At 36.7% G+C, this 72,089-nt stretch overlaps 1 protein-coding gene across 3 annotated transcripts; it reads left to right on the plus strand.

Moving 5' to 3' along the window:
• The first annotated feature begins 4,106 nt into the window (after positions 1-4,106).
• On the plus strand, positions 4,107-26,204 carry LOC127107814 (mediator of RNA polymerase II transcription subunit 10b). 3 transcript variants are annotated; one of them, XM_051045141.1, is made up of 6 exons: positions 4,107-4,289; positions 4,955-5,186; positions 5,282-5,362; positions 5,439-5,541; positions 5,660-5,749; positions 25,927-26,204. In XM_051045141.1, exons 2-6 carry the CDS (start codon positions 4,972-4,974, stop codon positions 25,996-25,998), a joined length of 561 nt encoding a protein of 186 aa, XP_050901098.1. In that variant the 5' UTR covers positions 4,107-4,289; positions 4,955-4,971; the 3' UTR covers positions 25,999-26,204. The 3 variants fall into 3 exon arrangements, with proteins under 3 accessions (XP_050901098.1, XP_050901097.1, XP_050901099.1); XM_051045140.1 differs by lacking the exon at positions 25,927-26,204 and adding an exon at positions 6,351-6,630; XM_051045142.1 differs by lacking the exon at positions 25,927-26,204 and adding an exon at positions 6,351-6,630 and having other exon boundaries at positions 4,139-4,289; positions 4,962-5,186.
• The last annotated feature ends 45,885 nt before the right edge of the window (positions 26,205-72,089 follow it).

Raw genomic sequence — 72,089 nt, forward strand, 5'->3', positions numbered from 1 at the left:
AAAATGCTTGGCCTAAGTCAGAGTACATAGACAAGGTGCTAAGACGCTTTAATATGAATGATTCCAATGGTTATGTGTTTTGCTGAAATGGTGGCGATGTGAGCTTGAAAAGTTCAAAGCAAGATACAGTTGCTGATTCTACAACCGAGGCCGAGTGTATTGCTGCCTCAAGTGCAGCAAAGGAAGCTGTTTGGATCAAAAATTTCATTAGTGAACTTGGCATAGTCCCTAGCATTGTGGATCCCATTGGTCTCTATTATGATAACAATGGTGCTATCGCACAAGCTAAGGAGCCTAGATCTCACCGACGATCCAAACACATACTCAGGCGTTATCATCTCATTCGAGAGATAATAGATAGAGGAGATGTGAAAATATGTAAAGTACCTACACTTGATAATATAGTTGACCCACTGACAAAGCCTCTTGCGCAGCAGAAGCATGATGGCCATACTAGATCAATGGGCATACGGGGTATGCCTGATTGGCTCTAGTGCTAGTGGGAGATTGTTGGTGTAAGCCCTAGAGGCCAATACTTTTGGTACTTGTATCGAATAATAAAAGGCTTTTCTTTACTATGGTTGTTTAATAAAGTCCCTAGAATAGATAGTCCGTTTAATGTATTAAGTGTGACTTGATCATGAGAACACATTAAACATAAGGACACTATTCTTAAAGTATCCGTAGTCGAGCTTTAGTGTGAAGTGGGATAACATTAAAGCATTAAGACTATTATGTTTGTAGACTGATGATCACATCTCATGGATCATGGATAAAGAGTTATCAAGTCTTAAACATATGTATGAATATTAGGAGTAATATTTATACCGGATTGACCCGCTATGAGAATACTATATAGAAAGTTATGCAAAGTGTCATAAGTTATTCTCATGGTGATAATGGTGTATACCACTCTTCGACCTGAAACCACTATGGACCCTAGATGTGGAGTCGAGTGCTTTATTGCTGATCCAACGTTGTCCGTAATTGGATAACCATAAAGACAGTTGATGGGTACTCCACGAAGCATGCTGAGGGACATGAGTGACCTAGATGGAATTTGCCCATCCTGCATAACAGGATAAATGTCTATGGGCCCAATATTGAACTGGACAAGGATGACACGGTCTATGCCTTGTGTTCAATATAGACATAAGGGCAAAAGGGTAATTATACACATAATTATTATCACATAAGGTTTTGTCAGATCACATGACATTTTCGTGTCTTGGGTAGCAGTGATGTGTTGCTAGATACCGCTCACTGTTTATAATGTTAAATGCGTGATTTAATATAATTGTCAACGTCACAAAAACCTACAGGGTCACACACAAAGGACGGATTGATGAGAGATAGAGTAACTAAGGAATACCGTAAGGTACGGTGCCCTTAAGTGAATTATAGAACATCGTAAGGTACGGTGTACTTGAGTAAAATACGAAATATGGTAAGGTACCATGAGCTTAAGTGATTTTGGGCATATTATAAGATATGGGCCAAAATACGCTTAAGTGGGCTTTTAGCTTGAAGCCCACACAAGTGGTTCTATAAATAGAACCCTTGTGCAGAAGCATAAATGGCGGTTGCATTATTTTCGTTTTCTCGCTCTCTCTCTCTCACTCAAAGCCTTCATTCGTACCAGCTAGCACTGAGATTGAAGGAACCCGTTCGTGTGGACTGAGTAGAGACGTTGTCATCGTTCAACGTTCGTGATCGCTTCGTGGATCTACATCAAAGGTTTTGATCGTCACAAGAGATCTGCACCAAAGGTTTCAATCGTCACAAGAGGTAAATATTCTATCACTGATCATGACCATTCGTAAGGATCTCTAAGGAGAAAATTTTAATTTCCGCTGCGTTTTGGACCGCAATTCTCCTTCAGTGCAAGCATACAAGCTACACTTAACTGCTAGAATGCGATCCAAGCGCATCCGTTCTATCGCAAACAAACAAATGCTTAAGTCTCTCATGCGCGAGCATACAAACAACGTTTAACTGCCAGAGCGCGAACATTAACATCGTTCAATAAACACAACAAACAAATATGTATTTTCTACCACAAACTACAGAGCTCTAATTTTCTCATTGCACTATGAGGATACGTAGGCACAAGGGTCCGAATCCTTGGCGAACACACTAATTTAAAACTCGTTTTTCCCCTTTCGCAAGTAACCCTTAGATAGTAGCACTCATTTGCGTTAAGAACAATCAAAACGGTTCTCGTTGAGTACAACATATGTGAGGGGTGCTAATACCTTCAATTTGCATAACCAACTTCCTTACCTTTTTTTCTCCCCCCCTTGGGTTTTATCGATATATATTTTTTTTAAATAAATAAAGTTCAATAACGACTTTATAGTATCTTCGATCGTCAACGCGCTCATATATTTTTCGTTGTGCGATACCATTCTACACCATTTTAAAACGATATTGAACTTATCTTAAACTAGCGTCCAGAAGGGCACTCGCGTGCCCGTCTGTCCGCTTTTTTAATGCACATCATTGAAAATATAAACAATATTTTTTATTTAAATATAATTTAATTTTTAAAAAATATAGCATGTGAAAGCTATTAATAGGAAGTTACGTGGAAGTTAATAATAGTTGTTTTATTGGAAGTTATTAGGTAAATTATACGATAAAATAAGGATAAAAATGGTAGAAAAATAGGTTACACCAAAAGGAAGTATTCCCTTTATATATTGTTATTGATGAAAATATAAATGATATTTTTTATTTAAATTAAATATAATTTAATTTTTAAAAAGTTATTAATAGGAAGTTACATGGAAGTTAATAATAGTGATTTTATTGGAAGTTATTAGGTAAATTATACAACAAAATAAGGATAAAAATGGTAAAAAAAATAGACTACACAAAAAGAAAGTATTCTCTTTGTATATTACTAGCGTCCAGACGGGCACGCCCGTCTGTCCGCTTTTTTAATGCACATCATTGAAAATATAAGTGATATTTTTTATTTAAATATAATTTTTTAAAAATACAGCATGTGGAGGTTATTAGTAGAAAGTTACGTGGAAGTTAATAATAGTGGTTTTATTGGAAGTTATTAGGTAAATTACACAATAAAATAAGGGTAAAAATGGTAGAAAAATAGGCTACACCAAAAAAAAGTATTCCCTTTATATATTGTTATAGATTATAGATAAATTATATAATAAATAAGGGTAAAAATGATAGAAAAATAGAATAAATAAAAAAAAAGTATTTCTTTTATATATTATTATAAATATTATAGATAAATTATACAATAAAATAAAGGTAAAAATGATAAAAAAAATAGACTACATTAAAAAAAAAAATTCTGTATAGATTAACAAACAACCATGTATTTTAGTAGTACTTTACGCTAAACTTTCAATTTCCTAGTACACGTCACCTCTATCATAAGACATTAGTATTGATCATGTAATAACAATTATTTTGTGTTTAATTTCATCTTTCCAAATCTAGTTACTACAACTTCAGTGTAGAAGAGAATACATAAATGGTTAAATGGTGTATATACATTATTCGTTTCTATCGCATAAGAAGATCTCTTCTTCATATTTATAAAACATAATTAAAAGAAATTCAAATAAAATCGGTTTTTTTTTTATATATATATATATATATATATATATATATATATATATATATATATATATATATATATATATATATATATATATATATATATTGTAGTACATGACTCTAAATATTAGAGGATTTTAAATTTTAAAATATTTAATTTTATTTTATAAATATTAATAAAAATAAATAAAATATTATTAAAAAATTTAATAATAAAAAAATATTATAATAAAAACTCAATACATAGAAAAAAAATCAAAATGAGTCAAAACTCAAAATAATTAAAACTAAATTTGATATATTATTTTTAATTATTATAATTGTATTTTAAATAAAATAATCTGGTGAGCAATCCAATTTTTTTTAATCACAAATATTTTGTTACGAAACACTTGTGTGAGACTGAATTTTCAATAAATTTAAAAAATGTTTAATGTGAGGCTAAAAAATTAGTTAAATTATAAAAATAAAAGGTAAAATAATTTATTCTTTTTAAGTTTTGGAAAGTGAAGGTAAAGACTATAAGGGCTGGGGGTAAATTATTCCTATGTTAACATTAAATTAAACAAAACACAATCAAATCTAAACAGCTTCAAGAAACAAATCGCTTACTTCATTACACCGAATTCATCTAGCCGGGAAACGCTACCGGTGCTCGTCGTCGGCCGTTATAAACACTGAGAAACTCCGTCCAGGTTTTCCTCTTTTATTTTTTATTTTCAATTTTTTCTTCCGTTCTCCCGTTGCGCATGTGATGACGCGATATGCGGCCGCGATAGCCGTTCCTCTAAGGAAACCCACCCGTGATTACACCACCGCGTGCTAAAGCGGCCCGATTGGGAATATGTGAGAGGTGACCCAACCCATTGCCCTAAGGTTTTGGGATATGTTGTGTCAGGTGTCTTGAATTCTGAACGTTTAGTCCATTGACACTTTGGGTTTTTTGGAATCAACATGTTGTATTAAAATGTGAAGTTCATATCCTTTTATTTAGATAAATTAGCTATATTATTGGTAGAAAGATCAAAGATCCCCATTCCCCATTTTCTTCCAAAAGAGATATGAATGAAATGGACTGAACTTGAGAGGAAGGAAAACCATCAAGAAAGGAAGCTTTGACACACATACACATATATTTTAAAAATTAGCTATTGAAACAAATACTTAAATTACATTTGGGGGTTTTGTTAGTTTCTACAAAGAGTCTGCTTAATTGTTTTTAATTAAATTTTTTTGATGCGTTTACTAATTGAATAAGATTGCTCGGTAATCTCCGGGCTATTTACATATCATTATATTTAGTCTCTTGCTTTTGTTAGTTTTTTGCATTCTATATTGAATGTCTTTAAAAATGCTCCAGTTTACAGAGAAACACAAATGGATTCATCACAAAGTCCATCTACCGGGGGAAATGGGACGCCGGTTTCTCAAACTAACGATACTGCAGCTTCTGCAGCAGGAGCTGATGATTCTATGCAAAACCTGAACCAGATCAGCAACTCCATTCAGAAAACCTTGGGCCTTATCCATCAGCTTTATCTTACCGTCTCTACCTTCAATGCTGCCTTTCAAATGCCACTCCTTCAACGCATGTATTTCTCTCCATTCTTTCCCTATATTTCATTTGTTTTACTTTATGTCAATGTCTCAAGTTAATGATATTGTGACTATTTTTTTCTTTCTCCAGAAATGGTCTTGTTGCAGAGCTTGACAACATGGTCAAATTGGCAGAAAAGTGCAACATTCAGGTTCCTATGGAGGTTGTAAAGTAAGTCTTTTAACTTTTTATGTACTTCTGTGTTTCTTTTGACTTGATTTAACTGTTCACTTACTTCTGGTCTTAGTTTAATTGATGATGGGAAGAATCCGGATGAATTTACCAGAGATATTATTAACAACTGTATTGCAAAGAATCAGATCACCAAAGGAAAAACGGACGCTTTAAAGGTTGATTATGATTCTTGATTTTTATTTGATAAACATGCTCTTTTTCTTCACATTTTGTTGTCTTCCCGTATAATTAGTGAGCTGCTTTAGTTCAACTTAGTATTTCTGTTTGTGGCAGAATTTGCGCAAGCATTTATTGGAGGAATTGGAGGTAAACTTCCCTGATGAGGTTGAAACATTTAGAGAAAGTCGTGCTGCTTCTGCTGCGGTACGTGATACTTATTTGATCTTCTATTGAAACTTCCTTTGAATTACACGGCTTTACATGTTTCTCCTACTTTTGCAATCTTGGTCCCTGCGTAGACAAGTTTTGTTGCAATCAGCGGCGAATTTCAATATCTTTCTTTGATTATGCCTTATTTGTGTGTATAGTGAGCGTGTTTATGCCGAGTGTGAGAAGGGCTCAGTTTGACCATTAAATCTCATACTTGAACGGACCATATATGGGCTGTATTGCCAGCATTAGCTCTTTGCACGTGTCATGCTCTCACTTGTTAGATTAGACCCGTCATATATAATTCTTAATAAACTGTGTTATGTGGGATCTGATAATTTTTTATGCCAATCAGACATATCTATGGTTTTGACATCTTTTTCTTTCTGCATTCTGTTTCCAATGGAAAAGTGATTAATGGCTTATCTGGTAGCCTTTTTAGCATACGACCATAGCTTATTGTACTGGTTAGTTTCTGCTGCAAATAGAAACCATATACCTCTGGCTAAATTAAGTCCTCGAGTCAATTATAAGATTTTACAATGTTTGCTTAATTTTTATTATCGCCAATCTTTGCCTCATTGGATCTATGTAGGAAATGAAACGTCTGGCACAGGCACAAAGTGTATTACCCAATGGAGATGTGAGGGTTAAAGCAGAACATTGAGTTATATATTTCTGATGCACTTGCTTTTCTATAACTGGTAGTATAGTAGTAAAGAACTATTTATATTTCTTTTTCCCCTTTTTTTGTTGACTTTATTTTTAATTTATTTGTATAGTAAATTTCAACACTGCATCCTTGTTCTTGTTGTAGCTCTTGTATCTTTTATTACTTTTCTATTTTTTAATGTACTGTTTTTTTTCTTGTTCTACCCTCCTCTATTTTCGGTTGCTTTTTATTTATCAATGGAATATTTTACTGAGCTTTAGAGTATTGAAAGGAGTAGAGTTTTTTCAAGTTGGTATATACAATGCTTTAAAAATTGTAGAAGCTATTTTAGTTCGTTTTTATTATAAATTAAAACAATAATTTTAAATGTCAAGCTTTGAGGCATACTTTAATAAGCTTAAACTTGTGAGAGGCTTTTGCCGAATGTGAAGTATCAAACAAATGCTCTTTTCGAGACATGTTAAAAAGTAAAATTACCTCTCTAATCTATGGTATAAACATGAAAATTAAGGAAGAACTATGATATGCTAACAAATCTATGATTGAGATTCGTGATCCTAAAGTTCTTTGTTTTTACTTTTTGAAATAAGGTCACAACAACAAACTTATCCAATGTTGAAAACATAAAAATACAAAAAACCATATAAAAATAACAAGAGAGGACCCAACAAAATTTGAGTACCTAATTTTTTTTAATATATTGTACATATCTTTAAAACCAAATTAAAATCCTTGTCTTAGTATCTAAACAATGGATGCTCATAATATTACAAAAGCAATAGGTATGTTCTAACACTTCAAGATGAAGGAAGGATGTATCATCGGGTTTAGAAAAAAACTAGAAGGGTGAGATCATAGGACTCGACACAATAGATAATGTATTTCTTTCCTTTATCAGTAATGTGTTTTTAGTTGATTATTCTAATGCATAGTATAATAGTCATAAGTATATTAAGAAATTATAATGCATAGTATAATAGTCATAAGTATATTAAGAAATTATGGTTACGATGTTTTCTTCAAATCAAAAGTCTTGTAAGACTATAATTCAAGAAGATAAATATGTCCTATTTAGGGGAATAAAGAGAAAAAACATTTATAAAATCAAGTTGTATGACCATGTAAAACAAGAGGTGACATATGTTATGTTATTAAATGAAGAGCAATGAATGTGGCATAAAAGATTAGGACATGCTGGTTTAAGATTAATCTTAAAGCTTAAGCTTGTAAGAGACTTCTCTAGTCTTAAGCATCAATCATATGTTCTTTGTGAGGAGTATAAAAAGGAAAACTTTTGAAAACTATTTTCATTCTATCTCCTTTAGACCACTAGATTTTTACACATTGATCCGTTTAGATCAGTGAAAATGACACATGTCAATGCTAAGAAACATGTACTACTCATAGTTGATGATCATAGAAGATAGAAGATGAACATGGGTAAAATTCTTAAACACAAGCATGAGTCTTATTATGTGTTCCGCAAACAACTACATGTTAAAAAAAACTTGAAAATTGCAACAATTAAAATCATAGTTTAAAATTAAAAAAACTTTTAGAATTAGAATTAAAAAATTTATTTGTTTACAATTAGAATTAGAATCATAAAAACTTGGATTTTAAAAGCTTTTAGAATTAAAATCAGAGTTTAAAAACATTTCTAAAAAATTGATTTTATGCAGCGGAAAATAAAATGCGGGAATAAAAAGTTAAGGGAAGAGAGAAGACATCGAAAATTATAGAGATTCGATCAAAAGAGAAAAAGACCTAATCCTCTCCCCAAGAATTTTTCTTGAGAGTATTTAATAAACTTGAGAGTTTTTAGTTAGTATAACTCATGAACCCTCTTATACAAGGAAAATGAAGTTTATGACTAACTTCTAACCAAACAATGAACTAAGGAGTGAAGCGGAGAGTCTTCCTTCTAAACGATGGATCGAAGCGGTTAGTCTTCTTTCTTCAATAATCTTGGAATAATTATTCTTCAAGCTTCTAAACAAACTTTGGGAGTTTTTAACACCAGGACGAGCTCTTAAAGCTAAACCTTGGTTATATACCGGGCTAACCAATAACCTGTGAGATTTTACCATCAGGCCGATCTCGAACCCAAATAAGCTTTTAACATCGAGCTAAACTTTAATCTAAACTTGGTTTTATTACGGGATAGCCAAGAACCTATGAGATTTTACCACAAACTGATCTCAAACCTAAATAACAGACTTGATCACACAAATCTCAAACCTAAGCTTTTTACTGGTTTAGGTTCGAACTCAAACAAACAATCATTATGTTGATAAATGTGCAACCAAAGTATAAAAAAAAATTTCTTGGCGACCTTACAAAACTACCCTTCCAGAATTACACTTTCCTCACTCACAAAAGAACTTTCTCGAAAAGCACTTCGGCTAAATTTTAGTCTGAGAACGTAAACAAAATAATTTATAGAGAGAGTAGTGAGAAGTGAAAACCATGTTTCTGGATGTGAAAAAGAGTAGAAAGATACATTTATTTATAGGCTAGAGGTTGACAAAAAAAACATAAATGATTTTAAGGTTTTATAAGACTTTCTAATCGATTGGTACATATTTCCAATCAATTGGCTACCCTAAGTTAATCGATTATCAAGCCAAAAATAGAAAGGAAAGATATTTAGTCGTTGCACATCATTAAGAAACTGTCCTAATCGCTTAGGACACGTTTTTTAATTGTTCCAATCAATTGGAAGAGTTCCAATTGATTTGTAGATATAAAAAAATTCTCCCATAGCTTTTTTGACAGCTCCTAACTCATCCGACATGGATTCAAGACATTATGAAAAAAGTTTGCTTAGTAAAAAAAAGTTTGAAAATAATTTTATGTGTGTGTGTGTGTGAGAGAGAAAGAGATTTAACCATGTACTTTTATGAGAAGGCACTTATGCTTTACAATATGTTCACTCAGATGAGTCGAGGAAGTTTTTCACATACTTCCATATACTTCATGACTTGTCAGATGTTCCTTTCTTGTAGGCATTTGCTTGACAAATGTTGGACACAATATCTTAGACAATGTGCATCACAGAAAACAATTTATCATAGACTAAGGAATTTAAAGTAGAAAGTAATAAAGAACATAAGATAATTGTTAACCTAGTTCAGTGCAACGTCACCTACGTTTTGGGTGCTTCCAACCGAAGAAAGAAAATCCATTTTCAATAGTATTAGTACAATTAGTCTTAGATGAATAAAACTTGTTCAATGCCTACTTCCTAATATTACTTGCATCTTTCTATTTATGGATCCTCCTATATATGAGACCCCTCTCACTTTCTCTTAATCATTATCCTAGTGATCTATGCTTTCAACAGATTAAAGATGTTGAGTTACAACTCAACTAACAATCAACCTCTATGCTTTGAATATCCAGTTTAAGCTTCTTTAAAGGTTCAAAATAAACAATAAGAATATAAAGACTTAAAGAACAAAACCATAGCACATTAGATCTTCAATACTCGCATGTTCTTTTCTGTTGGAATGAGTCTTCTTATAAACCAAATCATCTGTTAGGCTGGGGCATTTGATTTGATGCAGATTTAAAATGGATGCAAAATTGGTTTGTTTATTCATTAAAGTCCACCAAGGGGTTTGATCTCATTCAATTTGATTTGGTCTTAGACAATATATTTAGTCAATCTTATTTGATAACAAATTGCAAAAAGATACAAAATATAGATGAAAAATCTTCTTCGAATCAATAAAAAATGCTCTCGGATTTACTCAATAAATTTGTCTTCCAGATTGAGGATAAATGGTGCACAAATCCTGGAACATCATGTGCCACATGTTTCCTCTTCACAAAATTCATCTTGTTTTGCCCATGTTATTTTAACTAAAGCAGTCAACCAAAGGAACAACAATTTCCCCCTTTAACAAAATTTGGATAAAATACCTTACAACCTTTCTACAAGATATGTAGGACTAAATCAAAAACAATTTTCATTCAGGAGAATACACACATACACACATACACACATATTAGAGTATATTGCAGCAACGACAAATTTTGGCTTCAAAAGACTTGCACACATGCTCACATAGTTGAGGCCATGTGAGGGATAAATGCCAGACCATATGTTCCAACATGTGAGTACACAACTATTAAAATGTGCACATAGTAACACTCTACACACCTCTTCATGACATACACAACATCATAAGTATCACATATAACATGTAAGGTGGTTGTTACACCATAAGAGGTCAAATCAAACATGATCTCACATCATAAGCTAAGCATGCATACTCCCCATTTTTGCCACATTTTGGAAAAGATTTGAAAATGAAAACTAGAACAAAAATACCAAAAGCCAATAAGATCCGAGAAACAATATGGGAAAACTAGGATAGTTGTCGAGGTGCGGAGCTATTGTCAAAGTTAAAAGGCCATTACAAAACCAGTAACACAAAATTTAAAACATGCCTAGATACATGGGCCAAAACACAACAAAACTGAAATAACTGAAAACAAACAAAATATCCCACTTCACTGTCCAGACCAACTTCTTGATGATAGCCTACTAACCCAGTCTTCATCTGCATTTGGATCAGAATCACTTGATTGAACATGCTTTCTCTTCAATGACTTCATCTTTGTCACATACTTTTTCCCAGTCACAGATGTTCCAACATATGGTTCAACATGAGGTTCAACCTTTGTTTCATTCTTCTCCACTTCAACCTTCTTTGACCCAGGAACCCTAGATTTCTTTGTTGTTGCCTTCTTGACTTCAAGCACTCCGACCCCATTAGCATTTGTCCAAGATACAATAGTCTTAGTTTCTTCATATTTTTGACTCATATTTTTAAGAAATTGAAGAACTTTAGAGAAAATTGTGACCAATTTTATGAGCACAATAGAAAGAGATAAGAAAATCGTTCTTGCTTGTAACAATGGACCTATTAAAAAAAGGATTTGACATAGGAATAATCAATCTCGTTTCACGTGCAACAATGATCATAAGAGAGAGAAAATATCTTTCCATCCTTGCATGTTTCCCTTGCATTGACTTCTATAAATTCTCACATGTGCAAATACCAAGAGCATCCCTCAACTTTTCAAACTGAGCTATATCTAAAGCTTTAGTTAAAATGTCATCTAACTGGTTTTCAGTTTCTATATGATCAAGGTTTACAATTTTACCTTCCATAAGTTCCCTGATGAAACGATGACGAATGTCAACGTGCTTGATTCTAATATGTTGGACAAGATTCTTTGAAATATCAATAAGACTTAAATTGTCGCAGTATAATGTCATGACATCTTGTTTGACATTGTACTCCCTTCAACATCTGTTTCATCCAAAGTAGTTGGGTGAAACTTCTCTCTGTAGCAATATACTTAGCTTCTGCAGTAAATAATGAGACATAATTGTGCTTCTTGCTGAACCATGAGATTAAATTGTTTTCAAGAAATAAGCATTCACCAAATGTTCTCTTTCTATCATCAGCTCTCCCAATCCAATCTACATCACAATACCCTAAAAATTTTATATTAGTATCATGAGAATAGAGAATACCATAGTAACAAGTTAATTTATGTACTTCATGATTCTCTTTACTTGATTCAGATGATTGGCCTTAAGTTTGGCTTGGTATGTTGCACACACTCCTACAACAAAAGTGATGTCAGGTCTGCTTTTTGTGAGGTATAACAGACTTCCTATCATACTTTTGTAGAGACTTTGATCTACATCCATTCCATTTTAATATTTTGATAACTTCACATGAGTTACAACTGGAGTTCTCTTATGGCTAGCCTTGTCAAGACCAAATTTATTCACTGTCCTCTTTGCATAATTTCTTTGTGATACAAAAATGTTGTCTTCCATTTTCTTTACTTGAAAACTAAGAAAGTAAGTGAGTTCTCCTACAAAACTAATCTCAAACTCAAACTGCATTTGCTAAACAAAATGTTCCACAATCTTGCGTGACATCCCACTAAACACTATGTCATCAACATAAATTTGGGATATCATGAGCTTTCTTCCATCATTCTTCACAAATATAGTTTTATCTATTCCTCCTATATTTTATTTATTCCTCCTCATACCAAGCTCTTGGAGCCTGCTTTAATCCATATACAACTTTCTTCAGTTTGTACATATTTTTTGGAAACTTAGGATCAATGAATCCCTTTGGTTGCTTAACATAGACTTCTTCATTAAGATACCCATTCAAAAAAGCACTTTTTAACATCCACTTGATAGAATCTGAATTTTATCATGTAGAAAGTTCCAAGTAATAATCTAATGGGCTTAAGCCTAGCAACTAGAGAAAATATCTTATCAAAATATACTCCTTTTATTTGAGTGTACCCTTGAGCAACTAAACATGACTTGTTCATTATCACATTACCACTTTCATCAAATTTGTTCTTGAAAATCTATTTGGTACCAATAACATTCATATCTCAGGTCTAGGAACTAATTCCAATACTTTGTTCCTTTTTAACTGGAACAATTCTTCTTAAATAACATTGATCCAAAATTTATCAGCTAAAGCTTCCTTAATGTTCTTAGGTTCAATCTTTGAAATAAAACATGAGTTGGTAATCATCTCTTTGAACATGGTGATAACTCTTTCATTCAGATTTCCTATGACATTCTCAATAGGATGATCCTTCTGAATTTTGATTGATTGCCCCTTGTTGAGTTAAGGATTTTCTTAATTTGTGCTTTCAGACTCAATGTTAGACACCTTGGATAGGAAATGACATCAATCTATTGAGGAGAAACATCATCATCATATTCTTCTTCTTTTTTATCTTCAGGAGTATCATCAATGAAAACATTTATTGATTCCATCACTGTCTTGGTACATTTGTTATATACTTTGCATGCTCTGATATTTATGAAATATCCTAGGAAGATTCCTTCATCACTTTTGGGATCCATCTTTCTTCTTTGCTCACGATCTTCCAAGATATAACACTTACTAGCATATACATGAAAATATTTGACAGTTGGTTTTCTCCCTTTCCACATCTCATACCGAGTTGCTTTGGTTTCAGATCTTACAGTCACATGATTGTGAATGTGATAAGTCGTGTTCATTACTTTATCCCAAAAGTAGTAAGGTAGGTTCTTGGAATGAAATATAACTCTAGATGACTCCTGCAAGGTCATATTCTTTCTCTCAACCACTCCATTATGCTAAGGTGTGATAGGTGGAGAGAATTTATGACCAATCACTTCAGAGGAACAAAACTCAGAGAATATGGTCACTTCTTATTCTCACTATCCACTCCTTTTTTCTCTTTGGATCTATTGACATATCTATTTTAAGACATCAAAAGTGTTAGATTTTTCTTTAATAAATTTGACCCACGTGTACCTCGAAAATCATCCACACACACAAAGACATATCTTTTCCCACCCATACTTTCTACTTGCATAGGCCCCATCAGATCCATATGAAGTAACTCTAGAATTTTTGAGGTGTTAAGATGCTAAAGTTTCTTGTGGGAGATCTTGGTCTGCTTGCCTATTTGGTACTCTCCACAAACTTTGCCTTCTTCAATCTTGAGCTTTGGCAATCCCTTGATAACATCTTCATATATGATCTTTTTCAAACTCTTGAGGTTGATATGACCAAATTTTTGGTGCCATAGCTTTGTCTTATCTACCTTGGATATCAAACATGTTAAGGGCCAATTTTTGTTTTGAGATACCCAAAAATAATAGTTGTCTTTGGATCTTGATCCTTTCATTAACACTTCATCATATTTGTTGGAAATAATGCATTCTGATTTGTTAAAGCTCACATTCATACCTTGATCATATAGTTGACTTATACCGATCAAGTTTGCAGTTAATCCTTCTATCATAAACACATCATTAAGGCTAGGGAGACCTGGATAGGCCAGTTTGCATATACCCTTGATTTTTCCTGTTGCTCCATCATCAAAGGTAGCATAACTATTGGAGTATGTTGTTAACTCTTCTAGATAGTTATTGTTCCGGACTGGGCCATGACCCTAGGCACGGCACGGCCCAATGCTCGCCAAGCCCACATCCAAACGACCATGTCCACACGACCACGAGGATACGTCAGGTGGACGACAGTCCGCCCGACGAACGTCTCCCCGACCCCTTAAACACGTGTCGGACAGCGAGCGGGTCCTCCTCATACGATCTCCATCCACTCACCGTCAACCCACGTCGCGGGCACCTCAGTTGTGTCGGGCAGAGCCCTAACGGCATCCCACTCACCACGTCACCCAACTCCCCTATATTGTCGCCTTAGGGATAGGGGCAGTTGGACCAGGGGGCAGACTTTGGTCTAGATCTTAACGCTTCTTACGCGTCCCCTGGCAGCTCCTCCTTGGGCCTAGCTAATCCAGCCCATTAGGAGCCTTGGCCCAGCGCTGGGGGCTCACTATAAATACCCCTTTCATGGCAAAGGGGCAGGTATTCTAACTCACACTCTGATAACCTCATTTCTGTACCTTTTCTGACTTAAGCATTGGAGCACCTTGCAGGTACACCCCCCTCTCATTTCATTCTCCGGCCCATTAACCAAGACCGTGGAAGGCCCTCCTGATCAGGTGAGATCAGTGGCGCCGTCTGTGGGAACTAGCTATCCCCATCTTCATCAAACGAGGATCAAAAGCTCATTCATTTCTGTCCTTCCAACATGGCCGGAGAACAACATAGCGATCACAGCCGTCCCCTCGTCAACTACAACATGGACGACGGCCCGCCATCCCATGAGGCGGACGTTCGGGACGGTCATCCATCCACCCCGTCTCCAGAGCCCCAAAACAACGGAGATGTCTCTCACGCCCACAATTTAGGGGCAGAGACATTTCATCCCATTCTCGTTCCCGTTGAAGGAGACGCCGTAATGATTGCCATGGTGAATGCCCTCAATCAGGCCGGTTCTATGCTCCACCAGCAGCACGAACGAATCATGGCCCTCGAAGCCGAACGACAAGAGGCCCGGCCCCAGCCGGTGAGTAGGATACAACAACGTCCGGAGCCAACGAAGAAGCGAGGACGTCGCTCTCCCGAACCCCACGCCAGCAGGGCACGCGCCCATCGTGACGGTGGTCGAGCGAGAACATCACCAAGGCGCGGGCACAGCCCCGACAACAACGAACTGTCTCCCTTAAGGAGCGACGAGGAAGATTTGCATTGCCCCCTATCTCGGGCAATAATGGAAGCCCCGCTCCCCAAAGGCATGGAGAAACCGCCAAACCTAGCTGTGTACGACGGGACTACAGATCCCGACGATCACGTCGACAACGTCAACGCGATGCTCGACTACCGCAATGATATAACCGGGCACCTCAAATGCCGACTGTTCTCAACGACCCTCAGGAAAGGGGCCATGGCCTGGTACAAAAGCTTGGCCCCTGAGTCCATTACGTCATGGAGAGTCATGAGGTCCATGTTCACCCGGCACTTTACAGCTTCCCGTCGTCACCCCAAGACTGAGGCGACCCTTGAAGCCATAGTGCAGAAGAAGAATGAAACACTGCGCTCATACATCGAGCGATTCAACCAGGAAGCTGTCGAGGTAGATACCACCGAGCACATGAAGAAGTATCTCCTCGAGAGAGGTCTCTTACCCGGCAGTGAACTTAGCAGAGCCGTAGGGATCGAGCCTCCCCGCACCTTAAACGAGCTCCTGCATAAAGCCCAGGCCTACATCAGATACGAGGAAAAGCAGGTGGCACACAATGCCCGCAGCGGACGTAACGCTGGGGAGACCGAGCACTCAAAACGCGAGGACACGAGCATTTCCCGTCGCAACGGAGACAGACGAAGAGAAGAAAGACCTCGCGAGCTCCGGGAAGGAAGAGGCCCCGCGGGCAGATATAGCGAGTACACCTTACTGACAGCTCCTCGAGAGCGTATCCTCGCAGAATGTATCAACTCTGAATTTAAGCAGGGCAGGGTCAGGTTCCCAAAACCGTCTGCACCAAAGCCCCACACCGACAAATCAAAGTACTGCCGGTTCCACAGAAGTCACGGACACGTGACCGAAGACTGCGTCCACCTGAAAGATGCGATTGAAATTTTAATCCAAGAAGGGCACCTGAAGCAGTACACGAGGAAGAACGAAGCTCCCAGACACGACGAGCCAGAGAAGAAGAGACCCCGGGAAAACACACCCCCCGACAACTCTCCCTATCAAGTGGCCCTCTGCGTGTCACGACCGGAAGATTTCTTCCCCCCCGAACCATTGCCCGAGGGCAAGATCACTGCACTCAGCCCCTGGGAAGACTTCCCTACCACACTGGTGATATCAGGAGGAGGAACTAACGGGGAATCCGCGGCCCTCTCCGTCAAACGCAAGTTCGACGAACTCCTACTGACTGCCCCCGAGCAGAAAGCGACATTGACAAAATACCGGGGAAAATCCAACCCAATATCCTTCTTCCTGGAGGAACTCCCGGGCGGATCCCCGAACTCGGCCATCCCACTATTGATTAGAGCAAAGATGGCCAGATTCGACGTACGACGCATCCTGGTCGACGAAGGCAGCTCAGTGGATATCATGTACGTCCACCTCTTCAAGACTCTGAAGCTAGACAAGACCAACTTAGCCCCCTACGTCGGATCAGATCTCCAAGGATTCAACGGAGCAACAACCAGACCGTGGGGATATGTTGAGCTCCTCGTCACTTTCGGCGAACAAGAAACGGCCAGGGAAGTCAAAATCCAATTCCTGGTCGTAGACTGTCCGTCTCTCTACAATTGCATCTTTGGACGCCCGACACTGGCCGAACTCACTGCGGTCCCATCCACCGTCCACCTGAAGATGAAATACTACACCAAATTGGGACGTGTGGTCACCATCCATGGTGACATCGAAGCAGCCCGGCGATGCTACGACGCCGCAGTAAAAGGACAGGCCGTAGTCAGCACGAAGAGCAACTGCAACAACAAAAAACTCAAGACCGAGGATCCCGCCCGAGGAGTCAACGCCATCGACCTCGACTGTCGCGTCGGGCTGGACGAGACCGAAGAGGGGAGGTTCCCCAAGGAACGCTCTCTCGAACACCCGGTCCGACCAATCCCCGACGGGGAATTCGAACTCATTCCTCTTGGGGACGATCCGGAAAGGACGGTGAAGATAGGTAAGGGACTACCCGAGGAAACAAGAGAAGAGCTAGTAGCATGCCTCAAAGAGAACTCCGACCTCTTCGCGTGGAATGCCGCAGAAATGCCCGGGCTGGACCCCGAGATCGCGTGTCATAAGCTAGCTGTAGACCGGGCAGCCAAGCCCATAGCACAGCGTAGACGCAAGCAATCGCCCGAAAAGGCAGAGGCTGCCGAGCGAGCTGTAAAAGACCTCTTAGAGGCAAATTTTATTTCTGAAGCCCAGTACACAACCTGGCTCTCTAATGTAGTCCTCGTTAAGAAAAATAATGGAAAATGGCGTATGTGTGTTGATTATACTGATCTTAATAGGGCTTGCCCGAAAGATGCTTTCCCCCTCCCTAATATAGACTCGCTCGTTGACAACTCTGCAGGTTTTAAACTCTTGTCCTTCATGGACGCATATAGTGGATACAACCAGATCCCTATGTCGCCCGCGGACAAGAAACACACAGCGTTCATGACCCCAACGGGCAACTACTATTACAACGTGATGCCGTTCGGGCTCAAGAACGCTGGCGCTACATACCAACGCATGATGAACAAAGTCTTCAAGGACGAAATAGGGGACATGCTCGAAGTATACATGGACGACATGATCGTTAAATCACACGAGGAAATAACCCATGCTCGACACCTTACGAAGGTATTCGAACAGGCGAGACAGTGTAAAATGAGGTTCAACCCCGAGAAATGCACGTTCGGAGTCCGGGCAGGCAAGTTCCTCGGTTTCTATCTCACCGAAAGAGGGATCGAGGCCAACCCCGACAAATGCCGGGCATTCTCGGAGTTTCCGACCCCGAAAACCAAAAAATCGATCCAGTCGCTCAATGGAGTGCTCGCCTCACTCTCCCGTTTCATCGCCAAGTCCGCCCAGCACGCATTGCCATTCTTCAGACTCCTTCGCAAAGAGGCTACCTTCGACTGGACCGACGAATGCGAGCAAGCGCTACTCCATCTAAAGAAGGTTCTGTCCCAACCCCCGGTCTTGTCACGGCCATCAGAAAAGGAAACCCTATACTTGTACCTATCCGTGGCGACCGAGGCCGTCAGCGCCGTTCTAATAAGAGAAACCGACGAAGGACAAAAGCCCATCTATTTTACGAGTAAAGCACTCCAAGGTCCCGAGCTCCGATATCAGCAAATCGAAAAGGTCGCCCTGGCCCTCATCAACGCAGCGAGGAGACTACGATATTATTTCCTCGCACACACGATAAAGGTGAGGACCGATCAGCCAATCAAACAGCTGCTCGGGCGCCCGGATATGGCCGGGAGGATGCTCAAGTGGTCACTAGAACTCTCCGAATTCGACATACAATACGAAAGTAGGAAAGCCTTGAAAGCTCAGGCGCTGGCCGACTTCGTCGCGGAGATGACCCACTGCCCGACTCCAGCAGAAAGCGCCCACAAATGGACGATCTTCGTCGATGGCGCCTCTAGCACATCAGGCAGCGGGGCCGGGATCATCCTCGAAAATGAAGAAGGGATCCTGATAGAGGTATCGTTAGCGCTAGCGTTCCCAACATCAAACAACCAAGCCGAATACGAAGCCTTCCTCGCAGGCCTGAGGTTAGCCGAGGACCTGGGAGCAAAAGAGGTAAAAATATCCACCGACTCCCAGCTCGTGGCCTCACAAGTGCGAGGAGAATACCAAACCAAGAACGACAACCTCCTCGGGTACTTGTCCCTCGTCAAAGAAAAACTTGATAGATTTGAAAAATGGGAAGTTCAACACATACCCCGCGAGCACAACACACGAGCAGACGTTCTCTCGAAACTAGCCAGCACGAGGAAAAAGGGTGGGAATAAATCAGTAATCCAAGAAATTCTCCCGCGGCCCAGCATCGACAAACTACCGCCTCCACTCGAGGTCAACGCTATTGGAGATGCCCACTGTTGGATGACACCCATCTACAATTACCTCACACGAGACGAACTCCCGGCTGACCCGAAAGAGGCGACCACTGTCAAACGACGCGCATGCTCGTACGTACTCCTCGAAGGCAAACTCTACCGGAGAGGATTCTCCATCCCACTACTCAAATGCGTCGAGGAAGAGAAAGTCCCCGACATACTTGGAGAGATACACCGGGGAATTAACGCTCAGCACCTCGGCGGACGATCGCTCGCACGAAAAGCCCTTCGAGCAGGCTACTACTGGCCGACCATGCAAAACGATTCGAAAGAGCACGTCAAAAGATGTGACAAATGCCAACGACATGCCGACATGCACCTCGCACCCCCGAACGACCTCAAATCACTGTCTTCCCCATGGCCCTTCGCGTGGTGGGGCATGGACATCCTCGGACCCTTCGTCACCGGATCATATCAGAATAAATACCTCATCGTCGGGGTGGATTACTTCACCAAATGGATCGAGGCGGAGGCACTGGCTAAAATAACCGCGCAGAACATTCTCCGGTTCTTCAAACGCAACATCCTCGCTCGGTTCGGTATACCCCAGGCACTTGTCACAGACAACGGGACACAGTTCACGGACGGAGGATTCCAGGACTTCATCGCCAGCCTGGGCACCACACAGCATTTCACGTCTGTCGAGCATCCGCAGACGAACGGGCAGGCAGAGGCGGCCAACAGGGTAATCTTACGTGGCCTCAAACGCAGACTCGGCGAGGCAAAGAGGGCATGGGTCGAGGAGCTACATAGCGTCCTATGGGCCTACCGCACGACACCACATTCTACCACCGGGGAAACCCCGTTCCGACTAACTTACGGCACCGAGGCAGTCATCCCGGTGGAGATACGGACGCCAACGAGGAGGACAGAGGAGCCCCTAGACGAGGAAATGAACGATGAAACCCTTAGAGCCGAGCTCGACCTAGTCGAGGAGATACGTTCCGAAGCAGCTCTCCGGGAAACAACCCTCAAACAAAAGATAGCACTACGCCATGACGCGAAAGTCATAAAAAGAGAGTTCCAGGTCGGCACCCTGGTCCTCAGAAGAAACCAGAAAAACCCGAGAGAGGGCAAACTGGCGGCCAACTGGGAAGGCCCTTACCGCGTCCGCGACAAAACGAGCAACGGGGCCTATTACCTAGAAAACCTACAAGGAGAACAACTCGCTCGACCATGGAACGCAGAAAAACTTAGACAATATTACAGCTAAATACACCACGGGGAGACGTGGCAGGTACGACCACGCTCTTCGTCCCCAAAACCCCAGGGAGGAACCACGAGACCCGGGAACGATCCGGGGTCACATAACAAACACAACCCTCCCCGACGGTTGGGATCTTGACCAAGGCTCAACGTCGAAGTACCAAGACTGGCAGGGCACCCAGCTCGCGATGGGAGGACCCAAGCCTCGGGACCAGGGTTCGAACAACGGACCCGGGCTTCGATACCCACGGGCACAAAGCCCGACACTTCGTCGGTTCCCTAAACCGAGGAGATTAACAAAGTCGAGCAGAGTACGAATTCATACAAACAAGTATCAGACACAAACGACCACAATGAATGATAACGAAAATATTCATGCATTAAAAACGATAAGAGTGGCCGAAGCCAAGTACGCCCGAAGGCCATATTACAACGCCCGAAGGCCAAAATACATAAGGCACGCAGGCCATGATAAGAAAAACATATAAACTAAGACTCCGCTCGGAGCTCCTCTTCATCCTCTTCTTCTTCTCCCCCCAGCTCCTCCTCCACTTCAAACGGGCAGATGATCTCACCATCCCGGACGCAGCAGTTATAGGCCGACCCTTCCGTCACCAACTCAGGGTTCAGAAGCCCGAGCTGCTCGACAGCATTGTCGAAACCCTCTTTGAAGCAGGCCACAAGATCTTGGTTGAGAGTCCGAATATGCCCTAGCAGCTCACCGCGCGAGCCAAAGGCGCGTTCCTCCTCGGTCTCATCTGCCAGAGGACGGACCTTTCCCTCGAGAGACTCAACCTGAGCCCGTAGGTAGGCGTTGTCCTCGGTCAGCTTCTGATGGTCGACCACCTGCTCTTCCAGGCTCGCCTTAGCAGCCTTCAACTGGTCCCTCTCCCTTTCCACCTCCTCCAGCTTCTGGCGCAGCCCTTCCTGCAGCTGATGCTCTTCTTTGTAGTCCGACAGATCTTGAGATAGTCTTTCCTTCTCTGTCCGAACCTGCAAAAGGGCTTCCTCCAGCGAGGCGGTGGAGACCGAAGTGTCGGTCAGAACCATGGCCGTCTCCATCACCCGGATGACGGCAGCAATATCCCTGGCCAGATCTTTCCTCCGGGCAGCAACATCCTGGTCCAGAATAGCCTTGGCCTCAGGCGCAGGCACAGCAATCGACTCCTCGGCCTTGAAGAACGACCGTTCCACATAGCAGGGAGGCAGAAGATAGCTGCCCGGTCCATGCGAACCTCCTGGAGACGACCTGGTAAGGCCCCCAGCCGGACGCTTCCGTTTATGGAGGGGAGAAGCCGCTGGCGACGGACTGCTATCAGGAATGGTGATCGGGTTAAGCCGAGGAGGAGAGGAAGGAATCACGCTCGCCGCCTGCGAGGGACCGACCCCGGCATCGCCAGCAATCTCCGAGACACGGGCCGCAGTTTTCTTCTTCTTCTTGGGCACCCGGTCAGGAGCGCCGACCTGATTCGCCAGCTTCAGCACCCGATCACGAGCATTGGGCATGGCACCTGCAAATAAATTACACACAAACGTTAGCGACCGAAGTCATAAACAGAAATAAAAAGCTAAACAAAGTCTGCCTACTCAATAACGCCAGAGCTTCCTCCTCGGTATCACACTCGAGCAGAGCCTTCGTATTGATATAACGCGTCTCGGTGATTAGCTCCCCGGCCTCATCCAGGTAGGGCACGCCCTGTCGATTCGCCCAGAACGCCAAGCTGAAGCTCTGCACGTAATCGACCAGCTTCTTGTACGCGAGCCTATCCTCCTCGCCGAGCATCGCGTACTTGACCCGGTAATGCGCTGTGGAGAGATCGAAATGATCACGCTGCCACCTCAGCGGTATCTTCGACATCAGCGTCTCCTCCCCGTTGGGTTCCCGTTGATAGTAGTAGAGAGAGTGAAGGGCAGCCCGGGTAATCGGCATCACCACGTACCACCGGCTTTTGAAATGGCGAACAGAATCCTCGTACGTCTTGAACAGACGCACGGGCTGCTTGAAAGAAACCCAACTGTGGCGGCCACGGGAACCGGACCTCTGGAGATGGAACACGTGGAAGAAGAGAGCCCGGGTGCAACCAATGCCGAGGAACTGGCAAACTAACTCGAATGCCCGCATAAATGCGAGGGCATTAGGATGTAGTTGGGACGGCGCCAGCCGGAGCCACTTGAAGACCGACATCTGGAAGGAGCTGAAGGGCAGTCTCATCCCCGCCTCACGAAAAGCAAATTCATACATGGTGAACTGCTTCCCCGGGAAATGATGACAAATGCGGTCTTCTTCCTTGGGGGCGCAGCAATACCAGTTCGGTGGATCCTCCCGGTTTATGGCCTCGACCATAGCGTGAGCAGTGATGGCTTCGTCACAGAAGTCTGATTCCTCCTCCAAGGGCTCGTCCGCAACCCAGGAGAAGTCGACCTGCCCGGAAGAGGAGGCGTGTTCGGTACCATCTCGGACACTCCCATCCCCGACAGGGAGACGAGCGATTGTCGCGTCGTCGGTGGAGGACCCAGAATCTTCCTTCCTCGGTCGTAAGCGCCCGGTAACACCTGAAACGCAGACAGAAAGAGTGAATTCGACGTCGTATCAAATCCACCCTTCCACCGCAGGTCAAGTGAAAGGGCGTAGCGGCGACGGACACTAACCGTGCTCAACTCGGTGGCCCGCGCATTCTATGGAGACCGGGCATAAACTTCATACAACCTACGCAGGTGTTGCCCGGCATATGAAGTTTATGCCCGGTACAGTGGGATCCCAACCCTATTTTCTACCATCTAATATACACCTACAGTCCACTACACTGTCCCTAAGTTAAACCTAACCACATTTCTACGAAAATAGCATGCGTTTGACAGAAAACAACAAGGAAAAAGAATGGGTCACAGTGGAAAACCATACCTGACATAGTTAAGTTGAAAAGGTACGGTGGTGTCCGAGCAGAAGACGGTGGTTCAGATAGGAGGACGGGCGGAGACGGCGGTCCAGACGGTTGAGAGAGCAAACGAGAGAGAATGTGGAGAACTCCGATGAACGCGTGAGCAAAAAGAAAAAGTGGAAATGAAGTTACTCAACCCCCTTTTATAGGGCTTGGCACGTGGACCAACACGCTAGGTCATCATTGCCTAGCCTGCCTACGCCGTCTTTGCACGCGAAACGAAGCGACCCCACTAATTCTGAGACACGTCTGTCAAAGATGAGAAGCTGAAACGACCCGAGCACCTATCCGTCTCCTCGACTCACCAAGACGCCACCTCCCCGCGTCATACCCACGTTTACTACAAGGAAGGCGCAGATCAACCGATCACCTCCATCCCCGACATTCCCGAAGAAAGGGTCGGTCATGAATAGGTCTGGTACGACCTCGCCTATCTAACGATCAAGCTTCCCCATCGTCTCGGGGAACCCTTAGTTGAAACATAAGTCATCCCTCTGGCTCAGAGACTCGACTTGGGGGGCTCCTGTTCCGGACTGGGCCATGACCCTAGGCACGGCACGGCCCAATGCTCGCCAAGCCCACATCCAAACGACCATGTCCACACGACCACGAGGATACGTCAGGTGGACGACAGTCCGCCCGACGAACGTCTCCCCGACCCCTTAAACACGTGTCGGACAGCGAGCGGGTCCTCCTCATACGATCTCCATCCACTCACCGTCAACCCACGTCGCGGGCACCTCAGTTGTGTCGGGCAGAGCCCTAACGGCATCCCACTCACCACGTCACCCAACTCCCCTATATTGTCGCCTTAGGGATAGGGGCAGTTGGACCAGGGGGCAGACTTTGGTCTAGATCTTAACGCTTCTTACGCGTCCCCTGGCAGCTCCTCCTTGGGCCTAGCTAATCCAGCCCATTAGGAGCCTTGGCCCAGCGCTGGGGGCTCACTATAAATACCCCTTTCATGGCAAAGGGGCAGGTATTCTAACTCACACTCTGATAACCTCATTTCTGTACCTTTTCTGACTTAAGCATTGGAGCACCTTGCAGGTACACCCCCCTCTCATTTCATTCTCCGGCCCATTAACCAAGACCGTGGAAGGCCCTCCTGATCAGGTGAGATCAGTTATTTTCTCCAGTCATGTACCTGGAATATCCATGATCAAAGTACAAATCCTCTATTGAGGAAACTCTAAGAAATGTGTGAGCCATGAGATAAGTAGTTAAGACTTTGGGTTTCCACACTTTCCTTGCTTGAGTTTTCTTGCATTTATTTATGTTGAACCTTGGTTGTCTATAGGGTTGAGGATATCCATCCAATATATAGAAATATGGCCTTATATGTCCATATCTTCCACAATGATGAAATTTCTAAGAAGATTTCTTGTTTCCTCTATACTGATGGTACATATGTCGAGCAGGATGTTAAGACATGTGGTCCAACATCAGAACCTCAATTTTTTTCTTAGGGGGGGGGGGGGGGGCAAACTTCTTAGTGGGAACTTTTGCTTCTTTGCTCATGGAGTTGTAGTCAAATCCTATTACCTTCATATCATTAGACATCTTTTTAACTTCCAGGATTTTATCAAGAGCCTTAGAGTCATTGTTCAACATACGTACATACTTTATCATATTATCAAGTTTGGACTTTAACAAGGTGACTTCCTCTTTCAAACCTGCAATGGTTGAGCCAAGTTTCTCCTTTCTAGAAGGAGAGCACTTATATTTTTATTTTGTTTATCTACTACCATGCATGTTTCCTTCCATGATTGTACCAAAGTTTATATGTTTCGGCTAACCCTTCATCAGTGATTTCTTCACTACTAGACTCACCAGGTTCATATTTTCCAATGAAAGCCATCAATTTGATAGTTGTTTCTTCATCATTCTCATCATCAGAAGACCAAGTGATTGACATACCCTTTTTCTATTTATTTAAATCTCATACTTGAACGGACCCATATATGGGTTGTATTGCCAGCATTAGCTCTTTGCATGTCTCATGCTCTCACTTGTTAGATTAGACCCGTCATATATAATTCTTAATAAACTGTGTTATATGGGATCTGATAATTTTTTATATATAATTCTTAATAAACTGTGTTATATGGGATCTGATAATTTTTTATGCCAATCAGACATATCTATGATTTTGACATCTTTTTCTTTCTGCATTCTAGCATACGTCCATACGTCCAAACGTCCAAATTAAGTCCTCGAGTCAATTATAAGATTTTACAATGTTTACTTAATTTTTATTAACACTAATCTTTGCCTCATTGGATCTATGTAGGAAATGAAACGTCTGGCACAGGCACAAAGTGTATTACCCAATGGAGATGTGAGGGTTAAAGCAGAACATTGAGTTATATATTTCTGATGCACTTGCTTTTCTATAACTGGTAGTATAGTAGTATAGAACTATTTATATTTCTTTTTCCCCTTTTTTTGTTGACTTTATTTTTAATTTTTTTGTATAGTAAATTTCAACACTGCATCCTTGTTCTTGTTGTAGCTCTTGTATCTTTTATTACTTTTCTATTTTTCAATGTACTGTTTTTTTTCTTGTTCTACCCCCCTCTATTTTCGGTTGCTTTTTATTTATCAATGGAATATTTTACTGAGCTTTAGAGTATTGAGAGGAGTAGAGTTTTTTCAAGTTGGTATATACAATGCTTTAAAAATCGTAGAGGCTATTTTAGTTCGTTTTTATTATAAATTAAAACAATAATTTTAAATGTCAAGCTTTGAGGCATACTTTAATAAGCTTAAACTTGTGAGAGGCTTTTGCCAAATGTGAAGTATCAAACAAATGCTCTTTTCGAGACATGTTAAAAAGAAAAATTTGTGAAAGCTTTTTTTCATTCCAAAAATATTGTGATCAATACGAAGAATGTGCAAATTTAAATTTAATGTCCTCGACACCCATTAGTGTAGAATCCAACGACACTTTGATGAAGATGAGGTATTTTTCAATTTATCTCGTGATGAAGGAGAATGGTTGTCAAACATCAAGGTTTCGAAAAGATGTCTGACAAATCATTAACACATCATGAAATCCTAGAACAAAATGTTGATGTTTTGAAAATGAGATAAATCTTTTAAAAATCAATCATCTCAAAATCTTATAACAAATATATGCAAGTTTGAAAAGTACGAAGGAGTTTTTTTAAGAGTTTTTGGCTAACAATATAGATAGAAGTAAAATTACTTCTCTAATCTATGGTATAAACATGAAAATTAAGGAAGAACTATGATATGCTAACAAATCTATGATTGAGATTCGTGATCCTAAACTTCTTTGTTTTTACTTTTTGAAATAAGGTCTTGAGTACCTAATTTTTTTCTAGTATATTGTACATATCTTTAAAACCAAATTAAAATCCTTGTCTTAGTATCTAAACAATGGATGCTCATGACATGACAAGAGCAATAGGTATGTTCCAACACTTCAAGATGAAGGAAGGATGTATCATTGGGTTTAGAAAAAACTAGAAGGGTGAGATCATAGGACTCGACACAATAGGTAATATATTTCTTTCCTCTATCAGTAATGTGTTTTTAGTTGATTATTCTAATGCATAGTATAATAGTCATCAGTATATTAAGAAATTATAATGCATAGTATAATAGTCGTAAGTATATTAAGAAGTTATGGTTATGATGTTTTCTTCAAATCAAAAGTCTTGTAAGACTATAATTCAAAAAGATAGATATGTCCTATTTAGGAGGATAAGGAGAAAAAACATTTATAAAATTAAGTTGTATGACCATCTAAAACAAGAGGTGACATATCTTATGTTATTAAATGAAGAGTAATGGATGTGGCACAAAGGATTAGGACATGCTGATTTAAGATTAATCTTAAAGTTTAAGCTTGTAAGAGACTTCTCTAATCTGAAGCATCGATCATATGTTTATATATTCTTTTTGAGGAGTATAAAAAGGGAAACTTTTGAAAACTATTTTCATTCTATCTCCTTTAGACCACTAGATTTTTACACATTGATCCGTTTAGATAAATGAAAATGAAACATGTCAATGCTAAGAAATATGTTCTACTCATAGTTGAAGATCATAGAAGATGAACATGGTTAAAATTCTTAAACACAAGCATGGGTCTCATTATGTGTTCTACAAACAACTACATGTTAAAAAAGACTTGAAAATTGCAACCATTAAAATCATAGTTTAAAATTAAAAAAACTTTTAAAATTAGAATTAAAAAATTTATTTGTTTAGAATTAGAATTAGAATCATAAAAACTTGGATTTGAAAAGCTTTTAGAATTAAAATCAGAGTTTAAAAACGTTTCTAAAAAGTTGATTTTATGCAGCGGAAAATAAAATATAGGAATAAAAAGTTAAAAGAAGAGAGAAGACATAAAAAATTATAGAGATTCAATCAAAAGATAAAAAAGACCTAATCCTTTCCCCAAGATTTTTTCTTGAGAGTATCTAATAAACTTGAGAGTTTTTAGTTGGTATAACTCATGAACCCTCTTATACAAGGAAAATGAAGTTTATGACTAACTTCTAACCAAACAATGAACTAAGGAGTGAAGCGGAGAGTCTTCCTTCTAAACGATGGGTTGAAGCGGTTAGTCTTATTTCCTCAATAATCTTGGAATACTTATTCTTCAAGCTTCTAAACGAACCTTGGAAGTTTTTAACACCGGGATGAGCTCTTAAATCTAAACCTTGGTTATATACCGGGCTAACCAATAACCTGTGAGATTTTACCATCAGGCCGATCTCGAACCCAAATAAGCTTTTAACATCAGGACAAGTTTTAATCTAAACTTGGTTTTATTATGGGATAACCAAGAACCTATGAGATTTTACCACAAACTGATCTCAAACGTAAATAAGAGACTTGATCACACAAATCCCAAACCTAAGCTTTTTACTGGTTTAGGTTCGAACTCAAACAAACAATCCTTATGTTGATAAAATGTGCAACCAAGGTATAAACAAAAAAAAATTGGCGACCTTACAAAACTACCCTTCCAGAATTACACTTTCCTCATTCACAAAAGAACTTTCTCGAAAAACACTTCAGCTAAATTTTAGTATAAGAAAGTAAACAAAATGATTTTTAGAGAGAGCGGTGAGAAGTGAAAACCACGTTTCTGGATGTGAAAAAGAGTAGAAAGGGACATTTATTTATAGGCTAGAGGTTGAAAAAAAACATAAATGATTTTAAGGTTTTTTAAGACTTTCTAATCGATTGGTACATATTGCCAATCAATTAGCTACCCTAAGTTAATCGATTATCAAGCCAAAAATAGAAAGGAAAGAAATTTAGTCGTTGCATATCATTAAGAAACTTTCCTAATCGCTTATGACACATTTTTTAATTGTTCCAATCAATTGGAAGAGTTCCAATTGATTTGTAGATATAAAAAATTCTCCCATAGCTTTTTTGACAGCTCCTAACTCATCTGGCATGGCTTCAAGACATTATGAAAAAAGTTTGCGTGGTAAAAAAAAGTTTAAAAACAATTTTATGTGTGTTTGTGTGTGAGAGATTTAACCATGTACTTTTATGAGAATGCCCTTATGCTTTACAATATGTTCACTCAAATGAGTCGAGGAAGTTTTTCACATACTTCCATATACTTCAAGACTTGTCAGATGTTCCTTTCTTGTAGGCATTTGCTTGACAAATGTTTGACACAATATCTTAGACAATGTGTATCACAGAAAACAATTTATCATAGACTAAGGAATTTAAAGCAGAAATTAATAAAGAACACAAGATAATTGTTAACCTAGTTCAGTGCAATGTCACCTACGTTTGGGGGGCTTCCAACCAAAGAAAGAAAATCCATTTTCAATAATATTAGTACAATTAGTCTTAGATGAATAAACCTTGTTCAATGCCTACTTCCTAATATTATTTGTATATTTCTATTTATGGATCTTCCTATATATGAGACCCCTCTCACTTTCTATTAATCACTATCCTAGTGATCTATGCTTTCAACGATTAAAAATGTTGAATTACAACTCAACTAACAATCAATCGCTATGCTTTGAATATTCAGTTTAAGCTTATTTAGATGTTCACAATAAACAACAAGAATATAAAGACTTTAAGAACAAAACCATAACACATTAGATCTTCAATACTCGCATGTTCTTTTCTGTTGGAATGAGTCTTCTTATAAACCAAATCATCTGTTGGGCCTGGGCATTTGATTTAAAGCAAACATATTTGATTTGATGCACATTTAAAATGGATGCAAAATTTATTTTCTTATTCATTAAAGTTCACCAAGGGGTTTTATCTCACTCAATTTGATTTGGTCTTAGACAATATATTTAGTCAATCTTATTTGATAACAAATTGCTAAAAGATACAAAATATAACTGAAAAATCTTCTTGAAATCAATAAAAAATGCTCTCGGATTTACTCAATAAATTTGTCTTCCAGATTAAGGATAAATGTTGCACAAATCCTGGAACATCATGTGCCACATGTTTCCTCTTCACAAAATTCATCTTGTTTTGCGCATGTTATTTTACCTAAAGCAGCCAACCAAAGGAACAACAATTTCCCCCTTTAACAAATTTTGGATAAAACACCTTAAAACCTTTCTACTAGATATGTAGGAGTGTAAGACCCCAATTTTGAGCCTAAGATCCCTCATGCTATCTCATCATATGCATTGGATTTTGAATCACACCTTGACATCTTCCTTACCCCTCATTCATTGGATTTATATTGGGAGAGATCACAAAGCACATTTGATTATCTCATACTTTTTTTACATTATTTACTAACATAAATACCAAAAATATGTCTATATATAACTTTGTTTCTTTTGTAGGTAGTGTGTGCATCCACCAATGCCTCATCAAGCTCACAACTAGGGTTTGAGACCCTCAGTGCAAGGAGATCAATCAAGAGATGGTTCCCATTAGTTCTATACATCATATGTTATCCTCCATGAGTCAAAAGATCAAGAGAGCTTCAAATTTGCAAGTTGGTTCAAAGAGGTTGACTAGAGAAAGTCAAGTAGTCAAAATTGGGGTTCCCTAGATGATATCTCCTAAAATGTTTGTCATATGAAAAATATTCCAAGAGAAATGTTACTCCTTATGACATTCCAAACAACTTTCATGTTTAGCTCAAGAGTTAGTTTTGCTTGGAAAGTCATTTTTTATGATGAAAAATTATAGGTCATTTTGTCTGTACCCTAGTTAGGAGGTCAACTTCCAAGGATCATAACTTGCTCCATTTTTATGAGATGAAGACCATCCAAGTTTCATAATCAAATTCAAGATGTCCTATCCAACTTTTATTATTTGATAAACTTCAAATTCAACTTGCAAGAGCATATGCCAAGAGGAAACATTATAGGTCGTTTTGGACCATTACCATTGAACAAGCAATTTTCCTCAACTTCTAAAATGAATAACTCCTTCATGCCAAATCCAAATGAGGTAAAATTTGTGACCAAATTTAAGAGGTTTGAAATAGATACAACTTTTATGAAGGAATGTTTTCCATTTTAAGGTCATAGCAAAAGTTATTCAAGATGGAAGAAGTGAACATTTGACTTGGTACTTAGAAAGATTTCAATTATGTTTGATTTTCCAAACTTCCACCTCAAAAAATTTCATTATCCAAGCTCCAAATGGAAAAGTGTTTAACATGAATGTTGTTCCCCTTGATCGCACCTTTCTAAAAAGTCCAAGATCACCTCATTTGGACCAAGTTGAAGGACTTACGCATGAGTTCTTCACAAGGCTTCATTTGGTAAGATTTATGTTCAAAATTTATTTCCATTATGCATGGCCATGTGACATCATTCCAGGTTGATTAGCACATAATATTGGATCATTTGGCATCATGAATTGAGCCTTGTACACGCCTATGCAGCCATGCAAGCAAGATTTGCTAAATTTGACAAAAAGTGGAAGTGTGTGAAAAGCAACTTGATACACTATAAATACAAGGCCATTGTGATCAGAAAGGGGATCCCTGCTTGCCAAAGCTTTGAACCATAGCTCCCTAACCTCCATTAAAGGATAAACTTGAAGATTTCACTTGAAATCGAGTTTCAAATCTCCTTCTATTTTGAAATTGAAACTCCAAGAATCTAAGCCCTTCTTTGATCTAATTCACTTCCTGCAAGCTTCTAGAGTCAAGCCAAGGCTAATTGGAAGCAAGATCAAGCCAGATTCAAGCTACTCGAAGGTGATTTTTCAGAAACTTTCTCTCTTCGATTCTCTCTCAATTCTTCACCATCTCTTTTACTTTGAGGTCAAATCGAAGCAACTCAGATCATGAACCTCAAATTTCAAATCTACGTATCTTTCAATAAACTTGGAATTGGAAGAAATTGAGGTCAGATTCGAGCTTCTGTGCATTTTTCCTTTGACATAATGTCCTTGTTTTTCATTTTTCATTGAGTTGATGGTGGACCAGTCCAGTGAGGTCCACCAGAGAAGATGACCGGAGCCCTAGCTCCGGTGGTGTGTTGGCATGTCCAGAACCCTTTGATCATTATCTCATGTTTTAATCTCAATCTTTCCTTTTAAATACCAAGCCTGTTGCGCATTGACTAAGGATCATTACGGAACGCGCGTGCTTGACCATCAGATCTGCTACCTCAATTAATAAGGGAGATCTGATGGCCCTTGTTTTTTTTTGTATTTTCCGAATTTCCATTTAATCCACTTATTTTATTTAATTCATATAATTTTTTTAATCCAAAAAATATGGGACTTTCACCAAAAATCTTTAAATTTTTTTCTCTTCCATATTTTGAATTAAAATTATTTTTTGGATTAATTTTGATATTTTTCATGAATTAAATGTTTTTGTGCATATTTTTAATTGTTTAAAAATACTTATGACTTTTCAAAATTTGTGAAATTTTTTGTCTAAGGTCTTTTGACCTAAGATAAATCCCTTGGCCATTTATTTGGTGTTTTGAAGGGATTTTAGGTTTTGACCAAATTAAAATGTGTTTTAATTCATTTTTAAATTGATTTTTAATTGTTTAAATGTTTGAAAATGTTGTTGAGCCATTTTTATGGTCTTGTGATGTTTGACTTTCTGTTTGGGCCTTGGTCAAGGTTGATTTGACTTTTGTTGGATCAAAACCTTTGGATTTTGGGGATTAATGAGATGTACACTTCATCTCCCAAAATGAATGGATGGTTTTGATTTGATGAAATTCCTCCTATGATCAATTTGTGTTTTTATCTTCCCCTCCCTCTTCATATCCATCCCTATTCTTCCCCATTCCCTCTTTTGATCAATGAAATCTCTAATGTTTAAAGGCTAATTGGTCCATCAATGACCTTGTGTCAGATGAATCAATACAAGTGTGACTGAGATAGGTTTCTCCCTCTTGATCATTTCTTTTAGTGTGTGGTATGTTTTAGGAGTTTGATTATTTATACCAAATCTCTAACACGCATTAACACCTAAATTTTGATTGCCCGACCTCAGATAGTTGTGACTTCTACATAAGTCCAATTACGATTGCTTAACATAGAGCTAAATTTGACCCTCAAGGCATAACATTCTAGTAAGTGAGATTGTAAGTCTCCCATTCTTCATGACATTGTGTGGAGACTTGACCTCTTTCTCGTTCATGGGAGCTAGTGACATACTTGTTGAATTATCCAAGTTTGAGCCCTTCTCATGGAAGATGTATTGGTTTAAGGATTCATACTTGTGAATGAATGGTTGAGAATTCTCCAAAGAATGACTTAATTAATTAAAATTCATCATTAACACTTGACTAACCTTTGACTAACTCTTGTTAATTTTGTTTTACTTTCAAGCCATTTACTTTATGCAATTTAAATTTCAGTCATTTATCATTCATTGGCATTTACATTTCATATAACTTGTTTATGTTTAGGTCTTTTTCACTTTGCTCATATGAGCCATATCTTGTGATTGTATATATATTGTTTGTGTATTTTAGTTTTGTTTATGGTCTTAGGACCTTAAAATACCTAATAACAACAAAAAACCCTAAAAAACATCTGGTGGATTGTTGAACTTGATCTGAACTTTTGTATTTAGGATTAGGCAACATTCCCTGTGCAAAAAGGACTTGGCCAATGCCAACGTTCTGAGACTGAGCTATTGTGAATTGAGCCTTCATCTGATGCAAGCCTTGGAAATCTCTTGGGTTCATCTGCTACTCTATCTTTGTGCTTAATTGTCATTTTAATCTTGTATCTGATGCTTTACTTTGAGTTGATCAAGGAATATTTCATCTGATACATGGGAAGACAATGAAGACTACTAGCTATTGGAATTGCTTGCTTGGATGTGGCTATCTTTATTTGAAGCCTTGATCTTCATGATGCTTGGATATTTCTCATTTCTTATTGATTATTGTTTGATAAAATTCCAAAGGAAAATGGGTTTCTATATGACATTCTTGTCTGTTGGATTGCATCCCATTAGTCAGATCTTTTCAACTCTTAACTTTTAAATTTGTGCTTAGCATATCCTCTTCATCTCCTCCCACTTCTTAATTTTCAAAATCCCTCCCTCTTTTCAAAAACTTTCTTTGTTTGTGTTTTCTAACTTAGACATGTTTTAAATGATTAGAAACTTTGGCCTGATGCCACTGAATTTTCAAACTCTTTTTTAAATCAAATTTGTAAATAAACTTAATCATATTGACTTAAAAAAGACAAAACGAACTAACAACTCCATTCAAACTTTTGGCACTTTGTGCCTGTCTTATTATACTTTTGTTAAAAGCAATTCACCAACTTATTTGAAACTTTTACCTTGAACTACAAGGTTTTGATCCCTCATTTTTATGTTGGTACGTAGGCACAAGACCGAAGGTCTTGTCAAAGAAAAACAATATATAATCAATGAATTCTTTTCTCATCCCTACACTCTATTTTTCTCAAACATCATTTATACCAAAACACATATGCACACAAAAAAGGGCTCCCTAGGAGTACCTAGGACACTTTGGGTGTTAACACCTTCCCTCTGTGTAACCAACCCCTTACCTGTAATCTCTGGCATTTTATTAGTTTTGATTTGAAAACTTCTTATCTTTGGGTTTTGTTCGTACTTTTCCCTTTTCCTTTGGAAACAATAAAAGCGAGGTGGCGACTCTGGTTTTATTGACGTTAAGCTTATCCATAGCTTGATGGTCATGAATTTACCGCTACAGAAGTTAAGTGGCGACTCTGCTGGGGAGTAGTCCTTAGTGGGTTTAGCCTACTTTTTTATGTGTATATTTGTATATCTGATGTTTGTATATTGTTTGTATGATATAATCTATCTGTTGTGCTTGGTGATCTCTGAGTGGTGAGATAAGTTCTAACCCAAACTTGAGTGCAATTAAGATAAGAGGATGATATAGTCATGTTAAACTTGTGTGGAGTAGTCCTTAACAAGTTGGCTTGAGACCCATCTACTCAGTGGAGACCCTTTTAAAGTTACTAATGTCCCATAAGTTATTTGTGGATAGGCATTACTTTCTCTGATTTGGGGTCCGAGAAGCTAAGGATCGTAGAACATTTAACCCAACTTGTCCTATCTAGGACGTAGTGCGGAGACTGTTCAGGTGTAGACCTGATAATAGTTGTTACGCGATACTACAGTCAGACGAGTTTCTCTTGAGAATATTATGGGTTGATGAGTCAGTCATCCTAACCTATAATATCCGATAGATGGGATTAAGACTCTGGGAAGTTTTTAGAACATGATCTACAGGTTTTTATCCTTAGTACACTCCTTTGGAATGGTTCTTAACCTGACTCCATGCTCGTGACTCACAAAAAACCCTTTGATTCTCGGTTGATCTGATCAAGTTTTGTCAATATCGATGGAACTTGGGTGTTGATAAGGTGAAAACCATAATCCACCAAAATGGATGATTGATCTTGATAATGACTTGATCCATCCCTTGACCTTTGTTTGTGTTTGCCTTGTGTGTGATCCCTTGTGTGTGATTGTTGCATTCATGCATTCATGCGCATCATAACATTCATCATAGAAAAGTAAATTTCAAGGAAACTGAGGTCTTGTTTGCAAATATTTTCAGACCATGGATTGTGGACGAAGGAACACTAAGAAGTACAGTTTCAGATGTCCTGATTTGAAAGAGCTAAGGAAGTTGTCATCTTTTGTATTAGATCCCTTGGATTTCAAGCAACGTCATGGCAAGCTTTTGTCTGTATTATCTGCTGATGTGGTTGAAGGACTTCTGAATGTTTTGGTTCAGTTCTATGATCCTCTCTACCGGTGCTTCACTTTTCCCGATTATCAACTTGTGCCTATGTTGGAAGAGTATGTACATCTCTTGGGTATACATGTATCATACAAGGTACCTTTTAATGGATTGGAGGAGATTTCAAGATCTCATGTCATAGTTGAAGCTCTTCATCTAAAGAAATCTGAAATTGATGCTCATTTGGTGAAGAAAGGAGGTATTCTTGGGCTGACTTCTGAGTTCCTCATTGGAAAAGCTATTGTCTTTGCTCAAGCCGGTAGCATGGATGCTTTTGAAGCCATCTTTGTATTGCTCATCTATGGTCTAGCTTTGTTCCCTAACATTGACGATTTTGTTGATGTTAACGCCATTAGAATCTTCTTGATTGGGAATCCTGCTCCTACTCTGTTGGGTGACATGTATTTCTCTTTGCATTTGAGGAATTCTAAAGGTGGTGGGACTATTGTGTGTTTTGTTCCTCTTCTGTACAAGTGGTTTATTTTGCACTTACCTTAGACGCCTGCTTTTTTGGAGAACAAGCAATGTCTACGGTGGTCTTAGAGACTTATGTCTCTCACTAATGATGATATTGTTTGGTATGATTCTGCATTGAGCAGTGTGGATATTATTGACAGTTGTGGCGAGTTCTCTAATGTGCCTCTCATTGGTACACAAGAAGGAATCAACTACAACTCTGCTTTGGCCCGTCATCAACTTGGGTTCCCATTGAGAGATAAACCTAATAACACTTAGTTAGAAGGTCTATTTTATCAAGAGGGTAAAGATCCCCAATATTTGAAGAAAAGGATGATACATGTGTGGCATACTCTGCATAGGAAAAGAAGATCTGAGCTTGGTCTGTGCAACTGTGTAGCTTTGGAAGCTTACACTATCTAGGTGAAGAAGAGAGCTTTGGAGTTGAAGATGTCATATGCTTGTGAAAGACCTATGTCTATGGTTATGGCTGAGCCATCAACTCTCCCTAACCAAGATGTAGAGAAGTTGGAAGACGCACTCACCAAGATGAAGCAAGAGAAAGATATGTGGGAAGAGTTGTTCCATGCTTTGAGCTGAAAGCATGAAGAGTTACAGCTTGAGTCGAAAGACAAGGATGCGCTTATTGAGATTCTTGAAGATCGAGCCATGAAGAGACATGGAGATCCAGAGGGTCTATCTTCCTCTAGTATGCCTTAGTATTCTGGTGCTTGGAAGAAGATTGTTGATCAGCTAGTTCTTGAGAAGGCTCAGATAAAGACATCCTTTGAGTCTGAGATTCGACGCATCTGAAGGAAGTATGCACCCATAGCCAGATTATCTGATGCAGTTGCTAGGGATACTTAGGATGATGTTTTCCTTTTCTCTTGTATTTGTATTTTGTTTTTTGAAATTATACTCAGTGTAATCCTTCCAAATTTTATGAATAAAAGGAGATTTTATCCAATTTTTATTATTTTTATTATTTGCAAATAGGACTTCATATGTTCCTTGAAATTAAACAATAAAAAACATTGCATTTCATGCATCATTTGCATAAGAGGTTTCTTCCGCCAGATGTCTTATCAGTTCTTCTTATGTGCATCAGTCAAGCTGACTCACCGCTATAATACTCACGCTAATCAACCGAAGATAATGAAGCATCTAGAGCAAGAGAATTGAGAGCTAAAGGACGAGATCTCCAGATTAACGATGCTGATGGAATTTGTGATTGCTGCCCAGAATCAATCATCACCAACTCCTACAACTCCTCCTCCTCAGAGGACTGTCATTTCTGAGATTGCTTCCGCAACCGTTCTTGTTACTGCTGCCAGCCAATCCATTCCTTCTATGCCTGCTGGATTCCCTTGGGGAATGCCACAAAGTTTTATGCCATAAGGGTATGCACCCATATTTTTTTCTCTGTCGGCATCTAGCCCGGTCATGTCAGTGCCACCTCCGGTTGTTCACACTCTTCCTCGTGTTGAAGACACTATCTACCACTCTGAGCCGTCTGAGGGTCCAGATGTATACAAGAAGATGGATGTAATGAAAGATCAATTCCTTGAGCTACGCAAAGAGTTGAAGACTCTGAGAGAGAAAAATTTGTTTGGGAAAAATGTTGTTGAACTCTGCTTGGTCCCTAATGTTAAGATCCCTTGGCCACTTATTTGGTGTTTTGAAGGGATTTTAGGTTTTGACCAAATTAAAATGTGTTTTAACTCATTTTTAAATTGATTTTTATTTGTTTAAATGTTTGAAAATGTTGTTGAGCCATTTTTATGGTCTTGTGATGTTTGACTTTCTGTTTGTGCCTTGGTCAAGGTTGATTTTACTTTTGTTGGATCAAAACCATTGGATTTAGGGGATTGATGAAGTGTACATTTCATCTCCCAAAATGAATGGATGGTTTTAATTTGATGAAATTTCTCCCATGATCAATTTGTGTTTCTATCTTCCCCTCCCTCTTCATATTCATCCATATTCTTCCCCATTCCCTTTTTTGACCGATGAAATCTCTAATGTCTAAAAGCTAATTGGTCCATCAATGACCTTGTGTCAGATGAATTAATACAAGTATGAATGAGATAGGTCCCTCCCTCTTGATCTTTTCTTTTAGGGTGTGGTATATTTTAAGAGTTTGGTTCTTCATACCCAATCTCTAACATGCATTAACACCTAAATTTTTATTGCCCGACCTCAGATGGTTGTGACTTCTACATAAGTCCAATTACGATTGCTTAACATAGAGCTAAATTTGACCCTCAAGGCATAACATTCTAGTAAGTGAGATTCCAAGTCTCCCATTCTTCATGGCATTGTATGAAGACTTGACCTTTTTTCCGTTCATGGGAGATAGTGGCATACTTGTTGAATTATCCAAGTTGGAGCCCTTCTCATGGAAGATGTCTTGGTTTAAGGATTCATACTTGTGAATGAATGGTTGACTGTTCTCCAAAGAATGACTTAATCAATTAAAAATCACCATTAACACTTGACTAACCTTTGACTAGCATTTGACTAACTCTTGTTAATTTTGTTTTACTTTCAAGCCATTTACTTTATACAATTTAAATTTCAGTCATTTATCATTCATTGCCATTTACATTTCATATAGTTTGTTTATGTTTATGTCTTTTTCACTTTGCTCATTTGAGCCATATCTTGTGATTGTATATATATTGTTTATGTGTTTTGGTTTTGTTTATGGTCTTAGGACCTTAAAATACTTAATAACAACAAAAAACCCTAAAAAAACATCTGGTGGACTGTTGAACTTGATTTGAACTTTTGGACTTAGGATTAGGCAACATTCCCTGTGCAAAAAGAACTTGGCCAATGCCAACATTCTGAGCCTGAAAATTGAGCCTTCATCTGAAGCAAGCCTTGAAAATCTCTTGGGTTCATCTGCTACTCTGTCTTTGTGCTTAATTGTTATTTTGATCTTGTATCTGATGCTTTGCTCTGAGTTGATCAAGGAATATTTCATCTGATACATGGGAAGACAATGAAGACTGCTAGCTATTGGAATTGCTTGCTTGGATGTGGCTTTCTTTATTTGATGCCTTGATATTCATGATGCCTGGATATTTCTCATTGCTTATTGATTATTGTTTGATAAAAGTCTAAAGGAAAATGGATTTCTATATGACATTCTTGTCTGTTGGATTGCATCCCATTGGTCAAATCTTTTCAACTCTTAACTTTTAAGTTTGTGCTTAGGATATCGTCTTCATCTCCTCCCACTTCTTAAATTTCAAAATCTCTCCCTATTTTCAAAAACTTTCTTTGTTTGTGTTTTCTAACTTAAACATGTTTTAAATGATTAGAAACTTTGGCCTTATGCCAATGAATTTTTAAACTCTTTCTCAAATCAAATTTGTAAATAAACTTAATCATATTGACTTAAAATTTCAAAAGAAAAAAATAACTAACAACTCTATTCAAATTTTTGGCCCTTTGTGCCTGTCTTATTAAACTTTTGTTAAAAGCACGGACTATGAGGTTTTTATCCCTCATTTTTATGGTGGTACGTAGGCACAAGACCGAAGTTCTTGTCAAAAAAAAAATATAATCAATAAATTCTTTTCTCATCCCCACACTCTATTTTTCTCAAACATCTTTTATACCAAAACACATATGCACACAAAAAAGGGCTCCCTAGGAGTACCTAAGACACTTTGGGTGCTAACACCTTCCTTATGTGTAACCAACCCCCTTATCTATAATCTCTAGCATTTTATTAGTTTTGATTTGAAAACTTCTTATCTTTGGATTTTATTCGTGCTTTTCCCTTTTCCTTTGGAAACAATAAAAGCGCGGTGGCGACTCTGATTTTATTGACGTTAAGCTTATCCATAGTTTAATGGTCATAAATTTACCGCTACAAGGAGTAAATCAAAAACAATTTTCATTCAGGAGAATGCAGACATATTCACATATTAGAGTATACTACAGCAACAACAAATTTTGGTTTCAAAAGACTTACGCACATGCTCACATAGTTGAGGGCCATGTGAGGGATAGATGCCAGACCATATGTTCCAACATGTGAGTACACAACTATTAAAATGAGCACATAGTAACACTCCACACACCTCTTCAGAACATACATAATATCATAAGTATCACATATAACATGTAAGATGGTTGTTACACCACAAGAGGTCAAATCAAACATGATCTCACATCATAAGCTAAACATGCATACTCCTCATTTTTCCACATTTTGGAAAAGATTTGAAAGTGAAAACTAGAACAAAAATACCAAAAGCCAATTAGAACTGAGAAACAATATGGGAAAACTAGGATAATTGTCAAGGTGCAGAGCCATTGTCAAAGTTAAAAGGCCATTACAAAACCAGTAACACAAAATTTAAAACATGCCTAGATACATGGGCCAAAACACAACAAAACTGAAATAACTGAAAACAAATAAAATATCCTACTTCACTGTCCAGACCAACTTCTTGATGATAGCCTACTAACCCAGTCTTCATCAGCATTTGAGTCAGAATCATTTGATTGAACATGCTTTCTCTTTAATGACTTCACCTTTGTCACATACTTTTTCCGAGTCACAGATGTTCCAACATATGGTTCAACATGAGGTTCAACCTTTGTTTCATTCTTCTCCACTTCAACGTTCTTTGACTTAGGAACCCTAGATTTCCTTGTTGTTGCCTTCTTGACTTCAAGCACTCCGACCCCATTAGCATTTGTCCAAGATACAATAGTCTTAGTTTCTTCAGATTTTTGACTCATATTTGTAAGAAATTGAAGAACTTGAGAGAAAATAGTGACCAATTTTATAAGCACAATAGAAAGAGAGAAGAAAATTGTTCTTGCTTGTAACAATGGAACTATTAAAAAAGGTTTTGACATATGAATAACCAGTCTCGTTTCACGTGCAACAATGATCATAAGAGAGAGAAAATATCTTTCCATCCTTGCATGTTTCCCTTGCATTGACTTCTATAAATTCTCACATGTGCAAATACCAAGAGCATCCCTCAACTTTTCAAACTGAGCTATATCTAAAGCTTTAGTTAAAATGTCATCTAACTGGTTTTCAGTTTCTATATGATCAAGGTTTACAATTTTACCTTCCATAAGTTCCCTGATGAAACGATGACGAATGTCAACGTGCTTGATTCTAATATGTTGGACAAGATTCTTTGAAATATCAATAACACTTAAATTGTCACAGTATAGTGTCATGACATCTCTCTGCAACATATGTTTCATCAAAAGTAGTTGGGTGCGACTTCTCTCTGCAACAATATACCCAGCTTATGCAGTAAATAATGAGACATAATTGTGCTTCTTACTGAACAATGAGGTTAAATTGTTTCCAAGAAAGAAGCATTCCCCAAATGTTCTCTTTCTATCATTAGCACTCCCAATCTAATCTACATCACAATACCCTACAAATATTATATTAGTATCATGAGAATAGAGAATACCATAGTAACAAGTGAATTTATGTACTTCATGATTCTCTTTACTTGATTCATATGATTGGCCTTAGGTTTGGCTTGGTATGTTGCACATACTCCTACAACAAAAATGATGTTAGGTCTGCTTTTTGTGAGGTATAACAGACTTCCTATCATACTTTTGTAGAGACTTTAATCTACATCTATTCCATTTTAATATTTTGATAACTTCACATGAGTTACAACTGGAGTTCTCTTATGGCTAGCCTTGTCAAGACCAAATTTATTCACTATACTCTTTGCATAATTTCTTTGAGATACAAAAATGTTGTCTTACATTTTCTTTACATGAAAACTAAGAAAGTAAGTGCAGTCTCCTACAAAACTAATCTCAAACTCAAACTTCATTTGCTAAACAAAATGTTCTACAATCTTGTGTGACATCCCACTAAACACTATGTCATCAACATAAATCTGGGATATCATGAGCTTTCCTCCATCATTCTTCATAAATATAGTTTTATTTATTCCTCCTATATTGTATTTATTCCTCCTATATTGTATTTATTCCTCCTCATACCAAGCTCTTGGAGCCTGCTTTAATCCATATACAACTTTCTTCAGTTTGTACACATTTTTTGGAAACTTAGGATCAATGAATCCCTTTGGTTGCTCAACATAAATTTCTTCATTAAGATACCCATTCAAAAAAGAACTTTTAACATCCACTTGATAGAATATGAATTTCATCATGCAGGAAATTCCAAGTAATAATCTAATGGGCTTAAGCATAGCAACTAGATAAAATATCTTATCAAAATATACTACTTTTATTTGAGTGTACCCTTGAGCAACTAAATGTGCCTTGTTCCTTGTCACATTACCACTTTCATGAAATTTGTTCTTGAAAATCCATTTGGTACCAATAACATTCATATCTCAGGTCAAGGAACTAATTCCAATACTTTGTTCCTTTTTAACTGGAATAATTCTTTTTAAATAACATTGGTCCAAAATTTATCAGCTAAAGCTTCCTTGATGTTCTTAGGTTCAATCTTTGAAATAAAACATGAGTTGGTAATCATCTCTTTGAACATGGTGATAACTCTTTCATTCAGATTTCCTATGACATTTTCAATAGGACGATCCTTCTGAATTCTGATTGGTTGTCCCTTGTTGAGTTAACGATTTTCATAATTTGTGCTTTCAGACACAATGTTAGACACTTTGGATAGGAAATGACGTCAATATGTTGAGGAGAAACATCATCTTCATATTCTTCTTCTTTTTTATCTTCAAAAGTATCATCAATGAGAACATTTATTGATTCCATCATTGTCTTGGTACATTTGTTATATACTTTGTATGCTCTGATATTGATGAAATATCTTAGGAAGATTCCTTCATCACTCTTGGGATCCATCTTTCTTCTTTGCTCACGATCTTCCAAGATATAACACTTACTAGCATATACATGAAAATATTTGACAATTGGTTTTCTCCCTTTCCACATCTCATACCGAGTTGCTTTGGTTTCAGATCTTACAGTCACATGATTGTGAATGTGATAAGTTGTGTTCATTACTTTATCCCAAAAGTAGTAAGGTAGGTTCTTGGAATGAAATATAACCCTAGATGACTCTTGCGAGGTCATATTCTTTCTCTCAACCACTCCATTATGCTAAGGTGTGATAGATGGAGAGAATTTATGACCAATCACTTCAGAGGAACAAAACTCAGAGAATTTAGAGTTTTCAAACTCTTTTCCAAGGTCACTTCTTATTCTCACTATCCACTCCCTTTTTCTCTTTGGAGCTATTGACATAGCTATTTTAAGACATCAAAAGTGTTAGATTTTTCTTTAATAAATTTGACCCATATGTACCTTGAAAATCATCCATACACATAAAGACGTATATTTTCCCACCCATACTTTCTACTTGCATAGGCCCTATCAGATCCATATGAAGTAACTCAAAATTTTTTGAGGTGTTAAGATGCTAAAGCTTCTTGTGGGAAATCTTGGTCCGCTTGCCTATTTGGTACTCTCCACAAATTTTGCCTTCTTCAATCTTGATCTTTGGCAATCCCTTGATAGCATCTTCATATATGATCTTTTTCAAACTCTTGAGGTTGAGATGACCAAATTTTTGGTGCCATAGCTTTGTCTTATCTACCTTGGATATCAAACATGTTAAGGGACAACTTTTGTTTTGAGATACCCAAAAATAATAGTTGTCTTTGGATCTTGATCCTTTCATTAACACTTCATCATACTTGCTAGAAATAATGCATTATGATTTGTTAAATCTCACATTCATACCTTGATCATATAGTTGACTTATACTGATCAAGTTTGCAGTTAATCCTTCTACCAGAAACACATCATTAAGGCTAGGGAGACCTGGATAGGCCAGTTTGCATATACCCTTGATTTTTCCTGTTGCTCCATCACCAAAGGTAACATAGATATTGGAGTATGTTGTTAACTCTTCTAGATAGTTATTTTTTCCAGTCATGTACCTGGAATATCCATTATCAAAGTATAAATCCTCTCTTGAGGAAACTCTGAGAAATGTGTGAGCCATGAGATAAGTAGTTAAGACGTTGGGTTTCCACACTTTCCTTGCTTGAGTTTTCTTGCCTTTATTTATGTTGAACCTTGGTTGTCTATAGGGTTGAGGATATCCATCCAATCTATAGCAATATGGCCTTATATGTCCATATCTTCCACAATGATGAAATTTCTAAGAAGATTTCATGTTTCCTCTATATTGATGGTACATATGTCGAGCAGGATGTTAAGACATGTGATCCAACATCAGAACCTTAATTTTTTTGTTAGGGGGGGGGGGGGGGGGGGAACTTCTTAGTGGGAACTTTTGCTTCTTTGCTCATAGAGCTGTAGTCAAATCCTATTCCCTTCATATCATTAAACATCTTTCTAACTTCCAGGATTTCATCAAGAGGCTTAGAGCCATTGTTCAACATACATACATACTTTATCATATTATCAAGTTTGGACTTTAACAAAGCGACTTCTTCTTTTAAACCTGCAATGGTTGAGCCAAGTTTCATCTTTTTAGAAGGAGAGCACTTATAGTTTTATTTTGTTTATCTACTACCACACATGTTTCCTTCCATGATTGTACCAAAGTTTATATGTTTCGGCTAACCCTTCATCAGTGATTTCTTCATTACCAAACTCACCGGTTCATATTTTCCAATGAAAGCCATCAATTTGATAGTTGTTTCTTCATCATTCTCATCATCAGAATCAGATCAAGTGATTGATATACCCTTTTTCTATTTATTTAAAAATGTAGGACATTCAGCTTTAATGTGACCAAAACCTTCACATTCATGACATTAAATCCCTTTGCCTTTGTTAGATTTGTCTTCATCTTTGCTCTTGCATTGGGGACCAATGTTTTTGAAGTTGTATAGCACTTTGTCTTTGACATTTTCCCTCCATCTTTTATCCAGTATCTTCAAAGCTTTGTTAAGCTTTCTACCAACAAGATCTATAACATCTGGAAGACTTTCTTCAGTATCACATTAATATTCATCCTCCTCAGTGTTGGATACAAAGGAAATGCTCTTGTTTTTCTTTTCAGTTCTATCATTTATTGCCATCTCAAAGGTTTTCAAAGATCTAATGTGTTCATCCACTTTGATGGTGTTAATGTCTTGGGATTCTTCAATAGATGTGACCTTCATATCAAACCTTTTAGGTAGGGATCTTAATATCTTTCTGTCTAGTTTTTCTCCAAACATATTCTCTCCTAATAAAAAATAAGTGTTAGAAATGTCGCCAACCTAATGTTCAAGCCAGAGATGGATTCATCTTCCTTTATTATCAGATCTTCAAACTTAGTTGTGAGGAGCTGCAACCTTGGCATACAAACTTTGGATGTCCCCTCATATGCAGTTTTAAGAATCTCCCATGCCTCTTTGGTTCATTACATGTGTTGATTAATCTAAACATGTTCTTGTATACACCATTGATAATGGAATTTAGAGATTCCAAAAGCTTCACCATCTTCAGCATTAGACCATCTAGCTTCCGGCTTTAAGATTGATGCTCCATCTTGTGAGCTAGTCACAGGGTGTTTCCAACCTTTTATTATTGCCTTCCATGTTTTGTTGTCCATAGACTTAAGAAAAGAAATAATTTTGGATTTCCCATAATCATAGTAGGTACCATCCAAGACAAGTGGTCTATTGACTAATCATCCTTCCTTAGTATTGTCCATTTGAACATAATACTTTCCATGGATATCACCCAAATAAAATAGGGTGCCTACTTAGATGTCAATTGAAATTTTGTTCTTTGTAGGACATATGTTGGACACAATGTCTTAGGCAATGTGTACCACATAAAACAGTTTATCATAGAATATCCCAAACTAAGTAATTTAAAGTAGAAAGCAATAAAGAACACAAGAGAATTGTTAACACAAGAAAGGAAATCCACTCTCAATAGTATTAGTATAATTAGTCTTAGATGAATAAAACTTGTTCAATTCATACTTCCTAATACTACCAGTGTCTTTCTATTTAGGCCCCCATAAATATGAGACCCATCTCACTTTCTCTTAATCACTACCCTAGTGATCTATGCTTTCAACAGATTAAAGATTCTGAACTACAACTCAACTAAAAATCAACCTCTATGCCATGAATATTCAATTTAGCCTTCTTTATAGGTTTACAATAAACAACAAGAGTACAAAGACTTACAGAACAAAAGTCTAGCACACTAGATCTTCAATACTTTCGTGTTCTTTTCTATTGGAATAAGTCTTCTTATAAAGTAAATCATCTGTTGGGCTTTGGCATTTGATCTAAAGAAAAAAATTGATTTGATACAGATCTAAAATAGATGCATATTTGATTTTCTTATTCATTAATATCCACCAAGAGATTTGATCTCATTCAATTTGATTTGGTCTTGGAAAATCTTTTTAACTAATCTTTTTTAATAAAAAATTGCTAAAAGATACAAAACATAACAGACAAATCTTCTTGGAATCAATCAAAAACACTATCATATTTACTCACCGAATTTGTTTTCCAGATTGAGGATAAATGTTGCACACATGCAAGAACATCATGTTCCACATGTTTCCTCTTCACAAAATTCATCTTGTTTTGCCCATATTTTTTACCTAAAAAAGCCAACCAAAGGAACAATACATTTGGTTGCATCATCAGAGAGTCAAGTGCATCAAACTCTAATACTTTTATTTTCATCTTTAACTGCTTTAACCTATTGTGTTTGACTTGTCATTATTGTACATTCGATTTCATAATCAAAAGTTGTTGTATTTATTAAACGCATGTTACCTATAAGTAACCTGCAAGACAAGGTTCCACATTCTTCCTCTTTTTGATAATGATAATACATCTACCATGGGAGGTGGTAAAAGAAATAACAAATATGTGTTTGGAGTAATTAAACTCCCCCTCAATTAAGTAGAGAGTATACTCTACTCCATACGAGAGTATACTCCCCCCTTTTGTCGAAATAAAAAAGGCAGGTAAAGTTGCATTTGCAGAAATGTAAATATGCAAACATAGGCAGATAAGACATATAGAAAGGGAAAAACGTCACTCTTTATTAATTTAATAAGAAACTAGGAATTGAAATTAAAAAAGGGAAATTGTTTGTAAAATTGAAGGTATGAAAAGGGAATTAAAGGTGCAAAAGGGAAATGGAAAACATAAGCAACTAATAATTTTTTTTAGTTCATCTCATCATCATCGCTTGAAACTATTGGATAAATGAGGTTTCTTTTCTCCATCCTTTCAATGAGCTTGTTGATCTTTGAACTCGTTATCCTTTTATCATCACATATATAGTTAAGGGTATTTAAGGAAGAGGGAAAAAAGCCATTGATTCTTCACTGTATTGTTCTTCTTGGTGGTTATGGAACAAGTTCTTTCCTTTGAATTACATACCCCATTTTTTAACAATCCCTTATCCTATATTTGTATGCATGAATTCCAGTTATTCTTCTCCAATATTATAGCCTGCATAGGTCAAAAAACTTGTAACTAGTTTGGCATATGGTAGAGTGATATTTTTATTTTTTATATCCAACATGTGATGAAATATGACATCCATCCAATTTTTCTAAATTTGGTTTTAGAAGAACCAAATTACAGAAACATCTGATTTGTGGATGTGCTAAAATTGCGTTTTATTGGGAAAAGGGCATGATTCATTGTATAATGAATTAACCTATAGTCTGGGCGAACAAGGCCAACATTGAAGGGAGATATGATCTCAAATGAGGGATCAATCAAAATAGTGTGAGCATAAGTATCAAAGTTAAAATCGTTACCATTAATATTAGTTTTATCATATGCTTTCTCCATGAAGGGTAGGTTGTAGACTTGTTCAAAATCTTCAAGAGAAAGAGTGATGTGGTGTTTTTTAACTTCAGAGTTGATGACGCCATATTTGTAAGTGATATTTGCATAAAACACTCTTACCAATTCATGGTATCTCTCTTGAGGTTTCTAAAAAATGAAGCTTCTTAATCCGATAAAGGTGGAGGTGAAGGCTTCCATGAATGCACAATTTTTGAGATTTTCTTCATCCAGGTAATGAGAGACATACAATTCTCTAACAATATAATACATGTTGAATTTTTCTTCTTGAGCTTGAGTGGAGAAGTCTTCTAAGAAGTATGGTGATGATGGTTTGGAGGAAGGTGTTCGTTTTTTAGGCCATTTGAGGTGATGATGGATGATTGAGAGAGCTAGAGTGTTTCTAATACAATGCACAAGTGAAGGAATAATAAGATGAGAAGAATGAGAAAGTTACCTCTATATATAAAGCTTCCGCCTAATCGATTGGAAAGACGTGTCAAACGATTGGAAAGGTTAAAATTTACGAGCTAGCCATTGTAAATAGTTGTTGTATTAAGGACTCTCCCAATTAGTCATTGTGGTGAGCTCCAAAGTTAAAATTTATGAATTTGATATGATCTGATCGATTGGATGCTAGTGCCAATAAATTATTTTGGCCCATTTTAAAGATATTTTGTTTTGGGCTCGTGTGATGCACCCATGTCAAGCTTATTTCCACCTTCTTTCTAAAACACTTGAAAAAACCCATCTTCTCTTTTATCAATTAATCTTCATAAATACTTCCCTTAAAGGGAAACAACAATCATATTATGGTGTATCCTTCTCCATAGACTGTTGAAAGAGAGAGTTTGTATACTCAACAAAATGAACAAGTCCATTATAGAAATATCCACTCAAGTGACCATTAAGGATCATAAATATCAAGATATTCTCAAAAACACTTGCTTTGATCACTACGATTGATATTTGCCATAATTCTTCATCCTTGGATCATAGAGTTTGTAAAATTTGTACACTTGGGAGTATAATCTTGCTTTGCACATCTCCATTGATAACCGTTTTAAAACTTCGAGCTGGAAATCATATCAGCAAAACACTAAGATTTCAACTTTGGTACCCACATCTTCTTGGGCCCAGGTACATTATTTTCAGAAGATCTAAGGTTGTTACCTTTAGATCTTTTCAATTTATCAAAATAAAAAGGTTTTAAATGACCACGTCTCTTACAATGTGTTCATTTATAGACCATGCGATTATTTTTCTTATATTATATACTTTTATTAGGTTTTCTATCCTTTTTAAATCTTAGTCCATTTTTGTTTAAGGAAAGTATTTGACTTGACAAGATCAAGTCAATCTTTTCTTTTCCTTGGGTAAATTTACCTAAGGTTTCAAGTAAGTCAACTACTTCCTTTTTATGGGAGACATAAATCTTACACCATTTTCTTGAATTGCTAATCTTAGTTATTTATATCTTGAATGACTTATTGATTTTATTAAGATATCTTAATGACTCCTTAAGACCTAAGCAACATTCTCTCCATTTCTCATCTTCTTGAACTAACTGACCACTCATTTTAAACTGTTGTTCATAAGGTGGTTTAGTAACCTGAACAATATATACCTTATGTTAGACGAGGGCAATAATCTAGGGGAGTGAATAGATCACAAATAAAATTTTCTTCAATTAAAGTTCTATTTTAAAATATTTACTATGGCAAGCGAAAGCAATTCCGGGTCGACACTCGTATATCCCGAACCGTTATCAGAAGAATCAAATACGTGTATAGACCATAATAAAACGTACAACAACGATGAAAAAATGAATCAATATGTTTTCCAAAAGAACGTTTGAATAAATGACACATTGTAATCAATTTCCAATGAATTTAGAAACAAATAATTAACTAAGACAATTTATCAAATACTTGGTGTACAATAAACACCAATCTAATTTTTCTTTGTGTTGAAAATATGAAAACCAAATGCAATTGTTTAGATTGAAATTATCTTACAAAACTGTTTGAATTACTTCATACGAACAAAATTATAAGTTTATCAAATTACACACTAAGTGAATTATAAAAATGTAGAGAGAGAGAGAGAGAGAGAGAGAGAGAGCATACAGATTTGTTTGGACAGTTCCCTAATTGTCCTCACTATGGGTATGTCGGCCCCCAATTCCAAATAGAGTTGAGATATGAGATATGTGATTAACCTTTGCAAGAGTTGTATACAAGAGAAAAACTAGCAACATAAACCCCCAAACCCTATGTTTGATATTGATCCTAACTTATTTTCTCCACTTGATCTTAAGCAAGATTAAGTGACCCAAGACTTTCAAGTCGATCCTCCGGTTACCGCTATACTCCTTTCACAGAAACTCCATTCTTCAAAGCTTTCACTCAGTTGAATCCTCGTTGCTAAATCTTGTATAAAGACCCGCAAATCAACCTTAATCTTGAAGGAAAAACCCTAAACGGTTTTATCAATGAAACCCCCAAAGAATACTTAACCCAATTTTATTACAAACAATCCTAAATTGGACCTTATTAATCAAATCTTGATGACACCTAACAAGAATGATTATGTGTAATTGTTGTGTGTATGCATAAAAGAAGATTGAAGATGATGAGAAAATTCTTGGTATGTTCTTGGTTTAAATGATTAGAAATGATGCATGAATGCATATTTATATGTTTGTATGTGTGTAGAAAAAATGGAAAACAAATTTTTTAGCAAAAATTACAAGTTTAGAAAAACTAGATCAAAATGTATTGACTCCAAATAAGTGTGAGTCAATTGATGATAATCCGGAATTCCATATATTTAGTTGCAGAATCAGAGAAAAACAAGTGAAAGTTGAGATAAAATGAAGAAGAATGACCAAAGAATGAGGAAAAAATAGCTAAGTATGAAAATTATGGACTTAGTGAAAATTGGATTGAAAAAGGGAGCAAAAGCGTGCAGCCACCTGAATAATCACACGCATAATCGCGCAACATCACACACGTGATAACGCATTTAAAGTTGTATCGTGCGTGCGATGCAAGGTATCACACGCGTGATGCTCACTTTTCTGGGCTTTGTCTGACGCATTCTGGTCCATTTTGACTCCTTTAAAAGAGGATTTTCTGTACTTTCACAAGGGTTACGAAATTTGGATATTTAAGCACGATTTTGAGGGCACAAGGGGAGATTTTTAGAGTATTTAAAGACATTGAAAACCATCACTTCAAGGGACTTTTCATGTTAGTGGTATTGTTAATTGCACTATGAGTAGCTAAACTCCTCCAAATTAGGTTGTGTTATGATGAACCTATTTAGATATTATTGGATTCTATGTTGACTTGACCATTGTATGAACCTATTGATCTATAATATTATTCAATTGCTTCTTATTCTAAATGATTTTTATATGAGAAACTTTTTAAATCTGATTTTGGGCATACAGGGAATATTGACCATTAGTCTATGTGTTGGACATAGGACAATTGTTGTACTTACGCTGGTTGAATAGGGATATGAGACCCTGAGTAGTGGCAGAGAGAATTAACGTTCTATACATCGTCTTACCCTGCTTACGCTGGTAGACTATGGCTAGAATGCTCTGAGTAATGGTTAGTGAGTTATTTCATGAGGGATCGACTATAACAGTTTTGTTAATTTCCTGTAGGTTATAATGATTAGATCATTCATACAGGGCATCAAACTTCAACAATAGAGGAATATGGGATTTTAGAACATAACCTTACCGCTTTTGTGACATTTTTTACTCGTTTATTTACTTTTCACACTGAAACTCACCCCCCCTTTTTTAGTAGTTTTTATAAATTGCACACAATTTGTCTTGCTTGGAGGCAGTCCATGTGGATTAAATATTTTTTATTACTTCGACATTATCGGTACAGTTTCCAAGAAGTCATCATCAATACATAGAGTCTATGAGTCAATACATAGAGCCTTGGAGTCGATACAAACAAGGCAGAGCCATTTGGCTTGCCAAACCTTCGACAGGAGTCGACTTTAACCAAGGATGAGTTAACCCATATATACTTATGTATCCATTCATTGAAGGCATTGGTTTTTATTTCAAAACACCTTTAGTATGTATTTACCCATAAATTGGATGTATCGACCTATATACCTGTTTTTCATAAAAAAAAATCATAATTTTGACATGTAATAGCCTATCTAACCTGATTTTAAGTGTCCTAATATGAAAATAAATATCTAGATATAGAAAATAAGATCCAATGTACACAAATATTAAGTGTCGTAGTTTTGACATCATTCAAAACATTTCTTAAGAGGATAGTGCACTCACATACTCCCCTTTTTTGATGATGGCAAAACTTATAAAGTATATGTCGTCTTGATCATATCAGCCTCTGAATATGTGCATCTTAAGACCTTGTTCTTGCATGAACTTCCCCCCCTTTGACAACATCAAAAAGAGACAAAGTGACAAAACGTGAGAAGTATCATGGAAAATTCACAACAACATATAAACCACTCAGAGGAGTTGTAAAGATAAAAGGTTCAACGATAACGTGCACTCACATAGAATTACGTTAAGTGAAGAATGCATAAACATAAATAAACATTCAATTCAGACAAAATTTACGAAATTCATCATAATAAAGTCAGATAAAACAACATAATAATGAAACAACAAAAAACATGAAAATATAATGCATGCAGAAGAGAGTTGGTCCACAATGAAACACAACTAATTCCTACGACCACGAATAACCCTAATTTTAGGTCTTTTACCTTGGTACAGAACAACACCATCATTTCCATATTCAACATCCAAAAAATCACACATCTCCCTATAAAATTGTTTATAGTGATGATGGTTCTCATTTTGATAACGAATCATGTTGTTGATGCCAGTTTGAGTGGCACCCTGGTTGAATCATATGTCCTAACGAATTTGGTGGAACTGCTCCATAACATACATGGGAAATCTGTTAAAATTATTGTCCTGGGAAGTTATATGTTTACGAACCAATCGAAAGTTCTCCTCTTGAGAAGCTTCAAACGCGTCACGCCTACGTGACTCCTTTTCGTGGCGCTTTTGTTGCTCAACACACATGTTTCCCCAAAAGGTGATAATAGAAGATTCTTCACCGCTTGAGCCAACACCATATTTGTGTCCATAAGACATGCCAGGTTGGGTCCAGGAATACTATTGTCAGTGACCCCACCCTGGTGAGTCTTCATGTTGTACTTCATCATATAGCCAAGCATGATCGTCATCATGGTGAGTATTAACCATGGATGTATCCATATGGTGAACTTTTTCTTACACTTGTTGTTCTTCAATATTAACTGTACCAAATTCAGAAGGATCGTCATAATTATAGATGACCATACCAGACCCCTTCATCTTATATAAGTAAACCTTGAGATCATTGTCCCAATGGTACCCCATGTGTGTCATTATGCTCTTGTTAAACTCTTGAGCCTAACCAGGTGAGATGTATTGAAGATTTGACACACCAATACTAAAGTGCTTTAGAATCTTTGCAATCATCAAAATGTAACACAAGGAGGACCCTCTTTTACAATCTCTAACATCAAACATCCTTGACACAAAAGAGTTTGACCAATTAATCTTAAATTTAGGAGAGAAAAATCACTTACTGGTTTGGATGAGGATGTACCCACAATGTTCTTGCCTTTGTTCACCTTGAGAGCCATGGCATTCTTATTCAAGGACATGTATATAAGGTGTTTGATAAAATGTGTGAAAGAAAGTGGTAGGTTTTTGAATGATATAAGAGAAACCAACTAACACAATATATGGGAATTAGTTTCTAATCACACAAATTAGATGAGATTAGATGAAGACAAGTGATTTTTGGAAATTAGAGATGATGCGATTTATGGAGATTTTGAAAAGAAGAGGTTTTTCTAGGAAAGGGAAAAAGTTAACCTATGTTGACATGAAAATGAATAGAAGTTTGAAAAAATATTAAATGAGTAGTTAAGAGGAGTCAAAATGCATGGAGAGAGAAAACAAATCTCCAGGTATCGCATGGGTCGATCCATGGACCCAGGGAGTCGACTTCAGAGGTTTGAAAATGAAAAGAAAATCATGAATGTATCGACCCATACACATTTGGAGTCGATACATACTGAACAAAGAATTTGAAGATGTAGAAACCTAAGTTGTGTATTGACCCATACAATCTGGGAGTCGATACATATTGTTTATGTATTGACTTCAAAACTTTATGTATTGATACATACTTAATAGAGAAAAAAACTTGAAAAATGAAGTCATTTGGTCGACCTAAGATGGATTTAGTCAAGCCATACAATACAGGCTTAGAAGAATTCATGCAAAAATGACATTTTTCATGCAAGAGTAAATAATTAACATGCTCAATCATAAATAGAAAAAAAATCAAATGTGTAGAAATAATAGCATGAAATACATATTATGATGAATTAAAAAAACATTATGTCACTATAAACATATAATATAAAACACTCATGGGTTATCAATGAAATTTTTGGAAATGAACAAACATGAATTGTATCATACATAAAATATATCACACATTTGTGGAACTTAAACATGCAATCAAATACAAGAGACATAGATAAGTAACACATTATTTAAAAACTTATGAGCAAAGAGATAAGTGAAACAATATCACCTCATAGGATGAGAGACAGAGGATGCACTCACATGAGATGGAATTTTCGAACGAAAGTTGAAACAAATGTAAAGAGTGCATGCAACAAATTATTTTAGGTAAGATTTGAGATATCGAGAATGCCCAATTCCCATTGAATATTGAAAAGCATCTCAATTGCAAGAGGTTTTGTGAAAATGTCGGCAAGTTGATTTTTGCTATCAACATGTTCAAAAATGACATCGCGTTTTTCAACATGATTGCATAGAAAATGGTGACGTATCTCAATATGTTTAGTACGATATTGTAGCACTAGATTTTTGGTTAGCTTAATCGCACTAGTATTATCGCACATTATCGGAATACGTTGAAGTTTAATATCAAAGTCAAATAGTTGTTGTTTGAACCATAAAATTTGAGCACAACAACTACCGGCTGTGACGTATTCTTCCTCGGAAGTTGACAAAGAAACAAAGACTTGCTTCTTGCTATGCCAACTAACTAAGGAGTTTGAAAATATGTGGCAAGTTCCACTAGTACTTTTCCTATCCGATTTGCAATCAGAAAAATCAAAATCGGAGTAACCAACAAACTACAATCGCCACCTTTGGCAAATTAAAGCCCATACTTAGATGTATCATCAAAGTATCTAAGAATGTGCTTTATGTAACACCGGAGGCCGAAGAGGGTGGAGAATGGATGTAACACTCGAGGCCGAAGAGGGAGGAGAGTTGTCGCCGAATTCACATCATAATGAGAGGGATCCTAAGGATTGATTGGTACTACATATACCAACAAAATGCATATTCTTTCCGGTAGCCTAATGGATAAGAAGTCTATAATTAAGCGTGCTTGACTTGGAGTAATATTTAGATGGGTGACCTTCTAGGAAGCTTCTCGGAAAGTGTGAGAGTGAAGACAAATCATGCTGAAAATACACGTGTTGATTTGTAGGGTCAGTCGATAATCTTGAAAGTAGTCTTGGGATTCACAAATGGTATCAGAGCATACATTTCTCAATATGATGTGGTTCAGGGATGAACCAAGCGGAAGCTGGTGGATATGTAACACTCGAGGCCTAAGAGGGAAGAGAATGAATGTTACACTCGAGCCTGAAGAGGGCGGAGAGTGGTCGCTAAATTCATGTAGGAACGAGAGGGACCCTGAGGCTATGCAGAGAGTAGACTGCATAGTTGAAGGAAGGATTGATTGGTACTACCTATACCAATAAGATGCATATTCTTTTTGGTAGCCTTTGAGATAAGAACTTCATAGTTAAGTGTGCTTGACTTGGAGTAGTATTTGGATGGATGGTCTTCTGGGAAGTTTCCCAGAAAGTGTATGAGTGAGGAAAAACCATGCAGAAAAGACCCGTGTTGGTTTTGGGATCAGTCGGTAATCCTGAAATTAGTTTGGGGCGTTACACTTCACAACTTTTAAATGTGATTCCTAAGGAGAAAATTAATATCGAGTGCACATGCACACACTAAACATAATGTCAGGCCTAGACGCAATTAGATATAAGAGTGATCTGATCATATCTCTATACCTTTTGATGTAAACATCCTTACTATTTTTATCTTTGTCCAAGTTCCCGTTTGTGGGCATTGGAGTGTCAATTAACTTTGCATTTTCCATTCTGAAGCGTTTAAGCAACTCTTGGCAGTACTTAGTTTGATACACTAACGTCCCTTCTTTGAGTTACTTGATTTGAAGCCCGAGAAATTAGTTCAACTCACCCATTAGACTCATCTCAAATTCGCCTTGCATTAGCTTGGAAAATACTTTGACCAATTACATGCTAGTAGAACCAAATATGATGTCATCAACATAAATTTGAACTATAAGAACATGTTTTCCTTTAAGTTTAATGAAAAGTGTTGTATCAACCTTTTGTCTAGAGTATACTGGATCAAGTAAGAACTTACTAAGTCGCTCATACCTAGCCCTATGGGCTTGTTTGAGACCATTCAAATCTCGTTTTAGTTTAAAAACATGAATAGGATACTCATGATTTTCAAAACCAGAAGGTTGTGAAACATACACTTCCTCATTTGTATAACCGTTAAGGAAAATAATTTTTACGTCCATTTGAAATAATTCGAAATCTTTAAAGCATGAAAACGCTAGTAAAAGGCATATAGCCTTGAGGCGGAAAACCATAACATAAGTTTCCTCATAACCAATTCCTTCCTCTTGGTCATATCCTTGAGCCACCAGATGGGCCTTGTTCCTTGTCATCACTCTGTTTCCGTCTAGTTTATTTCTAAAAATCCACTTAGTGCCAATAACTTGATGATCTCGCGGAGGTGGGACAAGGTCCCACACATCATCCAAGAAAGATACCTTCGTCATCTTTTGCATCAAACTTTCCAAGGTTGTCTTTACCATTATTTAGTACAAAACATTTGCATCCGAAGACATGAGATGTGATAAAATTGGTTTTCTACCTTTTAAAAGTTCATAAGATGTTTTGTTCAAAATAATACGAATAAGTACTCTATTTAAAACATAACAAGGCGTACTAATACCATCGGCCTAAAAATATTTTGGTAGACTACTCTCATTGATCATAGTTCTTGCCAACTCCTCTAAAATTCTATTTTTGTGCTCCATAACACCATTTTATTGTGGAGTTCTTGGAGCAAAAAAATTATGTTTATACCATATTTATCACAATAATCCTCAAAGAGGTGGTTTTCAAATTCCCATCCATGATTGCTTCGAATAGAAACTACATTTAAACTTAGTTTATTTTGGGAAAACTTTGCAAAAGATGTGAAAGCAGAAAAATTCTTATCTTTACTATGCAAAAATATAGTCCAAAAAACTCTAGAATAATTGTCTACTATAAAAAAACCATAGTAATTACCACCTAATCTTTTTGTCCTAAAAGGACCAAAAATATTCTTATGGAGAAGCTCAAGAGGTCTAGAAGTTGAAACAATATTTTTAGATTTAAAAGAGACTCTTGTTTGCTTTCCCATTTGGCATGCGTCACATATGTGGTCTTTTGAAAAATTAATTTTAGGTAGATTGATAACTAGATCTTTTAAAACCATTTTTTTAGTAAATTAAAGTTAACATGTTAAGCATATAGATGTTGTTAACTCTCAAGCCCTTAAACAAGTAATCTTTCTTTTCATAAGGTTCAATTATGCAACAACTATTTGTAAAAGTTATTTTATAGCCTTTGTCACGTAGTTGGCTAATGTTAAGAAGATCATATTTAAGACCTTCAACAAGTATAACGTTAGAGATACTAGTAGAAGAGGGACTACGTACATTACCTTTATCAATTATTGCACCCTTATTGTTGTCTCTGTAGGTCACAAATCCCTTCTTATTTGGCTTGAAGTCAATGAATAGGGAAATTTCACCCGTCATATTCCTTGAGCATACACTATTAAGAAGCCACATTCTTTCCATGGAGCCAAGACATTTAACCTTCAAGATCAAACAAGAGTGATAGGTACCCAATTTTCATTAGGTCCCTGAGAGTGAGTGGAAACATTATTTCACTTGGGCAACCATTGAAATACACGTTTAGGAACCTAATATCTCCTAAATTTTCATTTAGCAATAGTATGGACTTTCTTACAACAATAATGACAAGTCAAGTGATGATGAAAGTGACTTTCACTATTTGATTCCTTTACAACAAAATTATACTTTTTGTATGTTACATTTAAAGATATTTTAAATCTTGTTGGATTAATAACGAAGAAAACTTTTGGTTCTAAAGCCTTGTTCAATTTGGATTTTAGAGTAGTAAGCTCTTTTTGCCAAATGTGACAAGTTTCACAACCAAACCAAGATTTCACATCCTCAACATCAACTTTTGAAGCCTCTAACATGGTTTTCTTTAGAGCTTCCATTTGTTTTTTAGTTTCTAAAACTTTGGCTTCTAAGTATGAAAATATTCTCTTTTTTGAAACTAACCTTTTAAAAGAATCTACGAACTCACCATATAGATTTTCAAAAGCAATTTGTAATTCAGAATCAGACATTTCATCATTAGGTTCATATTTAGAATGAATTACATTTTTTTTCTTATGATGATGGGCCAAGAGGCAAAAAATTTCCGCTTCATCACTTTCACTTGAGGATTCACTATGACTTTCCCAACCTTTGTATGCTCTTATAGGCTTGCTAGACTTCTTGTATTGACCCTTTCCTTTATCCTTCTTAAGTAATGGATAATCCAACTTGTAATAGCCGAATTTTCCATAATTAAAACATGAACCTTTGGATTTTTCTTTCTTATTCTCATATCGCTTTAAGGAACTTTCTTGTCTTCTTTAGTTGATGAGATTCTTGTCGGAGTGCTTCACTCCATTTATCTTAATGTACTTATGATACTGATGACTTCTCGGCAAGTGTATTGATAATATCGAAATACTAAAAAGATCAAATCCACATGGACCACTATTTAACAAGATAATATTATGCAATGTTTATAAAATACTAATTTGGGGGAGAGGGGGGTCAAGTTTTAATTGCGAAAAGAAACTAAAGTGTTATGTCAATAATACGAAAGTAGTTAGGTTTTGTATAGAATCCCCTATTTCTCTTCTGTTGAGCATAAACGATATTGTTTCTATAAATCCACAGCGAATTAAAAAAAAACATTATACCCAATCCCTTGGTGTATAGCTCATTAATATATACTCTGAGTTTTCTATCCCTAGTCCCCCAGCGTAAGCAAGATTAGCCAATGCAATAGAACGCTAATTCCTAAGTCACTACTCAAGGTCTTTTATCCCTATTCAACCGGCATAAGCACAACAATTGTCCTAGGTCCAACACAGAGACTAATGGTCAGTATTCCTTATGCGTCCAAAATCAGATTAAAAGAGTATCTCATAAAAATCATTAAGAACAAGGTGAAATTGAATAGAATTACAACTCAAATTATTCATGCAATAACAAATCAAATATATGTCCCAACAATATTAAAATAGCTTCATAAAAAAAACCTAACATAGAGAGAATTAGCTACTCATAATGCAAATTACAATACTAAATACAAATAAGAGGTTTGCATAAGATATCCCTTGAAGAACTGGCCTCTAATGGCTTTAAATGCGCTCCAAATATGCCTTATGGCATTGTAAATCGTCACTTTAAGTCTAAAAAATGAAGAACCCTTGAAAAAGTACCAAACTTCCCCTTTTAAAGCATTCAAAACATGACAGAAAAGCCCAGAAAACAGAGCTATCGCATGCGTGATAAACTTGCATCGCACGCCCAACGCTGACTTTAATTTTCTATCACGCGCTCGATGCCGTGCATGATTATTCTAGTAGCTACACGGTTTTGCTCCCTTTTTCCACCCGATTTTCACTAAGTCCTTATCTCTTCATACTTGGTCATTTTTGTATCTTTCTTTGACACTTATTCTTCATTTTTGCTCCTCTTTAACTTGTTTTGATATGTTTCTTTGACCGAAAACTTGCAATGGCAGAGTTTCATCACAACCCCAAACTTGAACCATTGCTTGTCCTCAAGTAACTTGCTTGCACTGCCAATTCCAAACAGAAAAACAAGTTGCACAATAACAATTGAACATCACCCTATAAAATTTTCTTTACCTGACCATCGTTCTAGCTTCCAACTTTAATCCAGAAAATTCAGAATACATCCTCAAGCTTTGACAAGTACTAAACCCACCTCTCATCTCACCTTGATTCACTCAATTGATAGGGTAATCTCTCAATCAACATACAAAATAGTTTATACTGAGTTTGATCATGTTATAATATAATTCGTAAAAGAAATCAAAATAAACACATTTGAGGACTTTTTTGGTTGTACCTTGGCTTATGTTCGGGTAGAACATTTTTGGAAAAGTAGGTTTAAACCTTTGGAGTTATGTGTCTAGTTCTCCTTTTTTATCATACCACTTTGCTCCTTATTTATGGTACTAGAGATATTTCTATTGTGGTCATCTATATGCATTTTGCATTATTTTTATATCTTTTTTTAAGAAGTTCATTTTTCCAACTTCTTATTTTCTCAAAATTTTAAATTTTTTTTACCGTTTTTCTGTAGTACCCTAACCCTAAACTTGAAACTTTGATCATTTTAAGAGTAACCCTAAACTTATTATTTTTCATACAACTTAAGAACTTAAACATTTCTACTTAACTCCAAAGATAGGGTGGAAAGATAAAATCTTTCAAGTCATATTGCTAAGAAATAAGGCTAAGTCACCGAAAGGCAGACCAAGCTCAAAGTGGTTAGCAATAGATGTATCATAATACTACAGGATGGTTAAAAAGCTTAAAGTTCAAAGCAAACAACTACCTAAGTGTGTGTCAATCAAACTACACAAGTTTAATCAGAAATGGTTTAAACCTAATAAAATAATAATGCATGTTTACACTCAATAAAAGGAATAGTAGACAAGGAAATTTATTTGCCTCAAACCTTACTAATTGAGGTATCTGAAGGTTGAGTACAAGTCCCTTGGTTCCTTTTTCATCAATTTCCTTCAATTCGTAAGTCGCTTTCCTAATGATCAAGTTTCCTCGGATGGTACTTTTGGTTCATTTGTTCAATGCTACAAGTGCAATTTTTGTAAGTCTGAAAGAAACAACAAATGCAAACTCATTCATTAAAGACAAACATAGACAATGTTTGAGAAACGTGCGCAAGCGGATAATTCCTCTTATTAAATCTAACTACCAACAGAAAATAAATTCTACAAAAAAAGAAAAGAAAAACAAACTGGTTAAAAAGGATGAGTTGGCTCCCATGAAGCACTCGTTTTGTGTCATTAGCTTGACGACTGGATTAAGGTGTCCATAAGTATTAGGGGAACTTTTTCACTTGGAATATCACATCTATAATAATGTTTTAACCTTTGTCCATTTACTTTAAATCTCCTCATATCACCAAGATCTTAAATTTCAATGGCACCATTTTGGCATACTTCTGTGACAACAGACGGTCCTGACCACTTGGATTTCAGTTTTCCTGGAAACAGTCTCAACTTATAATTAAATAGTAAGACTTGTTTTTCGACTTGAAAGTTTCGACGTACCAACTTTTTGTCATGATATATTTTGGTCCTTTCCTTGTAAATTAACGCATTCTCATATGCAAATAATCACATCTCCTCCAATTCATCCAATTTCAGTAACCTCTTTCTCCCAGCTAGATTTTCGTCAAAATTTAGAAATTTTAATGCCCAATAAGCTTTATGCTCCAGTTCTAAAAGGAGATGTCATGCTTTACCATAATAAAGTTGGTATAGAGAGAAGCCTAAATGTGTTTTGAAGGCTGTTATATATGCCTACAGAGCGTCATCTAATTTTTTTGACCAATCCTTCTGTGATGCTGCCACTGCTTTCTCCGAAATTTGTTTCAGTTGTCTGTTCGATATTTCAACTTGGCCACAAGTCTGAGGGAGATATGGCATTGACACTTTATATTTAACATTATATTTTTATAGCAATCTTTCCAAATACCTATTGCAAAAATGTTTCCGCTAATCACTGATTAATACCCTAGGTACACCGAACTTGGAAAAAATATTCTTTTTTAAAAAGACACTGACAATTCGGGAATCATTAGCACTACAAGGAATTTCCTTAACCCATTTGGTAATATAATCAACACAAACAATAATAAAAAGATAAAAATTTGATTGGGGAAATGAACCCATGAAATCGATTCCCCAACAATCAAACAGTCCTACCTCAAGCATAATATTCAAAGACATCTCATCTCGTTTTGAGATGTTACCGGTTATGTTGCATTCGGGACATGTAGACATATATAAATTACATTAATTAAATAGATTAGGCCACAAAAACCCACTATCCAGTATTTTTGTTGCAGTTCTCTCGCCACTATGGTGTCCTCCATATGTCGAGCTATAATAATGCCACATGATGTTGTCTGCTTCTTTACCTGGAACACACCTACGATGTAAACCATAAGAGCTTATTTTAAACAAGTACGGATCATCCCATAGGGAAATTTTTTCTTCTTTATAGAAGCGTTTCCTTTGTTGCCAAGTGTATTCTTCTGGTACCGTATTTATCGCCTTATAATTTGCCATGTTTACAAACCAAGCAAGGTCTTTCACTGATTGCCATTAGCTGCTCGTCAGGGAATGTCTATGTAATACTTTGTTTATTTCTGGTCACTTAAACATCCTCTAACCTGGAAAGGTGATATGCCACATCATTTTCTACCCCTTTCTTATCTTTAATTTCCAAATCAAATTCTTGCAACAGAAGTACTCATCGTAGCAGTCTTGGTTTTGAGTCACCTTTATTGGATATTTACTTCAAAGCTGCATGATCTGTATAAATAATAACCTTTGAACCTATTAAATATAGGCAGAATTTTTCCAAAGCAAGTACTATTGCTAACAATTCTTTTTCTGTGGTGGTGTAGTTAACCTATTTTTCATTTAAAACTTTGCTTGCATAGTAAATTGCATGGAAATATTTTGCGCGTCATTGGCTAAGTAATGCACTAACAGCATAATCAATGGCATCACACATTATTTCAAAAGGAATCTCCCAATTTGGTGACACAATGACCATGGCAGTTATCAATTTATTTTTTATGACAAAAAAAGAGTTTAGATAATCTTTATCAAAATTAAATTCATTTTCTTTGATCATCAGGATACATATGGGTTTTGAAAATTTTGAAAAGTCTTTAATAAATCTCTTGTGAAAACCTGCATGACCTAGAAAACTCCTCACTCCTTTAACATTTACAGGAGGAGGAAGTTTTTCTATCACTTCAATTTTTGCTTGATTGAATTATATTCCTTTAGCAGAGATTTTATGGCCAAGAACAATGCCTTCAATTACCATAAAATGACATTTTTCCTAATTCAACATTAAGTTTGTCTTGATACATCTCTTTAGGATATTTTAATTCATCAAGACAACAATCAAATGATGTACCAAATACAGAAAAATCATCCATAAATACCTCTATTGAGTTTTCAATCATGTCAAAAAAAATATAAAGCACGCACCTTTGGAACGTTGCTGACGCATTACATAATTCGAACGACATCCTTCGATATGCAAAAGCTCCAAATGGGCACGTGGATGTTGTTTTCTCTTGATCAGCGAGATCTATAACAATTTGGTTGTACCCCGAGTATCTATACAGAAAATAGTAGTAGGCTTGTTCTGCTAGTCTTTCAAGCATTTGATCCATAAAAGACAAGGGAAAATGATCCTTACATGTGGCGAGGTTTAACCTGCAATAATCAATCCATATTCTTCATCCCGTAATAGTACGGGTTAGGATTCATTCATTTTTTTCATTAAGTATAACAATGGTGCCTCCTTTTTTTAGAACTACATGTACTGGGCTTACCCAAGAATTATCAGAAATAGGATAAATCATACATGCTTCAATCAATTTAAGGACTTCTTTTCTTACAACTTATTTCATTGTTGGATTTAATCACTGTTGAGGATGTACGACCGAATTGAGTGCTTCCCCAAGCTTGATTTTATGCATGTAGTATGCTGGGCTAATCCCTTCCAGGTATGATACTTTCCATCCCAATGCTTCTTTATTTTATCTTAGCACTCATAACAACTTTTCTTCTTCAACTTTTCATAATGTATTACTGATTATTGCAGGGTGTCTATTTCCTTGACTTAAGAAAACATATTTTAAATTCTCAAGAAGCTCTTTGAGTTCAGGATCTATGGGCTTCTCCTCACTACTTCCTCCTAATTCTTCAATTTTTTTATAAGCACGCTCAAGTTGTGATGCTTGCAACTGTAGTACCAACTCATTTATATCAATGTTTTCTTCATATTCACCTGTTTCTTCAATATACTGCACTAAAGCATTTTCAATTAGAGATGTCATACCCACTCCTTTTGAAACATTATTTATCAATTCATCAATTAAATTGATTTGGTAGCATTATAAATCCTCATGAGCATGTTTCATGGCTTCAAACACATTAAATACTACATGCTCTTTATTAAATCGGAGAATCAATTGCCCTCTTTCTAAATTAATCAAAGCTCTTCCCTTAACAAGGAAAGGTCTTCCTAACAATTAAGATGTTTCGGCATCTTCCGGCATATCCAAGATGACAAAATCAACAGGAAAAAGTAAATCATCAATCCTTACCAACACGTTTCCCGGGACTCCAAAGGGGTATGCGACTGATCAGTCGGCCAGATTCAATGTCATTTTCATAGGTTTTGGCTCTCCGCAATTTAATTTCTTCATCATAGACAAAGGCATCAAATTGATGCTCTCCCATAAATCACAGAGTGCGTGGCCAATTTTTAATGAACCTATAGAGAAAGGTATAGTAAATCTACTTGGATCTGTTAGTTTGGGTAGTAGATTGCATTGAATGATGGCACTACATTCCTTAGCTAACATAACATTTTCATCATCCTTCAATTTGCATTTTCCATTTAGAAGCTCTTTCATGAATTTGACATAGACATGGATTTTTTCAAGAGCATCACAAAATAGAATATTTACTTGTAACACTGTGAGCATCTCCATGAAAATTTTAAATTGCCCCACCTTCATCTATCTCTTCGGCCTTTTCTTAATGAAAGGGTAAGGTGGCTTGATGTAATTAGGTAAGGCGAGGGTTGGTTCATTGATGATTTGGTTTTTTGTTCTCCTAAAAGGCGAGTTTTTATCAATGAATTTATTAAGTGTCTCTCCCCTCACAATAGTCTCCCTCGAAACTTCATCCTTTGTAGGTTTAGATTTTGGTTCCTCATCTTTCTATTGCTTTGTTCCACCATTTTGTTTTCTATTTGTTCTCACTAGGAACATAGGGAACTGTGCGATTTCTCAATTCTATTGTGTCACAATTTCGTTTTTCCTTAGCTAGTGATGTGATTAGATAAGATAGACTAGACATTTTCCCTTCCAATCTTCTCATTGACTCTTCATGCCTTTCATTCAACAAGTTTTGTAATCTATTAACCTTCAAAAATTCATTTTGTAATACTAGCATAAACTGAGTAAGCGTTTCTTCCAATGAGGAAATATTGACTTCTGCATCCGTTTGTGGTGATCCATGGTGCGAATTTATGGTTATAGCTTATAATTCTCCAATAAGTTGTTCTTTAGCATAATTACCCGCAATATGTTCTTCCCCAAAATTAGCACACAATAAAAATACTACCTTATTTGACAACTCCCGACTTGTACTTGATGCATTCAACTTTTTATTCAGCAAATCCAACTTTTTGAGAAGCTCTTCGTAACCTCCTAATGTCAACTCACTATGAGATCTGCTCTTTTTTTCTGCATATTTAAGGCCTTAAGTATTTGCAAAGTTGTACTCATTTAAGCTCATTTTCTCTATTAGCTCTTTCACCTGCGACCCGGTTAGTGTTCTGATCGTACCTCCGACAGATGAATCTAAAACATTCACGCTTGCGTTTGTAAAACTTTAACAAGACTATGCATTTGTTCCATCCTGCTCATATTGTGATTAATACATATGTGTAACAATAATTTAAATCTCTCTCAATAATCATAGAGAGATTCAGTTTCTTGCTGCTCGAAGTGTGTAATTTCAGCTTTCCTTTCTGTGAATTATGTTGTAGTAAAGAATCTTTCCATAAATTTATCTTCCAATTCTATCCAAGTGTTGATTACTCCGTTTGGAAGACACAATAGTCAATCCTTCGCTCTCCCCACCAAAGAGAAGACGAATAATTTCAATTTAACCAGATCCTCTGTAATACATTATGGTTGCAACGTTGTCTCATAGAACCATGCTAGATGTTCCCATGGCTCACTTGTTGTGTTGCCGTCAAATTTCCTGTCTCTAAGATCTGAAAGCACAGAGTATTTGATATTGAAATTCGTTGGAGTTATTGGGACAAAACCCAAAGAAACATGTGTTGCATTAGTTTACATGCAGTAGTCCCTCATGGTTTCTGTTGTTGGATCTGCCATGGTGGCGTTTCTGTACCTTAGACCTATAATGTGCACCAATAAAACAAATACCCACAGTAATATGCAATAAAATAATTTTAATCAAATGTTGTAAAAGTAAAATAAAAGGAATTAAAGCGTTTCACAAGCGTTGCCTTGTTGAAATTATCAATAGTCCCCGGCAATGGCGCTAAAAACTCGATGACTTCTTGGCAAGTGTACCGATAATATCGAAGTAATAAATAGATCAAATCGACATGGAATTCTATTTAACAAGACAATATTGTGCAATATTTAGAAAATACTAATTTAGGGGGGGGGTCGAGTTTTAATTGCGAAAAGAAGAAAGTATTTTGTCAATAATACGAAATCGATTAGGTTTTGTATAGAATCTAATATTTCTCTACTGTTGATGTTCGATGTATTACATAAATGATATTTTTTCTATAATTCCATGGCGAATTAAAACAACCGCTATACCCAATCCCTTGGTGTATAGCTCACTAATGTATACTCGGATTTTCTATCCCTAGTCCACCAGCGTAAGCAAGATTAGGTAATGCAGTAGAATGTTAATTTCTAAGCCACTACTCGAGGTCTCTTATCCCCATTCAACCCGCTTAAGCACAATAGTTGTCCTAAGTCCAACACATAGACTAATGCTCAATATTCTCTATGCACCTAAAATCAAAGTAAAAGAGTATCTCATATGAAAAGCATTAAGAACAAGGTGTAATTGAATAGAATTATAACTCAAATTATTCATTCAATAAAAAATCAAACATATGCCCCAACAGTATTAAAGTGGGTTCATCAAACAAAACCTAACCTAGAGGGAATTAACTACTCATAATGTAAATTACAATACCAAATACAAATAAGAGGGTTGCATAAGATATCCCTTGAAGAACAAGCCTCCAATGGCTTCAAATGCACTCCAAATCTGCCTTATGGTATTGTAAATCATCACTTTCAGTCTCAAAAATGCATAACCCTTGAAGAAGTACCAAACTTACCCCTTTAAAGCATTCAGAATGCGTCAGAAAAGTCCAGATAACAGACCTATCACACGCATGATAACTTGCATCGCGCGTGATGTTGACTTTGCTTTTCTATCATAAGCGTAATGCTACACGATGATGCAGGATATTGCGCATGATTATTCTAGTAGCTGCACATTTTTGCTACCTTTTTCCACCTGGTTTTCACAAAGTCCTTATTTCTTCATACTTAGTCATTTTTTCATCTTTCTTTAGCCTTTATTCTTCATTTTTGCTCCTCTTTAACTTGTTTTGATATGTTTCTTTGACTGAAAACATGCAATGACAATATGTCATCAGGTACCGTTTAACAAACAACCTCATTTCTTCATCATCCGAACACTTACTATCACTAGTTCCACTATCTTATAGCTCTTTTGTAGAGGACTTAGAATTAGAATCCATTAGAGAAATTGACTTCTTGTCCACCTCCTTTTCCTTGTTCTTTTCTTTCTTATGCTTCTAAAAGCAAATGAGCTCTTACTCATGTTCTTCAAGCTTACTAAACAAAGTAGTAGTGTCTAATGTCACTAGGCTGTTAGCTTCCTTGATGGAGGTGACCTTAGGTTTCCATTCCCTATTAAGACATATCAAAATTTTGTTAGTAGCAATTTGATTGGAAACGGCTTACCAAGTGCATTCAAATGATTTACAAGATGAGTGAAACTCTTTTGTATATCAGCAATGGTTTCACCACATTTCATATGAAAGAGTTTAAACTCTTGGTTTAAAGTATTGATTCTAGCTTGTTTGACTTTGTTTGTGCCCTCAAGGGAAACTTGTAATGAGTCCAACATAGCTTTAGCAATTTCGCAATAAGAAAGAAGGTAATAATCATCAACTTCTAAAGCGGATATTAGAATATTCATTATTTCCAATCACATGACCATTTTTTCTCATCATCCTCATTCCATTGTGCTTCCTGTTTAGGTACAACAACACCATCCACATTGGTCATAATAATTGCAAATGGACCATTTTTGGATGACGTTCCATACATTTCTATCAATAGAGTTGATATGGATACACATATAATCCTTCCAATAACCATAGTTTTTGCCATTGGAAACATGCACTTTATTATATGCCCCTTTAGGTTTAGAAGCCATAATATAATAAGCAATTTTGAAGCACAAGATAAATCGATGCTCTTGATACCACGTGTTAGACGATGGAAACAATCTAGGGGGGGGGGGTGAATAGATCACAAATAATTTTTTTTTCAATTAGAATTCAATTTTAAAAAGATTTACTATGCCAAGCGAAAATAATTCCAGGTCGACACTCGTCTATCCCGAACTGTTATTTGAAGAATCAGATGTGCGTATAAACCATAAAAAAACATAAAACAATGATGAAAAAAATGAATCAACATGTTTTCCAAAATAACGTTTGAACAAATAACACTTTGTAATCAATTTCCAATAAATTTGGAAACAAAAATTAAATAAGATAATTTATCAAACACTTGGTGTGCAATAAACACCAATCTGATTTTCATTTGTATTGAAGATATGAAAAACCAATTGCAGTTATCTAGATTGCAATTATCTTACAAAGCAGTTTGAATTACTTCAATACAAACAAAATTATCAGTTTATCAAATTGCACACTAAGTGAATTATCAAAATGTAAAAAGAGTGTGAGAGAGAGAGAACATACATATTTTTTTAGGCAATTCCCCAATTGTCCTAACTATCGGTATGTCTTCCCCTAATTCCAAATAGAATTGAGATATGTGATTAACCTTTGCAAGAGTTGTATACAAGAGAAAAAGTAGCAATCCAAACCCCCAAACCCTATGTTTGATGTTGATCATAACTTCTTCTCTCCCATTGATTTTAAGAAAGATTAAGTGACCAAAGACTTCCAAGTTGATCCTCTGATTACCGCTACTCCTTTGACAGAAACTCCATTCTTCAAAGCTTTCACTTGGATGAATCCTTGTTGCAAAATCTTGTACCAAACCCCTCAAATCAACCTTGATCTTGGAGGAAAAACCCTAACCGGTTTTATCAGTGAAACCCTTAAAGAACACTCAACTCAATTTGATTACAAACAATCCTAAATTGGACCTTATCAATCTAATTTAGATGACACCCAAAAAGAATTATTATGTGTCATTTTTGTGGGTATGCATAGAAGAAGATTGATTATGATGAGAAAATCCTTTATATGTTCTTGGTTTCAATGATGAGAAATGATACATGAATGCATACTTATATGTTTGTATGTGTAGAAAAAAAATAGAAAACAATTTTTTAGCAAAAATTAAAAGTTTAGAAAAATTAGATCAGAATGTATTGACTCCAAATAAGTGTGAGCCAATACACATATCCTAGGTGTCGATACGTAGAGCCTTGGAGTAAATACAAATAAGGCAGAGCCATTTGGCTTGCCAAACCTTAAGCAGGAGTTGACTTCAACCAAGGATGAGTCGACTCACATGAATTAAGTATCGACCCACAAATACTTATGTATCGATACATTGAAGGAAATGGTTTTCATTTCAAAATGCCTTTAGTATGTATTGACTCATAAATTGGATGTATCGATCCATATACCTGTGTTTCATAAAAAAATATATCATAATTTTGACTTGTAATAGCCTATCTAACCTAATTTTAAGTGTCATAATATGAAAATTCACATCTAGATATAGAAAATAAGATCCAATATACAAAAATACTACGTGTACTAGTTTTGACATCATTCAAAACATTTCTTAAGAGAATAGTGCACTCACACCTCGTAGGTTACTTTTAAGCAAACTTCAGCTTTTTTGTTAGAAGAGAGTTCTTTTATGTTTCTCCTTGAGGTTGATGTTTCTCCTTACTTTCTCCTTTCGAAGATTTTGCTTGAAGATACTTCTTATTCTTCACATTTCCTCAAACATGTGGTTCCTTCATTTGATGTTGAATCTTCCGAAGATCGTTCAACTATTGAGTATGTTCTTTCAAAGGGTTCCACCAGAGTTGTATGTTAGGAGTATGATGAGGTTGATGATTATTCATTTTCAATGCTCATATCTTCATCTTTGAGTAATTGAAATAGTTCCTTTAATTTACCTTTAATTTCCTTCTTCTTGGATTTTTTTTTGAAATTCGTGAAAGTTCCTATCTTTTGATTTAAGGAGTTGATTAAGCTTCCAATTCTAGATTCTTAGACATTGGTTATTTAGAAACGTTCCAATACATCTTCTAAGTTTTGAAAAACATTTAAGAGTGACATCTTCATCTTCTTCGCCTCGTGTGTTCTTCTCCTCTTGCTTGACACTTGGAGAAACTCCATACATCATTTCAAGAGTATCACACATTTCCTCGGCAATCTTGCAATGATGATCATGAAGAAATTTACTATCATCTAAAGACATAGTTATAAAATTCATAGTTTTGAAATCTATTTCATATCTTCTCTTTTATTCTTTGATCCAAAGAGAATCATGTTTATCTACTACTTTTCCATTAACTTAGTAAGTAGAGATAAATGGACCATTGATTATAGTTTCCTACAATTCATGATTTATAATTTAAATAAAAAAATTCTAAATCTAGCTTGCCATATCTCAAATCTACTACTGCTAAAAAGTGGTGGTGTGCTTAGAAAAGATATGTTGCCAGAAATCAAATTCCTCCTGAGACGATTAGTCCTTAAACATGAGTTAGGCTCTGATGCCACTTATTAGACATGTGACATCACACACAAGAAGAGGGGGGGGGGGGGGGGATGAATTGTTTGTTTTAGAAAAACTTAGATTTGAAAAACTTTTAGGATTAAAATCAGAGTTTAAATTATTTTAGAAAAGTTGATTTTATGCAGCCAAAAATAAAATGCGGGAATAAAAAGTTAAGGGAAGAGAGAATACACCGAAAACTATATAGGTTTGATCAAAAGAGAAAAAGGCATAATCGTCTCCCAAAAAATTATTCTTGAGAGTATCCAATAAACTTGAGAGTTTTTAGTAGGTATAAATCATGAACCCCCTTATACAAGGAAAATGAAGCTTATGGCTAACTTCAAATCAAATAATAAACTGAAGAGTGAAATAGTGAGTCTTCCTTCCAAATAATGGATCAAAGGGTTAGTCATCTTTATTCAAGAATCATGAAGTGGTTATTCTTCAAGATTTCGAACAAACCTTGAGAGCTTTTAACACCGGGATGAGCTCTCGAACCTAAACCTTGGTTTTATATTGCGCTAACTAATGACCTATGAGATTTTACCATCGAGTTGATCTCAAATTGGAATAGGCTTTTAACACCGAGCTAAGCTTTAACCTAAACTTGGTTTTATCATGGGCTAACCAAAAACCTATGATATT

The sequence above is a fragment of the Lathyrus oleraceus genome, chromosome 7 (genome assembly GCF_024323335.1).
Source record: "Lathyrus oleraceus cultivar Zhongwan6 chromosome 7, CAAS_Psat_ZW6_1.0, whole genome shotgun sequence".
Taxonomy (NCBI): Eukaryota; Viridiplantae; Streptophyta; class Magnoliopsida; order Fabales; family Fabaceae; genus Lathyrus; species Lathyrus oleraceus.

Coding starts and splice junctions, on each gene's coding strand:
- LOC127107814 (XM_051045141.1), top strand. CDS start 4,972: ATGGATTCATCACAAAGTCCATCTACCGGGGGAAATGGGACGCCGGTT. Junction 5,187..5,281: donor ATGCCACTCCTTCAACGCAT/GTATTTCTCTCC, acceptor TTCTTTCTCCAG/AAATGGTCTTGTTGCAGAGC. Junction 5,750..25,926: donor GTCGTGCTGCTTCTGCTGCG/GTACGTGATACT, acceptor GGATCTATGTAG/GAAATGAAACGTCTGGCACA.